The sequence below is a fragment of the Scardinius erythrophthalmus genome (genome assembly GCF_964197995.2).
Source record: "Scardinius erythrophthalmus genome assembly, chromosome: 9".
Taxonomy (NCBI): domain Eukaryota; kingdom Metazoa; phylum Chordata; class Actinopteri; order Cypriniformes; family Leuciscidae; genus Scardinius; species Scardinius erythrophthalmus.
This window is the reverse complement of record NC_138229.1, coordinates 2,954,357-3,026,445: the sequence shown is the minus strand read 5'-3', so window position 1 is coordinate 3,026,445 and position 72,089 is coordinate 2,954,357. Positions and strand designations below refer to the sequence as shown.

General features: G+C 40.2%; 4 protein-coding genes across 5 annotated transcripts in view; 1 reads left to right on the top strand and 3 right to left on the bottom strand.

Annotated features, from left to right (window-relative positions):
• Positions 1-4,793, top strand: part of LOC308695312 (homer protein homolog 3) — a 35,678-nt gene extending 30,885 nt beyond the window's left edge. The window contains exons 8-10 of the mRNA XM_081373427.1: positions 249-359; positions 818-898; positions 4,498-4,793. Of these exons, the coding sequence (XP_081229553.1) occupies positions 249-359; positions 818-898; positions 4,498-4,683 (378 nt within the window). The 3' untranslated portion in view covers positions 4,684-4,793. The remainder of the gene's footprint in view (positions 1-248; positions 360-817; positions 899-4,497) is intronic.
• A 3,784-nt stretch (positions 4,794-8,577) lies between these two features.
• On the bottom strand, positions 8,578-13,841 carry uba52 (ubiquitin A-52 residue ribosomal protein fusion product 1). Of its 2 annotated transcripts, none has more exons than XM_081373425.1 (5): positions 13,739-13,841; positions 12,258-12,367; positions 12,050-12,136; positions 9,709-9,811; positions 8,578-8,743 (listed from the first exon to the last, which is right to left on the bottom strand). In XM_081373425.1, the coding sequence occupies exons 2-5, from the start codon at positions 12,358-12,360 to the stop codon at positions 8,650-8,652; spliced, it is 387 nt and encodes a 128-aa protein (XP_081229551.1). In that variant the 5' UTR covers positions 12,361-12,367; positions 13,739-13,841; the 3' UTR covers positions 8,578-8,649. The 2 variants fall into 2 exon arrangements, with proteins under 2 accessions (XP_081229551.1, XP_081229552.1); XM_081373426.1 differs by having other exon boundaries at positions 13,669-13,778.
• A 13,842-nt stretch (positions 13,842-27,683) lies between these two features.
• On the bottom strand, positions 27,684-53,518 carry cers4b (ceramide synthase 4b). Its single transcript, XM_081373874.1, has 11 exons — positions 53,128-53,518; positions 50,623-50,793; positions 48,895-49,012; positions 44,341-44,459; positions 41,105-41,162; positions 40,735-40,785; positions 38,908-39,000; positions 36,902-37,030; positions 30,971-31,077; positions 29,942-30,098; positions 27,684-28,305 (listed from the first exon to the last, which is right to left on the bottom strand). Exons 2-11 carry the CDS (start codon positions 50,790-50,792, stop codon positions 28,108-28,110), a joined length of 1,200 nt encoding a protein of 399 aa, XP_081230000.1. The 5' UTR covers position 50,793; positions 53,128-53,518; the 3' UTR covers positions 27,684-28,107.
• Positions 53,519-71,597: 18,079 nt separating this feature from the next.
• On the bottom strand, positions 71,598-71,864 carry ctxn1 (cortexin 1; the record flags this gene model as incomplete). The annotated part of the gene is made up of 1 exon (XM_081373886.1): positions 71,598-71,864. The coding sequence occupies one exon, from the start codon at positions 71,862-71,864 to the stop codon at positions 71,598-71,600; it is 267 nt and encodes an 88-aa protein (XP_081230012.1).
• Positions 71,865-72,089: the final 225 nt, after the last annotated feature.

Here is a 72,089-nt window from a genome sequence, read left to right as displayed (position 1 = left end):
AGCTTTACATGCATTAATACTAAATACATAAATTCTGTATTTTTACATGTAACTGGCTGTTATGTAAAAGTCAAATACATTTTTACAAACGCATGAAAATATTAGGTAAAAATAATCTGTTAAACATAAAAAGTATTGTGTGGAATCATTGAAGACGTGTTCTTTCAAGTTGAGTCAAGAACCCTAGAGTTGTGTATAGAATCTTTCTTTCTATTGGTGTGTGTGTGTGTGTGTGTGTGTGTGTGTAGGTGTCGGAGCTGGAGGCTCATGGTGGTGGTCAGGGACCCAGTGACATGCTCAAAGATGAACTCACTCAGTCCCTGGAGGAGCTGGAGAACTTACTGAAGGCGAAGGATGAGGTGAGACACGCACACACACACTCTCTCTCTCTTTCTCTCTCTCTCTCTCTCTCTCTCTCTCTCTCTCTCTCTCTCTCTCTCTCTCTCTCTCTCTTTCTCTTTCTTTCTTTCTCTTTCGCTTTCCCTCTCTCCCCCCTCTCTCTCTCTCTCTCTCTCTCTCTCTCTCTCTCTCTCTCTCTCACATACACGCACACAGAGAGAGTCTCACACACAAATTATCTCTCACACACAAACTCACTCACTCACTGACACACACACACTCGTGCACACACTCACACTCACACACACCCCTGATGGAGGGGTGAGTCCAGTGACCTATAGATGTTCTTTCCTGAAAGTCACTGTAATCTTCAGCTCAAACTCCTGCTTATAAAACACACAGAGCGCGTTCAGCTCTTTCAGCAAGGACTCACTGTATTAGAGATTTCTGCGCATTATTGCATCTCAATTCATTTCAGGAAATCCGGATTCTCCAGAGTAAGAAGTCGAACTACCATGAGCTGGAGAGAGAGAGAGAAGAGGCCGTACACAGACTACAGGTGCTGGAACATTCACAGTCGCAATCACATTCACAATCGCAATCACATTCACAATCGCAATTACATTCACAATCACATTCACAATCGCATTCACAAACGCATTCACAATCGCATTCACAATCGCATTCACAATCACATTCACAATCACATTCACAATCACATTCACAATCGCAATCACATTCACAATCGCAATCACATTCACAAACACAATCGCATTCACAATCGCAATCACATTCACAATCGCAATCACATTCACAATCGCAATCACATTCACAATCACATTCACAATCACATTCACAGTCACATTCACAATCGCAATCACAAACACAATCACATTCGCAATCACATTCACAATCGCAATCACATTCACAATCACAGTCACAATCGCAATCACATTCACAATCGCATTCACAATCGCAATCACATTCACAAACACAATCACTTTCACAATCGCAATCACATTCACAATCACAGTTACATTCACAATCACAAACACAATCACAATCGCAATCACATTCACAATCACAATCGCAATCACATTCACAAACACAATCACATTCGCAATCGCAATCACATTCACAATCAGTCACATTCACAATCACAATCGCAATCACATTCACAATCGCATTCACAATCACATTCACAAACACAATCACATTCACAATCGCAATCACATTCACAATCACAGTCACATTCACAATCACAAACACAAACACAATCGCATTCGCATTCACATTCACAAACACAATCACATTCGCAATCGCAATCACATTCACAATCGCATTCACAATCGCAATCACATTCACAAACACAATCACATTCACAATCGCAATCACATTCACAATCACATTCACAATCGCATTCACAATCGCAATCACATTCACAAACACAATGACATTCACAATCACAAACACATTCACAATCACATTCAGTCACAATCACATTCACAATCGCATTCACAATCGCAATCACATTCACAAACACAATCACATTCACAATCGCAATCACATTCACAATCACAGTTACATTCACAATCACAAACACAATCACAATCGCAATCACATTCACAATCGCAATCACAATCGCAATCACATTCACAAACACAATCACATTCGCAATCGCAATCGCAATCACATTCACAATCAGTCACATTCACAATCACAATCGCAATCACAATCACATTCACAATCGCATTCACAATCGCAATCACATTCACAAACACAATCACATTCACAATCGCAATCACATTCACAATCACAGTCACATTCACAATCACAAACACAAACACAATCGCATTCACATTCACAAACACAATCACATTCGCAATCGCAATCACATTCACAATCGCATTCACAATCGCAATCACATTCACAAACACAATCACATTCACAATCGCAATCACATTCACAATCACATTCACAATCGCATTCACAATCGCAATCACATTCACAAACACAATGACATTCACAATCACAAACACATTCACAATCACATTCAGTCACAATCACATTCACAATCGCAATCACATTCACAATCGCAATCACATTCACAATCGCAATCACATTCACAATCGCAATCACATTCACAATCACATTCACAGTCACATTCACAATCGCAATCACAAACACAATCACATTCGCAATCACATTCACAATCGCAATCACATTCACAATCACAGTCACAATCGCAATCACATTCACAATCGCATTCACAATCGCAATCACATTCACAAACACAATCACATTCACAATCGCAATCACATTCACAATCACAGTTACATTCACAATCACAAACACAATCACAATCGCAATCACATTCACAATCACAATCACATTCACAAACACAATCACATTCGCAATCGCAATCACATTCACAATCAGTCACATTCACAATCACAATCACAATCGCAATCACATTCACAATCGCATTCACAATCGCAATCACATTCACAAACACAATCACATTCACAATCGCAATCACATTCACAATCACAGTCACATTCACAATCACAAACACAATCGCATTCACATTCACAAACACAATCACATTCGCAATCGCAATCACATTCACAATCGCATTCACAATCGCAATCACATTCACAAACACAATCACATTCACAATCGCAATCACATTCACAATCACATTCACAATCGCATTCACAATCGCAATCACATTCACAAACACAATGACATTCACAATCACAAACACATTCACAATCACATTCAGTCACAATCACATTCACAATCGCATTCACAATCGCAATCACATTCACAAACACAATCACATTCACAATCGCAATCACATTCACAATCACAGTTACATTCACAATCACAAACACAATCGCAATCACATTCACAATCGCAATCACAATCGCAATCACATTCACAAACACAATCACATTCGCAATCGCAATCACATTCACAATCAGTCACATTCGCAATCACAATCACATTCACAATCGCATTCACAATCGCAATCACATTCACAAACACAATCACATTCACAATCGCAATCACATTCACAATCACAGTCACATTCACAAACACAATCGCATTCACATTCACAAACACAATCACATTCGCAATCGCAATCACATTCACAATCGCATTCACAATCGCAATCACATTCACAAACACAATCACATTCACAATCGCAATCACATTCACAATCACATTCACAATCGCATTCACAATCGCAATCACATTCACAAACACAATGACATTCACAATCACAAACACATTCACAATCACATTCAGTCACAATCACATTCACAATCGCATTCACAATCGCAATCACATTCACAAACACAATCACATTCGCAATCACATTCACAAACACAATGACATTCACAATCACATTCACAATCGCATTCAATCACATTCACAATCGCAATCACAAACACAATGACATTCACAATCACATTCACAATCGCAAACACATTCACAATCGCATTCACAATTGCAATCACATTCACAATCACATTCACAATCGCAATCATATTCACAAACACAATGACATTCACAATCACAAACACATTCACAATCACATTCAGTCACAATCACATTCGCAATCACAATCACATTCACAAACACAATCACATTCACAAACGCAATCACAATCACAAACGCATTTACAATCGCAATCACAATCGCAATCACATTCACAATACAGAATTATGTACTACAGTTGCTAAGTACAGAATAATGTTTTGTTTTTCTATATTTTTTTCTATATATTTTTATATAACTTTTATATTTCTTCATGCAGTACAGAATCCGGTTTTATATTTCTATATTTTTTGTATTTATTTTTATAGCACTTTTTATTGCAGGAATGGAATAAGATTTTTATTTCTATATTTTTTTATATATGTGTATATATATATATATAAATATTTATATATATTTTAAAATAATTATTTATTTATATTTTTATAATTTTATTATTTTATATTTCTTCGTGCAGTAGAGAATCAGGTTTTATATTTTTCTATATATGTTTGTATCACTGTGAACGTTGAACAACGAGAGCATGTGTGATATGAAGACATTAGAGGGTTAATTCTTGTTAAATCAGTGACCTCTGTGACGTGTTTTCAGGAGTTGGAGATGCGTAACATGGATCTGGAGCGGCGTGTGCAGAACGCAGAGCAGAACCTGTCCTCAGCGCTGGAAGATCGCGAGCGCGCCGAGAACGAGGTGCAGAGAGTCGTCCAGATCCTCGACGTCAAGATCTACGACCTCAACGACCTTCGACAGAGTCTGGTCAAACTCATCAGTAAATAGTGTGACGTGAGAGACACTCGTCGAGGGCTTCAGTAGTTCAGCTTCACTAGTTTCTATCAGTATCTTCTCACTTCTCCTGCTTTCTTTCTTTTGCACTGAAAACTTTCTGTTCAAACTCTAGCAATAACTTCAGCGTCGGTCGAACACGAACAGCGATGTTACGGTACAGGAGGAGACGCTTTATTTTTGATACACTAGTGATGCCACAAGTATTCATCTTTATTTATTAGAGGTCACACATCGTGAACAATAGGGAAAAATGATTCACAAATGCATTGCAAATCTCTCCGAATCTATTCTTTAAAAAAAACATAATTTAAAGTATTAATAATTCAGTTTAGGGCAGCACAAAAGTTAAATAATCGTATTTACACAAGATTCATTTTTGCTTTTTTTACATTCACATTATTATGATATAATAATTAAAATTTATATTTTTTAATAATATTAATTTATGGTAACACTTTTTTTTAGTGTCCTTGTTACATATGTTTCATGTACTTACCATAGTAATAACAGTAAATTATGCATAATTACATGCAACTAACCCTCAACCAAATCCTAACCGTAACTATAGTAAGTACATGCAGTTAATTATTATTACTCAGTAATTAAATATATAATTACACTGTAACACTGACACTTTTAAATAAAGTGTAACCAAATTTAATAAAAATAATGTGCAATTTAAATGTTTGTACAACTCAGTTTTGTTTGAGTATTGATTATTAAACCCATTACTTAATTATTAATCTATTTTAAGCCAAGTGCATCCTGATTTTTTGGTTTCGGCCCAGAAGTACTATTAAAAATGATTATATTTCAATAATTTAGCTTCATGCATTTCTGTGTAACACTTTATTTTACAGTGTCCTTGTTACATGTACTTACCATAGTAATAACAGTAAATTATCCATAATTACATGCAACTAACCCTCAACCAAACCCTAATCCTACCCTAACCCTATAGTAAGTACATGTAGTTGCTTAATATTACTCAGTACTTAAATATATAATTACACTGTAACAATGACACCTTAAAATAAAGTGTAACCCATTTCTGTAACATATAGTCATATACATTTTTATGAACACTAAAAGATTAAGCAAAACAAAAAATGAATCATTACTCTACTATAGAATATTATGAACCGAAACTAACTTGTAGCAAAGACCTTTGTGGCTCAAATGCCAAACTTTTGGGAGAAACAAGCAAAAAATATGAAAAAGTCATCAATTATTATTTTTACAAATATTTTTTTTTTCTGAATGCCTGTACTGTGTGTGTTTTCTCTGTATATGGATGTGCTCACAGCTGGAGTGTGTAAACCAAAGACCAGCTCGAATCTTCATACTGTGGAATGCTTAGGATAGATACAGGACAGCATTGATAGAAAGCATTAAATAGTTGCAGCGTTGCCACAAAAATATACATTAGGTAGAAATAAACAATTGCTCTGTTATTATAGAATATTAAGATCTCTCAAGGGAGTTTATACTTATATAAGAATAGCTGTAGTTGTTCATTGGGGAATGGATGCTGAATGTGCTTGAATGCATCTCGTGTCGTTGCGTTTACAGTGTATTTGTGATTGATAGCACAAGAAACCAGTGTTAAGTGCCAACAGCCTGAACAACCACAGGGTTTGTGTTCGTTTGCTTTCCGGCGCCGTTGATTTTAGGGGCAAACTTTTATATTTCTTCATGCGGTACTTGAGTATTTGCACTGCTTTGTATCTTTTGGACAATGAAAGCATGTGTGATTATGATTTGGATGTGGCAAGAACTCTTTTCAAGGACAGAATCTCCTCATTTCTGCTTGCAAGCGATCAGAAGTCTGACTCGGAGGAATGCGAGAGACTTGTTTTTCCACACGTGCATCTTTAGTGTGCGGGAGATCATATATTCTGCAGCTCTTGATTAAAACTATGACCGTAGATTTCATAATACACTATTAAGAGTCAAGCTGGAAAACTCCAGAGCCAAGTCTGTTACGGTGTGTGATGTTCTCTGAGTTTAACGAAAACTTGCTAAATAAATTTGTTTTACATTGTATTACCAGTGTGAGTTACTCGGTCATCGTCAGTGGAAAAAATTGCATATGCTCAAAAATCTTGTCAAACCAATATTTGGTCTTCTGTTTTCAGTGATTATAACAATTAGTGCAAAGAACATTTGAAAAACCTTGGATGATAAACGTTCTTCTTGGAATCAAGAAACTATTTCTTAACTGTGTTAAATACGTTTAACTTTGCTAAATATTACATTTGTTCAATTAAAGGTGTGGTTGATTATGATTTGACTTTTCTAGCTTTAGTTAGTGTGTAATGTTGCTGTTTGAGCATAAACAACATCTGCAAAGTTACAACGCTCAAAGTTCAGAGCAAAGGGAGATATTTGCTTTTAAAGAAATCGCTTTTTAAGGACTACAACAAACGGCTGGTAGAGACTACACCACATTCCTCCCAGGTTAGTGACATCACCAACCCTAGAATTTACATAAACCCCACCCCCTGAACACGATTTATAGATTATCATGACAGAATATGCTAATCAATGACTAGAAGATAACTACACATAAGCTTCATAAATTCATCAACTAATCATTCAGAAATGTTGTCTACATGTTGTCACTTCTTCCTGAGTCTCTCCATCTTTCTGACTCCAGTTTGAACATAAAAGGCTAAACGTTTTTGAAATGTTCAGTGCATGTGTGTGTGAGGTAAAAGGACACGAGCTCTTGAAGCTCCGCCCCCTGTGCCGGGAGCAGCAACTCATTTGCATTTAAAGGGACAGACACAAAACGGTGCGTTTTTGCTCACCCTCAAAAAGAGACAATTTTAACATGCTATAAAAATATCTGTGGGGTATTTTGAGCTAAAACTTCACACACACACACACACTACAGACATCAGAGACTTATTTTACATCTTGTGAACACCACATTATACCACTCCTTTAATGCCAAAGCAAATTTAGATGCTTCAACACTGACTAAAATGTATTGTTTCAAACTGAATTAATTTAGAATTATAGGAAGGATTGGCCTTTCAAAACAATTCATAAGTACTCAAGTTTTGGAAATTCATCAAAAATGCAAAAGTTAATTTTCAGTGTTCACTTTAGGAAACTGTTTACTGGACCTTGGTCAGTCTTAAAGTGGGTTTGGGGTAAAATTGCTCATACGTAAATGCAAAAATGCCCCAATTATGAGATATTTTTTGTTCCATTTAATGTATTCTTGGTCTGTCATTAAAATATTGCATATTCTAGACCTATTATGACCAAATATTGTACCCAAACCCAATTTTTTTAAATATACCATACAGTATGTGACCCTGGATCACAAAACCAGTCACATGGGTCATTTTTTGAAATTGAGATTTATACATCATCCGAATGCTGAATAAATAAGCTTTCCATTGATGTATGGTTTGTTATGATAGGACAATATTTGGCCGAGACACAACTATTGAAAATCTGGAATCTGAGGGTGCAAAAAAATCAAAATATTGAGAAAATCTCCTTTAAAGTTGTGCATTTATGTTCACGATTGTGCAGCATTCACTCAAAAAAAAATGTTTTATATATTTACGGTAGGAAATTAAAAAAAATATCTTCATGGAACATGATCTTTACTTAATATCCTTAATACCATAGTATGATCCAGGGTCACATACTATGGTTTTACAACCTCTGCAAAAGACCTTTAACAATTTTTTTTCAACATTTGCTGGTCCACATGTACCAAACGTGGGAGATTTTCCTTTTAAAAACAAATATAAAACCTGATCCGCTATCCATTTAAAAAAAAACATCTTCAGGGAAGTATGAATGGTTAAACATTTTTACACAGACAAGGAAAAGCACAATATAAGTGGACAAACTCAAGGCGACGGTTTTCAACAAGACTTTATTTGAACACAGAATCTCCTGTGGTTCCTGAAGCGTAGCATCGACGCTAGCTTACTTCAGCTTCTTCTTGGGCCGCAGGTTGTTGGTGTGGCCACACTTCTTCTTACGGCAGTTCACGGCACGGGGGTGCAGACGGGCGTAACACCTGAGAGCAGAGCATCATGGGATACATCATGAGATGATCAACTCAACGGGTCCATCACTAGACAGAGTAAAGCCGGGTGCACACGGTGCGATTTATAATAGTCCTTTACAACTGTACGAACATGATCATCGCTGTAAGTCACACTGTACGACAGTCAAGACACGTTAAAAACAAACACGCAAGAAAACTTGTCCATCAAACTAGATTTTACATTACTAGATTAGGCAAGCGGAATCTGTTTTTAAGCTTCCCTCAAAACATACTTTTTTAGGGAAGTGTTTATTTGATTACTTCCAACAAAAAAAGTACAAATTATATACCATTTACTTACGAAACTTTTGATAACATTTTATATTTGTATTGTATATTTTGAATGTAATGAAAGCTTTTCTTTTATATTATTGTATTACTCTTATCTTTACTTATTTTTGTGAAGCGCTTTGAGATTTAACTTTTAAAGGTCCCATATTGTACACCTTTCTAAAGTTTTATTTTATGTTCTGATGTCCTTAAGAATATATATATGCGGTATAAATACCAAAAACCATCTCAATATGTTTTTACAGCTCTTTTCTCAGGAGCTCTGCCAAGAACCTGTCTACTTAATATTCATGAGCCTCTCTTCTGATTGGCCTGTTGTTATCTGAGTGACCCATCATTGGTGGGGGTGAGACTGAAGGCGGTGACTGAGTAGTTCTGACATCACACTTATACAGAAGTCACAACGGCTCTACTTTATGCAGGCTGTGTGCATTTGTCTGTGGATCGACTGTTTTGAAACTTATATATGGTCGTTTCATAGTCCCTAGTCCAGAATTTGATCACAACCGTCATTAATCGGCTGTCGGTGAACATGTCAAACTAACGATCAAAGACTTCAGATTTTAGCCTAGGATCAGAGAAATCTTTTAGGATTTGCTAGATTCGTCTCAAAGTGTGCACCAGCTTAAAGCACGCGGTCTTACTTGCGGCAGATCATCTTCTCGCAGTTGTATTTCTGGGCCAGCTGTCTGAGGGAAGGCTCGATGATTCCTCCTCGGAGACGCAGGACCAGGTGGAGGGTGGACTCTGAGGAACAAAGAAAACCAGAAGATAAAATGATGCTGTCGTCGAGACCAACAGCAAGTGTTATATCAGGTTGATTGGGACACCTTTTCAGGGGTTCGTACAGATCCCGTAAAAATGAAAATCCAGGACTTTCACTGACTTTAAGCACCACTTTTTTGGTTTTCAACGACTACAATCAGAGATCAAAACAATATCTTTATCTTTCAAATAAAAAAAAAGGCTCATGCCGTAATCTCGCTATACTTTAACAATCCACACAAACACTTGGATATGCATCTAATAATAGCGTACATTTATCTAGGTTAGGGTTAGAGTGAGCAGACATGTTAAGTTGCCACTTGTTTCAAATGATAAGCCATATTTGAGATCGATGGATATTAGGCAAACGTTTGGATTTTCTGCCTGACACACTGTTATCTAGGGCTGGGAGAAAAGAAAAAAAATCGATTCACCTAGCTATCACTTTTTGATTGATTGACAATTGATTTTTTTTATTACAGAATCGATATTAATTCAAATTCAATTGCTTTATTTTTGTCCTTGCTTATAGACGAGGCTGACGGAAGTTAGCCACTTTCGTTCCAGCAGAGGATGAAATGTGTCGTTATCTATGAGTGTCGTAATATCCCAAGTGGACGCGTGGAAGAGACGTGAGACTGAACGCACTGAAAACCCTCGCGCTGCTCATATACTGAGAGAGAGATAAGACAGTAGAGCTGCACCATTTATCTTTAATAAAGACTGTGATCTCGATTCAAACACCGACGCGATCTTTCAATTTGTCTGTCTATTAAACTTTGACACAATCATATCGCAACATTCAAATGTGTTGGCGCTGTTGGAGACAGTCGTCATGAAACCGCTTCACAAACCTCATAGTGTCATTATTTCTGTGATGCAATAGTTCAAATTATCATAGAAGTACTTGGATAAGTTTAAAGTTTAAATATAAATACTGATGTCTACGATAGCAATCAAAATACAGTAAATCAGCTTTTAATAGAAACTTGGTGCTTAAAATAACACATTTATCGATTACATTGTTTCGTCGACAAGTGACTGTTTAAAAATGTATTTGTTAATGAATCATTTATTAAAGAGAATGTGGCATTGTATGATGCTTCTGAAATAAAAGTCAGAAAGATGTGATGAATTGTTTTTGTAAATATGACTTGACAGTGTGTGAAATATGACAGTCTGTATAAGTGAATGATTTAACTTTTCACGATGGTCTAGAGTAAAAAAATAAATAAATTGCAATATCTAAATTGCAATACTTGATGAGCTCTCTTCCAAAACGCTATAAATCCATTTAAGTAGTTTTCAGGAAAATTATATTTTTCACCTAGACCCACACATTTTATGAATATTCAATTTACCCTGTTAAAAATTTTTTTTTTTTTTTGGCCCAGTCTGAACATGTTGAACAATGATTATTAAATCAAACAACAAAATTGTTGATAAATTCAGGGTTTTTTTTTTTCAAAACGCTATAAATCCATCAATTTTTTCCTAAAATGGATGGTTTGTCTTTATATTAAAAAATAATTAAAAAAAAAGGCAAGTCAGTCAGTAATAAATACATTGGCATTCAGTAAAGTGTCGAACCCATAAAAACTAGAACCATTGTCAACTTTACATAAAACAAATCACGACATAACCATGTGTGAGAGAGAGAGTGGCGTTCACACCAAACGCGAATAGAGCGTCTGGCGCAAGTGATTTTCAAGTCAATATAAAGACGCATCTGGAGGTCCTGCGGCGCGAATGAGGCAAATTGAGTGTCTGGCGCAAGAATTCTGATTGTCCAGAGGATGTATCGCGTTTAGGCTAAAAATAGGTTCGGCACTTATCGCGGTTTGGAAAGGAACTGTATCTTGCAGTACATTTTAAACAAGGTAATATAGAGCAGTGAATAGGTTCAGTACACAACAAAATGACATGACAAATTAATTTTTTTTATCGCGTTTTGGAAAAGAGCTCTTCACTTGTAGAATCGCAATTCTTAAAAAAAAAAAAAATAACTCAATCGCATCGGCACCCAATTATCATGATAGTATCGAATCGAGAGATAGGCGTGTCGTCCCAGCCCTACTGTTATCACAAGGACCCGCTGTTAATGATATGTCCCTCACCGACTATGTGACTTCACATGTTTTTTTTTCTTTGACTAACCAACTAATAAAATGTTTAGTTGGCCAAGACTCGACTATAAGGAGGCAGACACTGGATAAACACCTTTCTGAATGTTGTAGTCTGAAAGTGTGCGGCCATCTTCCAACTGTTTGCCAGCGAAAATCAGACGCTGCTGGTCAGGCGGGATACCTGAGGAACAAACACACATCAGTGGTCCGATGTACAACACAACAACACACACATCATACTTGCTGTATACTTAAAACTAACGCCACATTCATACAGACAATCCATTAAAGCTCACACTCACCCTCTTTGTCTTGAATCTTGGCCTTGACATTCTCGATGGTGTCGCTGGGCTCGACCTCGAGGGTGATGGTCTTACCGGTTAAAGTCTTCACAAAGATCTGCATTTTGCCACTGTCACATAAGAGAGAAACAGTCGGTTACTGATGATCACAATCACTTTCAGCAATATGAACACACAGTGAGACAAGCAGCAAAAACACCAGTTTCACATAAAATCATCGTTCCATGGAGACATTATTAATCATGGTCATCTGTGATAAAATAGTACTTCAATGTTTTTGTGCGTGTAATACTCTAAGATACCTACCGTGAGTGTATATATCAGTACAGTTCAAAAGTTTGGAGACATTTCTATTTTTAATGTTCTTATGCTCATCAAGCTTGCATTTATTTGATCAAAAGTACAGGGAAAAAAGTGAAATATTAAAATAATTGTTTTCTTTTAATATACTTTAAAATGTAATTTATTCCTGTGATCGAAGCTGAATTTTCAGCATCATTACTCCAGTCTTCAGAGTCACATGATCCTTCAGAAATCACTCTAACATGATGATTTATTATCAGTGTTGTGCAGCTTAATATTTTTTGGAACCAGTTATATTTTTTTCAGGGTTCATTGATGACTAAAAAGTTAAAAAGAACAGCTTTTATTCAAAAAAAAAAATATTTTTCTAACAATATAAATCTTAACAACATCCTTGTTGAATAAAAGCATTCATTTCTTTCAAAAAATGAAATAAAAAATACTGACCCCAAACTTTTGAACGGTATTGTATATTGTTACAAAAAAGATTTATATTTTAAATATATGCTTTAGATAAATAAACTTGTTTTAAACTTATTCATAAAAGAATCCTAAAAATAAAAAAACTGGTTATACATTTTTTTTATAATCAGCAGCACAACTGTTTCCAACATTGATAATGAATCAATGATTTATACACTAATCATATTAGAATCATTTCTGAAGGATCATGTGACACTGAAGACTGGAGTAATGATGCTGAAAATTCAGCTTTGATCAATTATGTTTCAAAGTATATTTTAAATTGTAACAATATTTCACAGTATTACTGATTTCTCTGTATTTTTGATCAAATAAACGCAGTTTTGATGAGCAGAAAAGACTTCTTGACCGGTAACGCTATTATATGACCAACTATCAGAACAACTTGAGGGCTTTCAGGTCATATATATGCATGTATTATTCATTTCGGGTGATTTATTGTATGTTTAGTGTAAATTCCGCGTGTTTTCATGAGAGGAGTTTCTCTCACACACATGGCAGAAGCGGCCATGACACTCCATCACGACACATTACACTTCAAACCACACAAAAGCGTCTAAATCTACCGCACAACAAGCTTTAATCGCACTATTCACAAACATAAACGTCTAATGTAAATATTCACCGAATCGCGCGGGTGAATAAGGAGTGAAAAGATGACAAAATACAGCAATCTCACGGACACGAATCCTCACCCTCGCAGTTGCTGCTGGTCCGGGCGGAAAAGACCGACGCGTTTCTCGTGCCTGAAGATCGCGTGTATTTGACCGTTATCGAGGGTTTACCGCCGCCTGCAGGATTGGAGCGGAACTGTAGCACGTGTTTTCAAACTGTGATTGAAAGGTCGGATCATTTTACTGACTCTTTACTGTTCGATCTCGTTCATCAAAATGAACGAATCTTCTTCGAGTCATTTTGTTCATTTAAGGGGCTTTAAATGTTATACTTTTAACTGGCAAATTCCCCGAACACATCTTGATCATATTCTGAATTAAGAAATCATTATAATGCAATTGTTGGGGAGACTTATAAGGACTGTATTTTATACTATTGCTGGAACTACTTTAGTGTGGTAATCACTCTCGGGTGTCGGTCAGAACACATAAACCAGACCAAGATCTGAATGAATGGTGTTTAATAAACTGTTGCAGTAGACATGGGCATACAGTCTTCCATTATGCATTTAGATGAGTGTATGTGTGGTTCTAAATGGAAACAAATAACATATGAATAACAGCATATGAATTAACTATCCATACATTCAATACTAAAACAGTAACTGATGCAATTACCATTAACAGTCAGATGCATACGAACCGCCGCTAGGTGGTGTCACGTGTACAGAAACGTGAGTAACAATAAAACATGTAGGGTAAACGTACCTATTAAGCTCACCAAAATCTACATTGAGACATTTTTAGTGCACAAGATATTGGTTTTAGTACAATAAGTTATTTTAAAATAAAATATTAATCTCTCACACTATAATATTTCATTTTATTTTAAATGACAAAAGTATTTCAATTAAGATGTACATCATTAAATATAAAAAGTCTGGCTGTGCTTAATGGGTACGTTTTGTACCCTTTAAGCACACCCCTGTTCCCAATAAGCTCACAGCAAGTTTTATTAAAAATTCTTGTTTATTTTAAACAACCTTTTTAAGGAATAATTGAAAAAAAGTTTTATTTGAAGGTAAAGAGTCAATCACAAAAAAACAGAACACTAAAATCAAGCAACAAGGCATTCAATTTGATCAGGTAGCCTATCCTATTCATAGTGACGTGTCATTCAAACTCATTGCAACATCTAGACTAGTCCACGTTCAGCTATGTAACCCATATTGAAAAATCAAATAACAAAACAAACCAATGTGCTCCTTAAAGGGATACTCCACTTTTTTTTGTAAATAGGCTCATTTTACAACTCCCCCAGAGTTAACCAGTTGAGTTTTACCGTTTTCGAATTCAATCAGCCGATCTCCGGGTCTGGCGGTACCACTTTTAGCATAGCTTAGCATAGATCATTGAATCGGACAAGACCATTAGCATCTCTCTCAAAAAAAAGACCAAAGAGTTTCGATAATTTTCCTATTTAAAACTTGACTCTTCTGTAGTTACATCATGTAATAAGACCGACGGAAAATGTAAAGTTGCAATTTTCTAGGCTGATATGGCTAGGAACTATACTCTCAAAATCGCACCTTTTCATTTTTCGTCGGGCTTAGTACATGATGTAACTACAGAAGAGTCAAGTTTTAAATAGGAAAAATATCTAAACTCTTTGGATTTTTTTTTTTTGAGAGAGATGCTAATGGTCTTGTCCGATTCAATGATCTATGCTAAGCTATGCTAAAAGTGGTACCGCCAAACCCGGAGATCGGCTGAATGGATTCGAAAACGGTAAAACTCAACTGTTTAACTCTGGGGGAGTTGTAAAATGAGCCTATTTCCAAAAAAAGTGGAGTATCCCTTTAACTCTCTGGGTCAGAGCTTTCCTGTCTACTCCAAACTTCTTGGACAGATACGACAGGTTTCTGATGGCTCCTTCTTTGTATGACATGCCTCTTTCATCTTTGGGCATACACTATAGTTTCGTCTAGCTTTTGTCATCTTAAGACTGTGAAAATAAGTTTATTAATCATTTTTTTGAAGATTAACATAGTGACAACCATCAGTTAATATTTAAATTCTGATTATTAAGTATTTACATAGACGTTTAATGTGGGTGAGCTTAAAGGGAGCACACACTGTGCTTAATTGGAGCAAAAACAATTTTTAATTAATAAATATTAAATTAAATTTAAAGGAAAATATTTAGCTAAATTAATAATCTAGGTAATGTATTAAGTTTATACCAATTTTAATATGAACAACTATTATTGACAATATCTATGAAATTATGCTTTTTCTAATTGATGTCACACTGAAGCTGTGTGATTGTCATAGTAGTGCACCCTTTAAGCTCACCTAACAATAATATGAATTCTTTAAAAATTACAGCAGTTTAAAACCACAGACTATCAATAAAATGTAAAATTATAATATTATGGATTTAAAAGTACAAGCCATTAATGCCTGTGAAGTAATATATTAATGTAGCACACAATCTTATACAGCTAGTAAGCTAGCTATGTTCGTAGCATCTGGGCTATGTTGCTAAAACTATCTTTTAGATCTAACTGTAATTATTTCCCACATCCAGGTTCCAGGTTATAATATGCAAAAGTCTAAACATTAATCTCTTAATTTTGCAATTAGATGATGTACTTCTTCAAAATAAAGGCTTAAACATATAAAAAATGCACATTTGAGGGGCTCCTCTTCTGGTGAAAGTTTTCAGACAGCTTTGAAAATAGCCGCCAGACAGTGTGAACACATGGACACACATATCTCAGTGTGCAATGGTCTGATTGGTTTAAAATTACAGGAGGTATATAGTAACAAACACATCAATTGGTTAATACATCAAATAGGATAATGCATTGCTATTTCTTTTTATAATCTGAGCTCCATGATGGTAGTGTGCTTAATGGGTACTTGAGCTTAATAGGTACGTTTACCCTAACAGATTTTATTGAAAATAACTACTGAAAGGATTCAAAGTATAAAACAATATAATCCACAATATAGATTAATAATATCTGCACTGAATGCATAACGTAAATATACATGGAGAGTAATGACAATAAACGAGGTAATTAGTACCATAACTAGCATCGCGTCAGTCAGACATTAGTGATAAATATCAAAATATAACACACAAACACGATTATCTTAATCACTAAATAGCAGATGAAGACAAAAACACTTACTATTCAGCAGTGACGCACACAATATTATCTAAACACTCTCCAAACGGGGAATAATCTCAGCCGCGTCGTCCTGTCACACATCTGCTTCAGAATCGTCCGTGAATCTGCGCAGAAGCAGAGCGCTACTCATTGCGTGCGCTCAAGGGTGCGTTAGAGCACTTCAATATGCGTCAGAGGTGCGCATACACGACTATACAGTCATCTGCGTGACCTTTCTTACAGCCGCCCCCAAATGTGTGCAGCACATTTGTTTCGGAATAGGTGATCAGTCCAGTATCCGGGAACAGGCATAAGGGCTTAGTTATCATCTTCATCTGGAACCTCTGGTAGAACTATCAATCTGGCTACAGGTCTAGTGTAAGTTCTGTTGTTTATCCTTACATCCACTGTCCTTATGTGTCCATCTGCACTTGGATAAACTTTGGTGACAAGACCAACCGGCCAACATGCTCTGGGCAGTTGAGGGTCCATCATCAGTACCACTGATCCTAGGGTCATTTCCGTAGGGTTGGCATTCCATTTCTGGCGGGTTTGCAGGTTCGGGAGATAGTTCTTAATGAAACTAGACCAAAACTGGTCAGCCAGAATTTGGGCATGTCTCCAGCGGCGTCTGCTCAGAAGCTCAGATTTAGGATAGACAACTTGGGGCAGGGACCCGTCCCGCCGCCCCATCAGCAGAACATTGGGTGTCACCGGATCAAGGTCCTTAGGGTCGGAGGACACATATCCCAATGGTTTAGCATTCAACATGCCTTCCACTTCCAGGAAAACAGTATGTAACACTTCCTCTGTAACAGCTTGACTGCCTACCACTCGGTACAGTGCAGTTTTCACTGAGCGGATTTCCCTCTCCCACGCTCCGCCGAAGTGGGGTGCACCAGGTGGGTTAAAGTGAAACTTTATCTTGTGTTTGGCAAGCTGGAGTCTGAGTTCTGGGGATAATTCTGCAAGGGCCTCCCGCATCTCTCTTTCTCCTCCACGGAAGTTTGTTCCCTGGTCAGAGAACAACTCGGCTGGTGTCCCTCGCCTGGCGATGAACCTCCTCAAGGCCATCAAGAAGGAGTCAGTATCCAGATTGGTAAGGATCTCTAGATGTACACACCTTGATGTAAGGCACTTGAAGATAATTCCCCACCTCTTCTCAGTTCTCCTACCCACCTTCACTATAAAGGGCCCAAAGCAGTCCATGCCTGTCGAGTAGAATGCTGGCTTATACAGGCGTAGGCGTGCTACAGGTAGGTCTGACATCTTAGGAACTTGAGGGCTTGCTTTCCATCTACGACACTCTGTGCAAGCATGTTGATACCGTCGAACTGCCTCTCGACCTCGTAAGATCCAAAACTTACGACGGATCTCTGCAAACACTCTCTCAGGGCCAGGGTGGCAAAGCCGGGTATCATAGTCTTGAATCAGAAGCTTAGTGGTGGGATGGCAATGATCCAAGATGATAGGATGCATAGCAGCCAGGTCTAAGTCTTCAGACTGGCGCAATCTGCCCCCGACCTTAATGAGACCATCTGTTTCGTCCAGCTCTGGAGACAGAGAAAGTAAACGGCTACTTCGTTGGACTGGTTTCCCATTTCGCAGTAGTCTGAACTCCTCTGCAAAGCTATCCAGTTGTGCCCCTCTCAGGATAAGAATCTCAGCTGTACGGTAGTTGTCAGCATTAGGGTTCCCACTCTGACCTGCCGCCCCGTGAAGCGTCTGTACTGTGGCCTCTAAAAGTTCCTTCCAAGTGGTGTACTGATGCACATTGGGTATGTGCTGCTCTTCATCAGGTATGGTCGCGACTCCACAGAATACAGACTTGCGAATTTCTGAATGGCACTCTTCAACTACTGTTGCTGGCAGGGTTGGCCATTTATCTGGGCTTTGGAGGAGAAATGGTGGTCCATGGCTCCAACGGTTAGGCTTAATCAGCTCCTCTAGCTTCTTACCTCTAGTGAGATCATCCGCAGGATTATTCACAGAGTCAACATATCGCCATGAATGTCGATCGGTGAGCTCCTGTATTTCCGCCACTCGGGTGCCAACAAATACCTTAAACCGGCACGACTCAGACTGTAACCAGGATAAGACCGTAGTTGAATCGGTCCAGAGGGTAATCTGGCTTATTGGCAGGGTAAGTTCTTGCTCCATCAACCTACTGAGTTGGGCTCCTGTGAGGGCAGCACAAAGCTCCAATCTGGGCATTGAATGCAGTCGTTTAGGTGCAATCCTTGAACGGGCCACAATAAAGGAGAGATGAGGCTGATTTTGACTGTCTACTGCCCTCAGGTAAGCGACAGCTCCATATGCTTGCTCCGAAGCATCGCAAAACACATGTATCTCATGAGTGATGTTTCTCTCATCCATGGCAGGAGGTACATATGCTCGGGGAAAGGAGATTCTTGGCAGGACTTGTAACTCTCCCTCCCAGTCTCTCCAAGCTTGCAGCAAATCATGAGGCAGTAGGGGATCGTCCCAGTCCCTTTGTTTATCCCAAAGCTGTCTCACTAGTATTTTAGCACGAGTGGTATACGGCAAAATAAACCCGAGGGGGTCATACTGACTGGCTAAAACCTTGTAGATGTTCCGCATGGTAGGAGCATCATAATTGACTGGTCGATGTTTGTACCTCAGTGTGTCTGTGGAACAATGCCAGCTGAGACCCAGAGCGGATTCAGGATTATCTGTTCGGTCGTGAGCAAACCAAAGTTCTAGACTGTCTGATCGGGCTTCTTTAGGTAGATGGCTGATGACCTCTGGCTTATTGCTGGCCCATTGGCGGAGTTCAAATCCACCAGAGGCTAAAAGCTCCCTTAGCTTATCTACCAGTGTTCGGGCTTGGTCAGGGGAGGGGAGGCTTTGCAGACAATTATCGACGTAAAAGCATCTCTCAATAGAAAACCTCACATCATCCTCTGGCTGGCTATGACTGATAACGTGGTGCTGCATGGCATAAGTGGCACAGCACGGGCTACACGTGGTACCGAAGGGCAAGACTTGCCACTCAAACACTGATGGACTCCGGTCTACCTCCATGTCACGCCAGACAAATCTCAGAAGGGGACGATCTTCAGGGAGCAGGCGGACCTGGTGGAACATGGCTTTCACATCACCACTTATGGCTACGGTGTGTTCCCGGAACCGCAACAGCACTCCTAAAAGTGAAGGTCCTAAGGTGGGACCAGGTAACAGCCACTCATTTAGGTTCAGACCTCGGTACTGATAAGAACAATTGAACACGATTCGGTTCTTATTGTTGTGGGTCACCATGTGATGTGGGATATACCATGATTCCCCTGACTGTGTCAATTCATGGGAACTCAACTTCTTGACAGTTCCTGCCTGGGTCAGTTTCTGAATTTCAGCACTGTACGCCTTGGCTCGATCTGGGTGTTTAGCGAGGCACCGTTCAGTGTTCCGGAGGCTGGGGATTACCATTTCCTTTGAGGCTTGGAACTGCGGCATATCTTTACGCCTAAGCAGAGGGGTGGCATAACGTAAGACTCCGTCCACCTCAACTCGGGTAGTCTTCGATTCAAGCATGTTAACAGCATGTTGGTCTTGTTGAGACCTGGTGACCTCCTTTTCGTTCCTGAAGGGAAGTACGTCAACTTGCCACAGTTTCTCGACGTTCCTGAAGAGCTCTGCCATTTGGGGAATGGTGGAGGTCAACAAACACTGCTGCGGGTGAATGGACTGCTCGACAAGTCTAGTGGGACCCTGCAATGTCCATCCTAAACGTGTCTTAAGAGCTGCAGGTCCTCCAGGGGGTCCTAACCTTACTGGCTTGATTGGTGTAATTAAGTGAGGGTGGTCAGCTCCAATGAGCAGCAAGGGCTGCACCTGCTCGAATGACTGTATTGGAAGGCCAACAAGGTGCTTGTACTTCTTCTGCAATTTGTCCATGGGGTAAGAGTGAAGTGCAAGACCCAGTTGTTCTGCGGTGAAGGCACCAGTGATGAGGAAGCTGTGCTGAGGCTTTTCGGCAGGTGAAATACGGAATGACACCATGGACCCGTGAAGGATTTGAATGTCATGACGTATAGTCCGCAGAGCAAGGTCTTCTGGCTCCCCTCGGAGGCCCAGGTGGCGTGCTGCAGCCGGTAGGAGCATAGTCCGTTCTGAGCCATCGTCCAGGATGGCATATGTGCTCAGAGTGTGCTTGCCATGGTGGAGTAATACTTTAATAACCTTCAATAGCACACGACTGCCATCTACTGGTCTGTCCACATACAGCACGTCCGAAGGTGTATTCACCAGACAGCTCTCCTCTTTGGTTGTCTTGATCACAGTCTTAGGTGACATGGAATTAACTTCGTGCAGTACTGGTAAGTGTTTACCTTGACAAATGCTGCAGGGTTTCCGCAGGTTGCACTGCGCAGCTTGGTGGTTTCTAGCGCATCGCCAGCACCTTTTATTTGTACGGATCCACTCTGATAATTGGTTCTTTGTCAGTTTTACAACCTCTGTGCATTGGCTCAAGAAGTGATCTGAGTTGTTACAGAATGGGCAGTAAGACTTAATTCTGTTCTTGGCAGAGATATTTGCAGGCATTGGTGAAATTTCTCTCTCCGTCGCCTCTCTGGCTCCATGCAAGACGGTGGTGGTCCACTTCTTCTGGCGATGTTCCTGTCTAGGCCCTTGTCTCTCCTTGGAGATCTTCACCTGCGACGAACCATCATATTCCTGACACCAGGACTCATATTGCAGCCACTCAGAAAGGTCAGTCAGGGTATAGGTTATTCCTGGATGATGGACCTTGCTGCGCCGGAATTCAGCTCTCATCTCTGGCGGTAACTTACTCAACAGGCGAGCTACGTGAGATCCACACTGTAGCTCTATCTCTCCTTGGGAGCCAAGGGATTTAAGCATACCCACAAGTGCCTGGATCTGTAGGGCGAACTTCTCAAAGGCAGCTTGATCACCGCGTCGAATATCAGGCGAGTCCATAACACTGGCTATTTTGTTCAATGCCATCTGATGGGGTTGGCCGAACTTCTGGTTAAGAGCAGCCATGGTATTGCTGTAAGGTGTGGGGGAGTTCAGATACGAATCTGCTATCAGCCTTGCCTCTTCCAGCTTCAAGTGATCCACTAGGATTTGGTATTTAAACAGCTCTGTCCCATCTGGGGGTAGTAAATTCTCCAAAGCTATCTTCAATCTAGCAAACTCGCTGGGGTCTCTGTGACTGAAATGGGGGATCGTTGGCATTGGACCTCGGTATGTCGGCTCAGAGAGTGGGACAGTCTGGTGCCGAAGATCAAGTGGGGTTCTTGGCTGAGCCCTCCTCTGCAGATACGGCTGGGAGATTGCTGCATGCTCACCTTGAAGGTTACTCTCGTACTGCTCTGACTCATAAGCTGGACCGGCTCTGAGAGGTGGCTGAGGATGAAGGCTTTGTCGTTGACTTGAACGGCCCAGATGCATTCTACTTGTCTGAGGATCTGAAGGTCTGGAATCTATGACAGGAAGATTCGCTGATGGAACTGCAAGAGGTCTACTTGGATGGTTGACAGCTTGCTTTAATACTTGCAGTTCTCTCATCATCTTCTCCAGAATGCCCATGATGGGAGCATCGCTAACAGGCCGTGGCTCCTCTGGCTCTGGCCAGGGGGGAGGGTCAGGCCAGTCTACTTCGTTGCATTCGCTGACTTCATCCCTGTCGAGCTCTGCACAAGGAGGAGGCACATATCTGTGGTCTAGGGGGGAGGTAGGGAATTGAGCAGGCATAAGTGGGTCCGATGTACTGGAATGAGAGTGTGTTATAGCTAGTTGAGGGGTCTGCTGAAGACTGCGCACCGTCTCGGCGAGTAACTTCAGCTCCGATCTAGTCTGTCGGATTTCTGCTAAGGTGGCACTAAACTGCTCTTCACTGCTATGTAAAGGGTCTGCTTGGGAGGCTGGAGACAGATTTTGCAGTGTCGTAGACCAGACATGTGGAGCTGATTCTCTACTCCTTTCAGGATGTGCTCTTTTTGGGTACTGTTCAGCTAGCTGACTCTCAGGACCAGGTCTGTAAGTACGCTGTCTCAATTCAGCATATGGGTCTTCTTTTGTATGGCCAGCATCCCTCTGTGTCTGATGGTCGCTGAAAGGAGAGGGTGTCATCTTGGCGGCTCCCTCCTCATACGAATATAACTCCTCTTCTTGCCCATGTCTACTGATTCTTAATTCAGATGGATGTCGTGGTGGCAGCACGTACCCCATCTCATACTCGTCATAATGGCGTGGCGGATAAGTCTGACGCTTAGGTCTGGTTGAAAATCTATCATCCATCTTCTAGAGAGAAATTACCACATATCCGGCTCGAAGGACCATTTGTTGGGGAGACTTATAAGGACTGTATTTTATACTATTGCTGGAACTACTTTAGTGTGGTAATCACTCTCGGGTGTCGGTCAGAACACATAAACCAGACCAAGATCTGAATGAATGGTGTTTAATAAACTGTTGCAGTAGACATGGGCATACAGTCTTCCATTATGCATTTAGATGAGTGTATGTGTGGTTCTAAATGGAAACAAATAACATATGAATAACAGCATATGAATTAACTATCCATACATTCAATACTAAAACAGTAACTGATGCAATTACCATTAACAGTCAGATGCATACGAACCGCCGCTAGGTGGTGTCACGTGTACAGAAACGTGAGTAACAATAAAACATGTAACAGATTTTATTGAAAATAACTACTGAAAGGATTCAAAGTATAAAACAATATAATCCACAATATAGATTAATAATATCTGCACTGAATGCATAACGTAAATATACATGGAGAGTAATGACAATAAACGAGGTAATTAGTACCATAACTAGCATCGCGTCAGTCAGACATTAGTGATAAATATCAAAATATAACACACAAACACGATTATCTTAATCACTAAATAGCAGATGAAGACAAAAACACTTACTATTCAGCAGTGACGCACACAATATTATCTAAACACTCTCCAAACGGGGAATAATCTCAGCCGCGTCGTCCTGTCACACATCTGCTTCAGAATCGTCCGTGAATCTGCGCAGAAGCAGAGCGCTACTCATTGCGTGCGCTCAAGGGTGCGTTAGAGCACTTCAATATGCGTCAGAGGTGCGCATACACGACTATACAGTCATCTGCGTGACCTTTCTTACAGCAATCAAAAATAATTTACAGGGAACATAAATAATTACTTTACCTTCCGAGTCTTTCGTTCATTTGTCACGTGACAAACGCTTATTCCATTAGGATTTACGTTCTTCAGACTCCGAGTTAAAATAGTTAAATAAGTGCTCGTTTTTAATTAACTACATAATCGACTTCAGTATTTTTGCTGACAAGCTTTATTGTATATTGTGTGTGTCTGAAACCCGCAATTTCTAAAAATGCACGTATAACTCAAGCTGTTTCAAGCCTATTTTACAGAAAACACACACTAAAAAAAACAAAAGTGTTGCATAGGGTGCAAATAGCAGACATCTGTTAATGTTGGGGGAGCTCAAAAGAGCCTAAATAAGTTTTACAGTTTTTTACAATCACTTTGCTACTATTTTCAGAACATTGATGTCATTTTTCACAACTCTAGACACAAAACTCAAAACGGTTATCACTTGTAACACAGGCTGTCTAATGTTCAAAACACTGCATTGTGCATTCACATCTTTAAAGAAATCTTGCACTTGCACAATCATTGGTTCAAAAAACAAATTTACTGTGAAATACCATTGAAACATAACTATAGATCACCCACACACAAGCAACTGATAGTTTCACTGTGTCATTGTTCGTACAATCATTAAATATTGTAGAACAAAATAGGCGATACAGGTTTCATTATGGTACTACATGTACAGTAAATACATCTCTGTAAAAGTACTGCAGTTGTAGACAGAATACTAGACACAGTGGAATCATTGAACAAAGTTTGTAATATATTGATGCAAAACACTACAGTACAATCACAAAAGGTTTATTTGAATCAAAGCAAAAATAATTAGCTATGAAATAGAAAAGACTGTAAAACATCAAATGCAGTGTTCCTCAACTTGCTTGCTTGTACTGTAAGAAACAAAACAGGAGTGATTATCTATACAGTGCAGTGCTGTCAATACTTTAAATAGTCTGAAAAGGTGGTACAGTATTTGGGACCATAGACACAGTGTCTGATGAAGCATTATGATAAAATATTAGGCTACGTCCATGGATAGTGTAGTCTAAATGGTTCATGCTCCACGCTAATTGGTGACAATGAATCTCGTTATCTTGAAACTTTCATGATTTAGTAATTATGGAAGATTGTTTGTCTGTTTCCATACAACTATGCATTAAGAGTAATGCAACAGTTACTTATCATTTTGAGCAGTTGTATCAATTGATAGTTAGATCAATGTAAGGAAATGAATAGACACTCATTTGAAATGTAATGTGTGAATTGTCTTTTGAAATAGTAGTACTTTGATGTTAAGTTGTGTCATATTGAACAGGTGATTTTTGTTGAATGAACAAATGATCTAAGTTTTATGTGTATTGTATCCAAGCAATTGAGAAAAGGGTTAGAGTTTTGAAAAATGTGCATTTTGATCATTGGTTGTGAGTTTTGTGTCTAGAGTTGTGAAAAATGACATCAAGGTTCTGAAAATAGCAACAAAGTGATTGTAAAAAAACTGTAATTCTACATGTTAAATTAAGATTATTAAATAATAATATCAGTCAAAATAGTCAAAACTAATTGCTGGACAAAAACATTTATAACAGTGATGTCAAATCGATTAATCACGTCTAAAATAAAAGTGTATATATATATATATATATATTAAACGTTTATGTCTGTGTGTGTATGTGTATATATATATGTGTGTGTGTGTGTGTGTGTGTGTGTGTGTGTGTGTGTGTGTGTGTTTGTGTGTGTGTGTGTGTGTGTCTGTGTGTGTATATGTGTATATATATATGTGTGTGTGTGTGTGTGTGTGTATATATATATATATATATATATATATATATATATATATGTGTGTGGCTGTGTGTATATATATATGTGTGTGTGTGTGTGTCTGTGTGTATATATATATGTGTGTGTGTATGTGTGTGTGTGTATATATATATATATATATATATATATATATATATATGTGTGTGGCTGTGTGTATATATATATGTGTGTGTGTGTGTCTGTGTGTGTGTGTGTGTGTGTGTGTGTGTGTGTGTGTATATATGTGTGTGTGTGTGTATATACACTCACCTAAAGGATTATTAGGAACACCATACTAATACTGTGTTTGACCCCCTTTCGCCTCCAGAACTGATGGAGATCAGTTGATGGAGATTTGTGGGATGCACATCCAGGGCACGAAGCTCCCGTTCCACCACATCCCAAAGATGCTCTATTGGGTTGAGATCTGGTGACTGTGGGGGCCATTTTAGTACAGTGAACTCATTGTCATGTTCGAGAAACCAATTTGAAATGATTCGAGCTTTGTGACATGGTGCATTATCCTGCTGGAAGTAGCCATCAGAGGATGGGTACATGGTGGTCATAAAGGGATGGACATGGTCAGAAACAATGCTCAGGTAGGCCGTGGCATTTAAACGATGCCCAATTGGCACTAAGGGGCCTAAAGTGTGCCAAGAAAACATCCCCCACACCATTACACTACCACCACCAGCCTGCACAGTGGTAACAAGGCATGATGGATCCATGTTCTCATTCTGTTTACGCCAAATTCTGACTCTACCATCTGAATGTCTCAACAGAAATCGAGACTCATCAGACCTGGCAACATTTTTCCAGTCTTCAACTGTCCAATTTTGGTGAGCTCGTGCAAATTGTAGCCTCTTTTTCCTATTTGTAGTGGAGATGAGTGTACCCGGCAGGGTCTTCTGCTGTTGTAGCCCATCCGCCTCAAGGTTATGCGTGTTGTGGCTTCACAAATGCTTTGCTGCATACCTCGGTTGTAACGAGTGGTTATTTCAGTCAAAGTTGCTCTTCTATCAGCTTGAATCAGTCGGCCCATTCTCCTCTGACCTCGAGCATCAACAAGGCATTTTCGCCCACAGGACTGACGCATACTGGATGTTTTTCCCTTTTCACACCATTCTTTGTAAACCCTAGAAATGGTTGTGCGTGAAAATCCCAGTAACTGAGCAGATTGTGAAATACTCAGACCGGCCCGTCTGGCACCAACAACCATGCCACGCTCAAAATTGCTTAAATCACCTTTATTTCCCATTCTGACATTCAGTTTGGAGTTCAGGAGATTGTCTTGACCAGGACCACACCCCTAAATGCATTGAAGCAACTGCCATGTGAGTGGTTGATTAGATAATTGCATTAATGAGAAATTGAACAGGTGTTCCTAATAATCCTTTAGGTGAGTGTATATGTGTGTGTGTGTCTGTGTGTGTATATGCGTATATATATATGTGTGTGTGTGTATATCTATGTGTGTGTGTGTGTGTGTGTCTGTGTGCAACGATTAATCGCGATTAATCACATCCAAAATAAAATAAAAGTTTCTGTTTACATGTGTGTCTACTGTGTATAATTATTTTGTATATATAAATACACACACGCATGTATATATTTAAGAAAAATGTGTCATTTATATATAAAATATTTATATTTATATATAATATAAATTATATATATATACATGCAAACATTTCTTAAATATACGTGTGTCTATTTATATATAAAAAATATTATACACAGTACACACATATATATTATATAAACACAAACTTTTATTTTGGATGTGATTAATCGATTTGACAGCACTAATTTATATGCATTTATTCATCATATTTGTATGTATGTATTAGTAAATATATACAAAGACAAAGCGAGATATTTCACAATATATTTCTTTATATTCTACATGGAAACATATCCCACAGTGATATCCTACAGCTCTATTATTATTTACAAAACAAATCATTCGTTTCATTTAGACCTCTCACGGCGTTCAGAGTGTTTTCATCATGCAAATGCACAATAAATAGTGTATTTTCAGTTAAAAGTACTTTGCAATCAGAGAGTGATACGGGTTTGCTGATCTGTGGTGAAATAAGTGCATTCATCAGCAGGTGTTCGTCTCTTTTAGTAGCAATATGAGGTGTGTGTTACACTTAAAGACATAAATACATTCAGTAATCTAGCCCTCACACATAAATACTTCATCCTTGACTTGGTTATTTGTGTAGATGAGATTACAGTGGTGTGTGTTGTTCTGTGTCTCTAATAAACCCATACATTAGAGTAAAGCGTGTTGTCGTTGCTATCTGGCTTTCGGCAGTCTTCTGTTGGTGTCTGCTTTCTGATTGGTCAGGTTATTTAGGACACAACTGGAGCTGAGCATCGCCAGCCTGGAGTCCCGAACGACATTCCTCTTCCTCCAGGAGGACTGATCTTTCTCTTCCTCTTCTTCATTCTCCTCTGGTTCGCTTTCCACATCGCTGCGCTCATCTTTGTCCAGCTGTTGAAGAGGTCAAAGTCAGATCGGTTCATTTGGTGAATTCACTCATATATTGACAGTATATGACTATTTATAACTATGTGCAATGCTTTTTGAAATTTGTTAATGAAATTATCAAGGAAAAGTGAAGTTTTAGCTAAAAAAAATTTTATTAATATGTTGAAATGTTGCACTAAGTGACACATAAATAAGTCATAAAATAAGTACAAAAATGACTAAATCAAAAACTGAAAACAAAATAAATTAAAGTTAAATAGAAATGTCAAAAAAATTGTTTTGACAAAAGCACAAAATAAAATTGCTAAAACGTAAACTAAAATTAAAATGTAAACTGAAAATATGAAAATAAAAGTTTATTCATAAAGTTATTCATAATATTAATAAATACCATAAATAATACTAAAATAACACTGATATACAGTATATATATACACATACTTATATATATATAAATATATAAGAGTTAAATATATAATTTGTTTCCTATGTATCATTATAACCTAAAACATTTAAGTAAAAAAAATATATAAATATGACATTTTTTTACTTTTATTATGAATTTTTATTATGAATATTAAGAAATGTTGCACTAATTGAACTGAATAAATTGAAGTTGAAGTACTAAAAGGACTGAAAACAAAAACTGAAATAAAAATAAGTTAAAGTTAAATAGAAATGTAAAAAAATATTTAAAAAAATGACAAAAGCACAAAATAAAATTACTAAAACTTACACTAAAATGAAAATAAAAGCTTAAGGTTATTCATAATATTAACAAAAACCATAAATAATACTAAAATAACACTGATATACAGTATATATATATACACATACTTATATATATAGAAATATATATATATATATATATATATATATATATATATATATATATATATAAACGAGTTAAATATATAATTTGTTTCCTATGTATCGTTATAAACTAAATATTTAAGTAAAAAAAGTATATAAATATGAATTTTTTAAACTTTTATTATGAATTTTTATTATGAATATTAAGAAATGTTGCACTTATTGAACTGAATAAATTGAAGTTGAAGTACTAAAAGGACTGAAAACAAAAACTGAAATAAAAATAAATTACAGTTAAATAGAAATGTAAAAAATTATAAAAAATGACAAAAGCACAAAATAAAATTACTAAAACTAAAATGAAAATGAAAATAAAAGCTTAATAAATATATAAATAATACTAAAATAACACTATATATACATAGGTAACAATATATATATATATATATATATATTGTTATATTGTTATATTGTTATGTATGTATTGTTATAAACCAGTAACTACATTAGTTAACAATGAAAAATATTCCTGAAGCATTTCTTAATGTAAATTTGACCATTTTCTATTATTGAAATCAAAATGTATCTGTTAATATTATTTGATGGACCTGATCTAACATGACAAACACTGAACAGTACTTTTATTAAATAATGTTAACAAAGCTGAATAAAAACTGTATAAAATATATCGCTCATTGTTAAATAATGTAAGTTAATGCATTAAGGACCTTATTGTAAAGTGTTATGCAGTTCAATTCAGACATTTTTATGTGTGACTATTAAATAGTTTTATGTGGATGTAGATATGATGGATGGACTGACTTACTTTCCCTAAGAAGAGGAACTTGTAGATCATTCTCAGGATGAGATACGCCCAGTAAATGTGCAGCGCCTGCAGCACCAGCAGGAGCGCATTGAAGAAATAATATCCCATAAACGGCTCAAACACCTCCATAGACAATACAAGAGTGGTGTAGATGATCCTACAGGAGACACACACACACTGCTTAAACGCTGAGAAAAACAACATAATGCCTCATAGTCAACACATGCACTGTAGAAACTGAGGAAATAATCTAATCACATGATCATATAGTGAAGTGTTTAAAATGGAAACTTAAGACGATGTTATCTTATTCTTCATGCTTTAAAGGGGTGGTTGATTATGATTTGACTTTTCTAGCTTTAGTTAGTGTGTAATGTTGCTGTTTGAGCATAAACAACATCTGCAAAGTTACAACGCTCAAAGTTCAAAGCAAAGGGAGATATTTGCTTTTAAAGAAATCGCTATTTAAGGACTACAACAAACGGCTGGTAGAGACTACACCACATTCCTCCCGGGTTAGTGACATTACCAACCCTAGAATTTACATAAACCCCGCCCCCTGAACACGATTTATAGGTTATCAAGACAGAATATGCTAATCAGTGACTAGAAGATAACTCCACATAAGCTTCATAAATTCATCAACTAATCATTCAGAAATGTTGTCTACATGTTGTCACTTCTTCTCGAGTCTCTCCATCTTTCTGACTCCAGTTTGAACATAAAAGGCTAAAAGTTTTAGAAATGTTCAGTGCATGTGTGTGTGAGGTAAAAGGACACGAGCTCTTGAAGCTCCGCCCCCTGTGCCGGGAGCAGCAGCTCATTTGCATTTAAAGGGACAGACACAAAAACGGTGTGTTTCTGCTCACCCTCAAAAAGTGACAATTTTAACATGCGATATAAAAATATCTGTGGGGTATTCTGAGCTAAAACTTCACACACACTCTGGGGACATCAGAGACTTATTTTACATCTTGTGAAAAGGGCATTATACCACGCCTTTAATGAGTCAGTCAGAAAGGTTCTTACTTGCTGGGAAACACGATCAGGCGTGTAATCAGGAATACAGCAGCAAAAATCACAAACAATGAATCACACGTTTTCTTCCAACCGGCATAGTTGAACATCTTGGCAGACTGTGGAAAAAGCAGAGAGATTTAAGATGAGCGACACTAAATTACTCAAAATGTTAGTCTCATACTGTTCAAGAAGACATAGTTTTACAGTATTAATGTGATATTCAAGCTATTATTACAAAATAAACGTTCTTCCAGTATAAACATCCTCCACAGTTATCTTGTCTTAAAGGTAGCATGTGCGAGTTCAGAACGAATGCGATGATTGGACGCACATTTTTTGGTCCTGAGTCTTCCTTGAATATATATGTACATTTTGTCATATATAGACCACATCTATTAATGATCGATTGATGTTTTTGATTCAGAATGTGAAGAGAGTTCAACCAGTATAACAAACATTGTTTATGAAAAACATTGCCTACCCTAGTTCTCAAATCATTATCACATAAACATTATTTATGGATTTTTTTTTTTTTTTTTTGCAAATGTTACTATTACTTGTTTCGGAATGTTCAGAAGGAACATTCCATTAATGGTTAAAGAATGATCAAATAGAATGTTCATAAAACCAACAATGTTTTTAAACATTTTTTAAACGTTTAAAAAAAACATATAGAGAACATGTTTTAATGGTGTCACAGTGTCTGGTTTATGTTCCCTGGGTCACCACTAGATGTCCTCCTTCCCCACGGTGTCTGTCACTATTCTGAACTGCATTTCCCACAATTCCTGTCTGTCACTGATTGTTCATTGTCTTTCAGCTGTTTCTCGTCACCTTGTCAGCACTTGTGTATATATACCCTGTCTGTTTTAGTGTTGGTCACGGAGTCATTGTATATGGTCACCACACTTCTGAGGTCTGTCTTTCTTGCTTGTTTCTTGTTTTGTTTATTTGTATTGGATTGCTAACTTGGATTTTGACCTTGCCTGGACGACTATGAGTTGGATTACCCTTTAATAAACACCACTTTCATACTGCTCTTGGATCTCCTGATTCCTGTGTGTATTCGTGACAGAACGACTCCGTCACAGAAGGATCCAGCGGTATGTTTTCGGGCTTCTCTTCCCCGGCCGCCGAGCGGGAGAGGAGAGATTTGTTTAGGGGAACCCGCCTGGTAGTTTTCCGTGGGACCCGTGGAGGTCGCGGAGGACTGGTGGGTCGAGGGGGAGTCCAGCACCGCTCTCCACCATGGCCCCCCTTCGACTCTGGGATGGTGGAGGATCAAGTGGTGCCACCGTCTCGCCGTCGCAGACGGAGAGGGGACAAGATGGCCGCTGGTGAGCCTGTGTCTTCGGACAAGATGGCCGCCGCCGAGCCTGTGTCTTCGGACAAGATGGCCGCCGCCGAGCCTGTTCACGTCACATTTTCCGAGCCTGTGTCTTCGGACAAGATGGCCGCCGCTGAGCCTGGGTCTTTGGACAAGATGGCCACCGCTGAGCCTGGGTCTTTGGACAAGATGGCCACCGCTGAGCCTGGGTCTTTGGACAAGATGGCCACCGCTGAGCCTGGGTCTTTGGACAAGATGGCCACCGCTGAGCCTGGGTCTTTGGACAAGATGGCCGCTGCCGTGCCGGAGCCAGTGTCTGTTCCTGAGCCTGGGTCTTTGGACAAGATGGCCGCTGCCGTGCCGGAGCCAGTGTCTGTTCCTGAGCCGGAGCCAGTGTCTGTTCCTGAGCCGGAGCCAGTGTCTGTTCCTGAGCCGGAGCCAGTGTCTGTTCCTGAGCCGGAGCCAGTGTCTGTTCCTGAGCCGGAGCCAGTGTCTGTTCCTGAGCCGGAGCCAGTGTCTGTTCCTGAGCCGGAGCCAGTGTCTGTTCCTGAGCCGGAGCCAGTGTCTGTTCCTGAGCCGGAGCCAGTGTCTGTTCCTGAGCCGGAGCCAGTGTCTGTTCCTGAGCCGGAGCCAGTGTCTGTTCCTGAGCCGGAGCCAGTGTCTGTTCCTGAGCCGGAGCCAGTGTCTGTTCCTGAGCCGGAGCCAGTGTCTGTTCCTGAGCCGGAGCCAGTGTCTGTTCCTGAGCCGGAGCCAGTGTCTGTTCCTGAGCCGGAGCCAGTGTCTGTTCCTGAGCCGGAGCCAGTGTCTGTTCCTGAGCCGGAGCCAGTGTCTGTTCCTGAGCCGGAGCCAGTGTCTGTTCCTGAGCCGGAGCCAGTGTCTGTTCCTGAGCCGGAGCCAGTGTCTGTTCCTGAGCCGGAGCCAGTGTCTGTTCCTGAGCCGGAGCCAGTGTCTGTTCCTGAGCCGGAGCCAGTGTCTGTTCCTGAGCCGGAGCCAGTGTCTGTTCCTGAGCCGGAGCCAGTGTCTGTTCCTGAGCCGGAGCCAGTGTCTGTTCCTGAGCCGGAGCCAGTGTCTGTTCCTGAGCCGGAGCCAGTGTCTGTTCCTGAGCCGGAGCCAGTGTCTGTTCCTGAGCCGGAGCCAGTGTCTGTTCCTGAGCCGGAGCCAGTGTCTGTTCCTGAGCCGGAGCCAGTGTCTGTTCCTGAGCCGGAGCCAGTGTCTGTTCCTGAGCCGGAGCCAGTGTCTGTTCCTGAGCCGGAGCCAGTGTCTGTTCCTGAGCCGGAGCCAGTGTCTGTTCCTGAGCCGGAGCCAGTGTCTGTTCCTGAGCCGGAGCCAGTGTCTGTTCCTGAGCCGGAGCCAGTGTCTGTTCCTGTGTCTGTTCCTGTGTCTGTTCCTGTGTCTGTGTCTGTGTCTGTTCCTGTGTCTGTGTCTGTGTCTGTGTCTGTGTCTGTTCCTGTGTCTGTGTCTGTGTCTGTTCCTGAACCTGAGCCTGTGGTGCCAGTTCCAGTAGTTCCAGTGCCCGAGCCGGTGGTGCCAGTTCCAGTAGTTCCAGTGCCCGAGCCGGTGGTGCCAGTTCCAGTAGTTCCAGTGCCCGAGCCGGTGGTGCCAGTTCCAGTAGTTCCAGTGCCCGAGCCGGTGGTGCCAGTTCCAGTAGTTCCAGTGCCCGAGCCGGTGGTGCCAGTTCCAGTAGTTCCAGTGCCCGAGCCGGTGGTGCCAGTTCCAGTAGTTCCAGTGCCCGAGCCGGTGGTGCCAGTTCCAGTAGTTCCAGTGCCCGAGCCGGTGGTGCCAGTTCCAGTAGTTCCAGTGCCCGAGCCGGTGGTGCCAGTTCCAGTAGTTCCAGTGCCCGAGCCGGTGGTGCCAGTTCCAGTAGTTCCAGTGCCCGAGCCGGTGGTGCCAGTTCCAGTAGTTCCAGTGCCCGAGCCGGTGGTGCCAGTTCCAGTAGTTCCAGTGCCCGAGCCGGTGGTGCCAGTTCCAGTAGTTCCAGTGCCCGAGCCGGTGGTGCCAGTTCCAGTAGTTCCAGTGCCCGAGCCGGTGGTGCCAGTTCCAGTAGTTCCAGTGCCCGAGCCGGTGGTGCCAGTTCCAGTAGTTCCAGTGCCCGAGCCGGTGGTGCCAGTTCCAGTAGTTCCAGTGCCCGAGCGGGTGGTGCCAGTTCCAGTGCCAGTTCCAGTGCCCGAGCCGTTGGTGCCAGTTCCAGTTCCTGTGCCGTGGCCGCCCGAGGGGTCTTCACCGCCCTGGCCGCCCGAGGGGTCTTCACCGCCCTGGCCGCCCGAGGGGTCTTCACCGCCCTGGCCGCCCGAGGGGTCTTCACCGCCCTGGCCGCCCGAGGGGTCTTCACCGCCGTGGCCGCCCGAGGGGTCTTCACCGCCGTGGCCGCCCGAGGGGTCTTCACCGCCGTGGCCGCCCGAGGGGTCTTCACCGCCGTGGCCGCCCGAGGGGTCTTCACCGCCGTGGCCGCCCGAGGGGTCTTCACCGCCGTGGCCGCCCGAGGGGTCTTCACCGCCGTGGCCGCCCGAGGGGTCTTCACCGCCGTGGCCGCCCAAGGGAAAGTCTCCACCCTGGCCGCCCGATGGACGGTCTGCTCTGCCTTGGCCGCCTGAAGGAAAGTCTCCGCCCTGGCCGCCCGATGGGCCGTCTGCTTCATCCTGGCCGTCCGATGGACTGTCTGTTTCGCCCTGGCAGCTGGCTAAACCGTCATCCTCTGTTCCTGTTCCCCTTCATGGACCTGGCCCCCCATCCCTCCCCCTGATCCTCCACCGTTCCACCTCCCTCCTGAGCTCTTGTTTTGTTTGTTTTTTGTGGGTCTTGGAGCGTCTGGTAGCCGCTCCGTAGAGGGGGGGTTATGTCACAGTGTCTGGTTTATGTTCCCTGGGTCACCACTAGATGTCCTCCTTCCCCACGGTGTCTGTCACTATTCTGAACTGCATTTCCCACAATTCCTGTCTGTCACTGATTGTTCATTGTCTTTCAGCTGTTTCTCGTCACCTTGTCAGCACTTGTGTATATATACCCTGTCTGTTTTAGTGTTGGTCACGGAGTCATTGTATATGGTCACCACACTTCTGAGGTCTGTCTTTCTTGCTTGTTTCTTGTTTTGTTTATTTGTATTGGATTGCTAACTTGGATTTTGACCTTGCCTGGACGACTATGAGTTGGATTACCCTTTAATAAACACCACTTTCATACTGCTCTTGGATCTCCTGATTCCTGTGTGTATTCGTGACAAATGGAGATCATTAGCAAAACGTTCTTCGAACATATTTTTGTTAGCTGGAAAGTTCCTGACATACCAGTTAAACTATTGAAAAGACGTTCACTTTACTATTATTTACTATGATTTCACATAGTCTCCATAATGGAAGATTAAACCCATGTTGAGAATAATAGAATTTAGGATGTTTGCAAAACAAAATAGAATTAATAAAGTAATCTTACTAAGTAACATTAGTAAACATTCAGTATATTAACTAGAATTGACATTTAAACTAACTTGATATTTCTTACTTAATTTACTTGCTTTCTTTACTTACAGTTGACATTTTTCGCTTTAAGTTTGCTTTGCCAAAAATAATGCAAATTTCCAAACATTTTTGAGTAAAGTGAACTTGACTTTACAGTGTACTGAAGCCACATAAACTCTAAATTACTCTAAATACTGAGACCATAGCATTTCATAAGACCAAAACAAAGCATAAAGGTCATTGCAAATGGTGTGGCCCTCTGATGCTGTTCAATTTTACCTTTTTTTATTTTTATTTTATTTTATTTACTTCATCTGAATGGTATGAAACTTGGTAAAGGTTTTGGCACTTGCTGCGTGAAAACAAAAAAATAATTATGGACGTGATTCAAAAAGGTTAAATGGTCCTGAAAAACAGCCACATTAGATTTATGGCTTTGATTTTCTCACAATTTTAGAGTAAAACATGTTTTGGAAAATAATATATATTTCATATAAAAATTAAAATGGTATTTTTGTTGATTTTTTTCATAACATTTACATTTTTTACATTCATGCATTTGGTAGATGCTTTTATCCAAAGCGAGTTACATTGCATTTCAAGGTTCACATTTACATTCTTATCAGCTCTTGCTTTCCCTGTGAATCGAACCTTGGTGTTGCAAGCGCCAATGATCTACTGCTTGCGCTACAGCTATAATAATAAATAAAATAATAAAAAATAAATAAAAAAATTAATTTCACTTTTTAACATTTTTCAACTTCAGCAATAATCTGCCCCGCGTCATCTTTAAAAAGAGACCAAACTTCAGTCTTTGATCCAAAACTTTCAGGATTTATGACATTTTCAGGTCTATGCTCAAAAAGTGAATAAACAGATTAAAACTACTGCATAAATATAATTTAGTACCGTAAAATCCCCTAAAAATATAAAATATAAAATAAAAAAATATCATCAAACTAAAATATAGTACAATCATTTAATTGAAAGAATAATAATGAATAAATTGGTCATTTTTGACCGACACACAAACAGTACCAAAGGGTTTAACATGAAGTAAAAGTGAAATCATCGGACAGGAGTGTGTTTGGGGAATTTTGTGGCAGTGTTAGACTCATTGTTTCTGCCCATAAACACGTGACTCTGCGGTTGAGCTCGTACCTCCAGGAGGAAATCTGAGGAGTCGTGGACGAGCATCACCAGCGTGCCGACCCGGATGTAGTTGGAGCAATACGAGAAACCCAGCAGGAAAATAGTGGCAAAGTGGTGGATGATCTGTTCTTTGAAATCCTAAAACAGAACACGATCCAGATTAACACAAAAAGACAAAAGAATGATTGATAGCTCGGTGATATCTGACAAGAAATGTAACCTGAAACAACCAAAAGGACAAATCCATCTGGACAATAGATGGCGTGTTAGTGTGAGTGTGAGTGTGTGAAATACCTGACACAAATCATACTTACAAACTCTATGATTTCTCCAACTTTACAGTGTCATTGTTACATATGTTACATGCACTTACCACAGTAATAAGAGTAAATTATGCATAATTACATGCAATTAACCCCTCAACCAAATCCTAACCCTATAGTAAGTACATGTTGTTAATTATTATTACTCAGTACTTAAATATATAATTACACTGTAACAATGACACCTTAAAATAAAGTGTAACCGAAGGTTTTTAAAATCAAATGTCCAAACGTTTTCCAGCTATTGTGGTCAAAACCAGCATCTGAATTTAAAGGCTGTCATTTTCCTTGATATTAAGATTTGCTCAAGATCTGCAATCAACAGTCAGAGGTCTCAATTTGAACTCAAATATTGCACATCAAATGATCTACACATTAATTTTATCGCTCTATTTGCTCTATGACTCATTTGTGACTCATTTGAGAGTTTTAGGAGAAACATCTGAGACAAAGTTGATATTTAAATGAACTCAAAACTGCCTTTTGGGCAATAATATGTTATACTTATTTCTTTTCAGCATTTCTCCTCTTCTCTACTTTGCTTCCTGATCCAGTTGTCTAATAAACCTGGCATTGCATATTACGAAAACTGGTCACACTTTATATGAGGTGTCCTTAACTACTATGTACTGACATCAGAAACTAAGAACAATGCACTTATTGTGTTCACGTTCTATTGCAAAACACTTGTGCTGCTATTGAGGTAAGGTTACGAACAGGTTTAGTGGTATGGGAAGGTTTAAGGGACGGGTAAACTGTTATTATAGATTAAATTACAGAAATTACAGCTGTAATTACATGCAGGTATTTTTTAAACAAGATAAAAACATGCATGTGCACAATAACTGCATTGTATCAAATGATGCAAATGTTAAAAAGAAGTTAAAGTCCCCCTGTGGTGAAAATCCAGCTTTTAATGTTGTTTATGTGTCTATGTGGTGTTTATAATATGCTTTAAGACAAACCATGTGTAAATTCATAAGTCGACACCATTGCTGAGTATTTCCTCCTTAAAACTGCAGTGAACCAAAGACAGTCTCAAAAACACGCTTTGAAATCGCTGGTGTTTCTGACGTCACAAACTACCTTGTAACCAATCAGATCAACGTGTGATCGTCAACCAGTGGATCTCTGAGCTGAGTGAGTGAGTGGAGGCGGGGCTCATTTGCATATTCATAGAACCGTGCATACTAAATGAGGCAAGGGTGTCGAGTTACAGTCAAGATATTATAAGGCATGAAGACATTTTTTTCAATGAAAAAACGTAAATATGTAATTTTGGTGATCAAAGATGAGTTTTAAGGGATAAAAGTATTGACTACAGGGGGACTTTATATAAAGTGGGACCCAAATATTGTACGCTCTTTCTGTTTTCTTTTGCAAGTCACTCTGGATAAAAGTGAATTAAAGTCAACATTCCTCTGGACGTTCAGGTTGATATTTATATGAACTGCAATGGCCATAAGTAACATTATGATATAATGTTGCCTAAAATATTAAACTGATTGATTATTATTGTTAATACAGCGTATATTTAACTTTATTTTGATAACTGACAGGTGAGAAGCAAGCAAAGTAAATGAGCATCTTTAAAAAGGACATTGGCTTCAAAAAGAGAAAGTCTGACCTTGTAACATCCAATCCTCATAAAACATTCAGACCACTGTGGGACACTGTTGTGTGAGCGCTTACTTTTCTTTTGACGTCCACAGACACACAGAGCAGCAGAGACCAGTAGAAGCCCAGTTCAAGCATGTAGTACCAGTAGTGAACGTCCTGCACCGGCTGGAGAAACACAAACAGAACACTGACATTGCATCACCTCTGAACAGCATATAAGGTTAGGAGAACCTCACTTCAGGTAGTGTTTGGTGTTTTAATTTATTTTTGGAGTATAAATGACCATAGTTTATCTTGTATTAGTCTTTTGTAACATCATGTCTTTACTGTCACTTGTGCTAAATTTAATGCATCCTTAATGCATGAATAAAATTATTCATTTCTTTTTTTTAAATTTCTTTAAAAAACGTGCTTTTGAATGGTACTAGAACATACATAATTAGTTCACGGCTACTAAAAAAGCATGTTCTATATAGTATGAATGTGTGTAGTGTGAGTGTGGCACTACATTCGCCATGTCACTGCCATTCATAAATCCTCTCCTGTGGCCTCATGGGATAGTAAAGTGTCCATCATATGCACACTTCAGAATCTCACCGAAAGTTGTAGGGACTTTCCCCCTACTCTTTGTAGTGTTAATTTCGGACATACTTCCTTTGTCACATACTGTTTTTCGCCTACTCTATAGTAGGGAAGTGTGAGATTTCGGATGCAGCCAAAGCCTCTAAACATCTTGTATGCTTTGCTGTTACATGTGTCATAAGTCGCACGGGTATATCTGTGGCAATAGCCAACAATACATTGTACGGGTAAAAATTATAAATTTGTCTTTTATGCCAAAAATCATTAGGATATTAAGTAAAGATCATGTTCCGTGAAGATATTTTTTTTAAATTTCCTACCGTAAATATATCAGATATATTTTTGTGAGTGAATGCTGCACAATCGAGGACTTCATTTGGACAACTTTAAAGGGGTGGTATAATGCCCTTTTCACAAGATGTAAAATAAGTCTCTGATGTCCCCAGAGTGTGTGTGTGAAGTTTTAGCTCAAAATACCCCACAGATATTTTTATATATCATGTTAAAATTGTCACTTTTTGAGGGTGAGCAAAAACGCACCGTTTTTGTGTCTGTTCCTTTAAATGCAAATGAGCTGCTGCTCCCGGCACAGGGGGCGGAGCTTCAAGAGCTCGTGTCCTTTTACCTCACACACACATGCACTGAACATTTCAAAAACGTTTAGCCTTTTATGTTCAAACCGGAGTCAGAAAGATGGAGAGACTCGAGAAGAAGTGACAACATGTAGACAACATTTCTGAATGGTTAGTTGAGGAATTTATAAAGCTTATGTGTAGTTATCTTCTAGTCACTGATTAGCATATTCTGTCTTGATAATCTATAAATCGTGTTCAGGGGGCGGGGTTTATGTAAATTCTAGGTTTGGTGATGTCACTAACCCAGGAGGAATGTGGTGTAGTCTCTACCAGCTGTTTGTTGTAGTCCTTAAAAAGCCATTTCTTTAAAAGCAAATATCTCCCTTTGCTCTGAACTTTGAGCGTTGTAACTTTGCAGATGTTGTTTATGCTCAAACAGCAACATTACACACTAACTAAAGTTAGAAATGGCAAATCATAATCAACCACCTCTATTTTTTTTGCACCCTCAGATTCAGGATTTTCAAATAATTGTATCTCGGCCAAATATTGTCCTATCCTAACGGATGTCCTATCCATACATCAATGGAAAGCTTATGTATTCAGCTTTCAAATGATATATAAATCTAAATTTCACCAAATTGACCCATATGACTGGCTTTGTGGTCCAGGGTCACATACAGATATGTACATCTGCACTGGCGTGTTCGTTGTGACGTGTATTTCACACAGGTGAGCTCACCTGTTGAGGGTATCCTCTCCAGCACTCCTTCTGCTCCCAGAACCAGGGCGTCTATGAGGAAGAGGAACACTTTCAGACAACAAAACTACTTCCTTTAACCGCCAGTCAATAAAAGAGGCAGTCATACAGTGAAAATCACACTGAGTCCCGAGAGCCAGTGTTGTGTTTCAGAAAAACATTAGAACCGTGTGTGTTCAAAATAACAAAGCTGAAGCTTGCTCTTGTTGATTTAACGCAGGTCGATCTGAAGAAGCGTTCAAATCTGTTAGGACTCTAACTAGGGGACCATAATTAGGCAGTGACTCAAAAGACACCAACCCCAAGACACACTTGGGTTCACGTGGGAATGAAGCTTCAAACGACAACTCACGTTAATTAAAGATGCAAATCCCGCGGCGAAAGCAATCATGTAGAACACAAATCTCCAGCTGGGGAAACAAAAGATTTAAAGTTACTATGGTAAATAAAATGGCATTACGACAGATGCATACGTCTGGATAATTAGTTCTTGAGATTGTAGTTCTTTTGATGTTTACTTTTAAAATCTTCAAGTCTGCAATCAAAAGCTAGAGATCTTATGCCTGGTTCAGATTCTTTTGTCTGTTATGATTAACGATTTTGACCATACCTGTCAACAATCTCGTTTTCCCCGGGAGTCTCCCGTATTTCACCTCCCGTTTTGTTATTACTCCCTTGAAACTCCCGTTATTTGTATGGCCCAAACGTCGTTATATGAATAATCACATCAATATATTATTCCAAGGTTGTCCAGTTGCCAGATCTTGTATGAAACCCATCCTACTCGCGCAATCAACACATCATACACATTTCAACCCATTTGTGAGCTCAACCTGGCAACCTACAACCCAGTTGTGCCGTTGATATCTGCGCAGGGAGTAGACGCGGGAAGTTAAATAAGCGTTACTGGTAGAAATGGGAAAAGACTCAGTGGTAAGTAAATATTTAACGCAATTAATGCAGCATCCGTTTTTTTCTGTCATCATTTGGCTGCATGGCGTTTTATTATATGATGCTTTTAAACCATTCAAGCCATATCTTTTTTTATTTATTTTTTTTACTTATTTTTTTTTGAAAAACATGGAGCATAACAAGAACATTTCCAAAAAACAAAACATTTGATATATATTTTAACTATCTTCCCACCCTCAGCATCCAAAAAGTCAGTTACACAGGTATAGAAGTTATTATACAAAGGCTAAGACAGACATGTCCACATATTTTCAAATACATAAGCACATCATATATACACATATCAATCAGTGGAGTGAGAGGTATCTAATATTGCCTGTATTGATATTTGGTTATTTTCCAGAAAATGTATAAAAGATCCCCTATTTTAAGGTAATCTTTTAGTTTGCCCTTTATACTGTAGGTTATTCTTTCCAATGCAATACAGTGTGACAGATCTTTTAACCAATGATCAATGGACAGACCTTCTATGCTCTTCCAGTAAAATGCTACTAAACGTCTTGCAAGAACTAGACAAATGTCAATCATTTTAGTGTGATCACCTGATAATGGTAGACTTACAGGAATTAAACCCAAAGCACATATTTCAGAATTGGTTTTGAAATAATTGAAGAAATTAGTGCCATCACTTTTTGCCAGAATGTCTTGATCACCTCACATTCCCAGATACGATGGACGAATGCTCATTCAAGCCATATCTTTACTTATTTTATAAAACTTTAAAAGCGGAAAGCACATCACTCATTCCTGGGAATACATTTGACATCGCAGTCTGACCTTGACGGACATAAATATCCTACGCCAAAAGTACCAGAGAAAAATCTCAGATCTGTAAACCATACAGTTGCTTTGGTTTTTCAATCCGTACCCGTTTCGCGCCGTGGCTCAAAAGGGACACGACAAAAATAGGGACACACGAGAAAGCCAAAATAGAATCCAAAATATATTAACAAAATAGAACTATACAGAAAAAAAGGTCACAGTGAACAAATTCATAATCCGTGCACGCTTTCCTTTCGCAATCGTCGTTTTGTAAATCGTTCTTTCGCAATAGTTGTTTGTAATATTCAGTTCCTGTGAAAAATTGTGAAATACTGTTTCAATAGGTGAAGTTACACAACAATATGCTGATTGATTACATAACAGTATTTGGATGTAATATTCAGTTCCAGTGAAAATCTGTTCCAGATAATGGAGTATACACAGGTGATGTTTCATATTCAACTCCACCCGCTGGAACAGTTTCTTACAGTAACTGAATATCAATAATAACAACTGAATAACAATATGCAACATCACCTGTTCAGTTTTGCAAACTGTACTCACAGATTTGTGGCCTATCCCTTATTTTAGAAATCTGTTTTTCTGTATATTGATTTGTTGTGTATTGTTAAGATGAATACAACTGTCTTAACTGAATTTTTCTATGATTTGGCGATGGGGTGTGTAATGTAAAGATGACATGAAACCGCATGTGGCTGAACTGAAACCCCCCCCAGGTCTCCCGTATTTTGGTACCCAAATGTTGACAGGTATGCACCCTATGTCAAACAGATCGTGCCAAAATCGTGTAATCTGAACCAGGCATTAGTATATGAACTAATAATGCACCAGCCATACGTTCTTACATAAACTGGAACATAAAGAGGCTTAGCAAATACTAGCTAGTTTGTAACTTACTCTGTATTTTATTCAGTTGCAGCATTTGTTCTTAAAGCAGAGCGTACCTAGTAGGTCGCAAACTGTCTGTAAAGTAATGCATAGTCGTATAATATGACGTTTACCCTCAATAATCTAATAGCAGCCTTCAAATAAGTGAGCGGACGTTGTTTGAATGCCGTGAATTTCAGTTTATAATTATTATAACTTCTTTTGTCTTACATAATGGTAAAAAAATAAGTTTTCATTAAAATATGATAACACTTAATCATGAATAACATAATAGGTATTTTTATATGTACATAACATATCTTTGAAAATAACAAGGATCATTTATTATGACTGATTTTATTTGACAAGCACAACACGGACAAATCTGTGTTGAAGAGCTACTAATAACAAAGTTATTCTCATAATGTTCTCTCTCTTAAAACTTAAGCGAGTGTAAATGGCATCATTATTATATGGTGTATGTCTAAAGAATTTAAGTCTGTTGGTAAAAGAAGACTTGTCTGTTATTTTATTATGACCGTTACTCTGTAAACATTTAGTGTATATCTAGAGTTATGCTTCAAAAGTTTAATTTTGCAATCTGCAACACAAAAATATTTAGTAGTGCATTACGTCAAAACTAGTCTAAGTCGTAACTTGCGCAGAGCACGTTATTAATGCACAAAAATTATGTTATTATTGCATTTCTCATCTTCTCTAGATTTCTATAGTTGTCTAATACAGAGGCATAGAATATTACAAAGACTGAGATTGTTATTATTTAGATTGTTTTATAGTTCTTATGAGTTTAAAAAGTTCTGTATATGTTTCATTTTGAAGTCCTCAAATCAGTGTTTAGGTCGTTGGACTTTTTTAAGCTGCAGTACGTGGTTTTCTAAAGCCAAAATAAAAAGTGGAACTATGATTTTGATAATTATTAAAAGCACATATCTGAAGAAAACTTACCTGGCCTCACAAAACTTCTTAGTGTTGCTGGGTCGGTCCTGGTTTCTGCGGTTCCTGAACCAGGTCTCGACTTGTCTACGAGTCAGGTTGCACTGGTTAACCAGACTGGTGATCTCATTCTAGACAGATTAATGCAATAACATGAGGAATTATGAACCAAAAGAGTGCGAGTTACCTCAATAAGCTCAAAAATTGTAAAAAAAAATATATATATATATATAAAAAAAAAAATCCTATACACAATACTCAAACTTGCATCTTTCCAGCTACGTTTCAGTCACTCGGTGTTCCTCATGCTTACAACACACGGTATCAGCCAATTTAAAAACAATACATTAATAATAGTTATTACAGCTGTTATAATAACAAAGGCCATGCCTCCAATTATGCAGACAATATAGAATTCTACAGGACAAAAATATATAGTATTATACTACTTATTTTCAAGGAAACACATGGCTAAAGTAGTTCCAGGCAAGTTTTGACCGCATTACAGTTCCATATCACTACGCCAAATGATTTCAGTTTTTTCAGAGGTTTTACAGCCGACAACTACCCTGGAAATTCAGAGATCTCGCGAGAGCACAAGCTGACTTTGCTCAGCGAGTTACTCTGGTGTCTAGTAATGATGCTCATTAAATATGCCCTTGTATCCGAGCTGCACCAATCACATCGGGTTATCTGATATAGGCGGGCCAGAGGCGAGCTAAACAGAAGACGACAGCGCTGTGACGTCGAAGTCATTAGTAAACATTGCAAGATGGCTATGGATGAACACCAGTTGTTTGAAACGGCTTTGGCGGCTACAATGAACGAGTTAGACTTGGCTTTTTATCTAAAAGAGGAACAGAAGACGGCGCTCGAATCCTTCCTTTGCAAGAAGGACGTTTTTGCTGTTTTGCCGACCGGATACGGCAAGAGTCTAATCTACCAGTTAGCTCCGCTGGTAGCTAAGCGAATGGGGCTTGTTGTGATTGGTCGTAGTGTTATCCAATTGTGTGCAGTGAGATTTTCAAATGCATGCTTGCTTGCCGCCCCTCGAGCCGGCTGATTTTCATTAGTCGATGCCAGACCATTAATCTTTCAGATTTAGGTCTGGATTTCCAGGCTAGCCGACAACAGCGACAGAACCAAAACCCACAACGACACTGACTAAGCAGATAAACATAGGATAAAAACGACTAATTATTTCCATGTTTTTCACCACAAAATTACGTTTTATTATGTACGGACAGCACATACTCTCTCTCTCTCCCACTCAAACACACACACACACACACACACACACACACACACACACTCGCACAGAAACGAGTAGTCAGCGCCATCTGATGAGTTTATCAGTAAAATAGTTTAGGAACTTAAAGCTACATGACATTTCTCACTAGCGAGGGAATAACGGCGCTGTTCTTGAAGCAGATAAACTTACGGTTTCACTATTAGAGTGAAATATAGTTAGTATGTAACTATAAAATATAGTTAGTATGTAACTATATATAATATAGTTATTATAACAGCTGTAATAACTATTATGCTGATGAACACTGTTGAGAGACACACACACTCAGGTGATTCACACACACTTAAAGGGATAGTTCACTTTGAAATTAATTTTTGATATGTTTTAGCTTACCTCAAGGGCATCCAAGATGTAGGTGTCTTTGTTTCCGCAGTAGTTTCAATTTTGATATTTTTAGGTCAAACCGTTCTTGTCTGTCAGTCATATAATGCAGGTCGATGGTCACTGTCTCAAAACACAAGCACAGAACAGTATTTATATCGTTGTTATCTCTTGAAAACAACACACGTTCAAATGATCTGACGGCGCGGGCGGGTATAGATATATACATAGATGTCGCCTTGGCTACTGCAGTTCATTGGAACGAAACCGTAGCCAAGCGACATCTATGTATATCTATACCCGCCCGCGCCGTCAGATCATTTGGACGTGTGCTGTTTTCAAGAGATAACAACGATATAAATACTGTTCGTTTTCTCACATAAACCGCTCGTTTCGTGTCTTAGGCCATCAATGTGTACTTATGATGGGGAATTGTTTAATTTGGACGATGGGGAATTGTTTTAATTTGGACTCTGTGCTTGTGTTTTGAGACAGTGACCATCGACCTGCATTATATGACTGACAGACAAGAACGGTTTGACCTAAAAATATCAAAATTGAAACTACTGCGGAAACAAAGACACCTACATCTTGGATGGCCTTGAGGTAAGCTAAAACATATCAAAAATTAATTTCAAAGTGAACTATCCCTTTAATCTCTCTCTCTCTCTCTCTCTCTCTCTCTCTCTCTCTCTTTCTAATAACTTCATTAGTCTGCTATCAGTGGCTCAAGTCTCCATTACAAGCTCTAAAACAACGTTTTGTAATTAACAGCGTAGGCGTGGGATGAGATGCGTAAGAAATTAGTCCTGCATTTTAAATTAAAAAAACCTGAAAGATGTCTTTAAATGCATCGTCTGAACATCATCTTCCGTAGCAATAAGCGGAATAACTGACTCCGGTCCGGATGAAATATAAGAGAATAATGCTTTGTGTCGTGGGTCAATTACTCCTTACTTCACAAAAACATTCTGCATATTTATCAAAACATATATTTGTAAAATTCCAAACATCATACAAAATGTATTAGCACATTGTGGTCATCCATATGCAAAAATACCATATTACCATAGTAACTATCCATAAAGCCTGTTTACATGGAGAAAATTTACATATAAATGATGTTAATTAGAACCAGAAATTCATCCACCGAGAAAAGTAGTTCTATCTCAGCTAGATCTGAAAATATGGAAATGAACTCCAGAGAGAAACGCCCAGAGTAATAATACAAAATAAATGTCAGCAATATCAGGTTCCTCGTAACACACGGTTTGGACGGCTTCCTCTTACAGGGTGGAATAAACGTGTGTATTTATTTTCCTTTGTGCCTTTATAGCTCTGAATGAGAGCTGAATATGAGTTGGATTTATTTCAGATGAAGCAGATTTTAGTCCTCGCTTTGAAAAATGGACCTTTTGTTGGTGTAACGAACAGTTCATGCAGTTGTTAAATCATGTTTTTGACTGGAATAACCAGTTTAATTCGACACTGTTTTTACGCAGCCTCTGTCTCATTATTTGAATCATGTTTCATTAATCAGGGGATGATTACAGTTTTTCTCAATTGTTTACACACAAATACTGGTACTTGAGACACAATGACCATAAAATGTAACTCATTCACCAACCCGCTGAACCAATCCTGCTAAACTACAAGCACAATTCCTGCTTTACACTCAAATTGCAGGTCTAAAACACACCTTGCTTCTCTGCTTTTGGCACAATTTCCATGCAGAAAATCTCTTGTTTTCTCAAGGAACACACTGCCATTCAAATATGCACACTGACTCTTCACATGGGCAAACATCCGACACACAGTTTTACAATCAGCAATCAGAGCTTTAGCATAAAAGGGCAACAGGTGAGCTCTTCAATGAGCAATGGATGCCAACATTGATTTATTTTATTTTTTTACTGTAACTGTATACAGTCAATTCTTCTGTTGTTTTGTATATAGACCACTGTATGTGCAGCTTTGTGTTGGTTGGGATGTAACAAGTACATTGTTTTTGTGGGAAAAATAAAATACATTCGTTACCGTGTATTTGTGTGTTCTGAGTATAAAAACAATATTCTCAGATATTTTACAACACACGTATGTATGTACTGTCTGTAGTAAGTGTAACACTGAACAAAAAAAGGCCTAAGTCATTATGATGAATGGAGAAGAAGTGTTTTACTCTGAGCATATCAGTGTTCAACTGGTTCTTATAAATGTCTATTCATATGATGGTTTGTGTGTGTCATTTAAAAAAACAAAATACCATTTTGAGAAGAAATAACATTGTTTTGAATGTAAAGTTTCATTTTGCAGGAGAATTGAGGGGTTTTGCCCATTGTGTGTGTGTTTTTGGATTTGTGTGTAGAGTTCTGAGAATATGAGGCATGCTTTCAGAAAATGTGTGTAAACAATCAAGAAAAACTGTAAGATGAACAACAGACCGGTTCTGGATTATTTGTGTGTCTGTGAACAACACGTTCCCCTGTTTCCGCATGTGGTTTGACGTCTACACACTCATTTGCAAGGTATCGACGTTTTCCAGGAAATTGAGATGCAAAACAACGACTGTTGGAGAATGATCTCTGGTGTGTGTGTGTGTGTGTGTGTGTGTGTGTGTGTGTGTGTGTGTGTGTGTGTGTGTGTGTGTGTGTGTGTGTGTGTGTGTGTGTGTGTGTGTGTGAGAGTGAGTGTTTATGTGTGTGTGTGTGTGTGTGTGTGTGTGTGTGTGTGTGTGTGTGTGTGTGTGTGTGTGTGTGTGTGTGTGTGTGCGTTTGCGTCTGAGTCAGTGAGTGTGTGTCTGAGTGTGTGTGTGTGTGTGTGTGTGTGTGTGTGTGTGTGTGTGTGTGTGTGTGTGTGTGTGTGTGTGTGTGTGTGTGTATGTGTGAGTGTGTGTGTGTGTGTGTGTGTGTGTGTGTGTGTGTGTGTACACTCACCTGCGTAGGCTGTCTGCTGTTTCGAGTGTAAAAAGCTTCTAGATATGGGGCCGGAGTGACTTTCAAACGAACTTGATCCCTCACTCCTAAAGCTCTGCTGAGAGGAAGCGCCACACGTCTGAGGAAGTAAAGGACACAGGTCATGTTTCATCAGTGCCGTTCTTCACCAAAAGAGGCCTTTATCTGAACTGTGCAACAGCCTCACAGAAAATAAAAGAATATTTATTGCTCACGGGCTGCATTGTCCAGGAGCTCAGGAGGAGCTTGTAATGATTGTTGTTTTATGTGTAATATTATCTGTACAAACACTCTGTCTATATGGAAGTGTTTGCATTGGTTGGACTTTAATTAGACGGTGGAAAGATGATCCGAGATCAAACGAGGGTCAGAAGGGTCACGGCATCAGACTCTTTGTGTTGCAATAGCGATCAGCTGCTGCAGCAACCGACACACACACACACACACACACACACACACACACACACACACACACACACACACACACACACGCGCGCGCGTCTGCCTGCTGCTGTTTGTTGATACAGCGTCCCCCCTTCCCTCCTATAACACACTACCTGTCTCCCTCCGGCACACACACACACGCACACACACCTGTTCCAGGCAGACAGAGTGTAAAGTTACACCACAAACTCGCAAAACTAAACAAAACGACTGATTGCATGCGGAGATACAGCAGGAGAACAGATTCAAGCGCGCACTCTAAATATCCAAGCACACGTGTGTGTGAGAGGCTGGTGGAACTAACAAACCAGTTCATTCCCAGTACAGAAAGACGTGTTACCATTTACACTAGTCTCTGCCGGAATATCAGCTCATAGTTATTGTGTTTACTTGTGTAAAATTCTCCAGCGTGATGTTAGGGTGTTGTGGGTGGTTGCCAGGGTGCTGCTATGTGGTTGCTAAGGCTTGTTCCTGACTCTACAACAATAATTATAATAAATAATTGTATTATTAAATTATTAAATTATAAAAATCAAATCAATAACAAAATATATTACTACTGCAATAGTAATATTGTACTGTAAAATATAACATTTGTATTTCGTAATTATAACAGTAATTTTATTATTGTTATTATTCAAAATAATATTTTTATTTTATTAATACTAAATTTAAAAAAATAAACCAATCAATAAAAATATATTTCTATTGCAGTACTGTAAAATATAAAATGAGTATTTCATAATAATATTATCATATTTTTATATATTATTGTTACTCAAAATAATATTATTATTTTTAAATAAACCAATCAATAAAAATATATTACTATTGCAGTACTGTAAAATATAAAATGAGTATTTAATAATAATATTATCATATTATTATATAATATTCTTATTATTATTATTCAAAGTAATTTTTTATTTAAATTTGTATTTAAATGATAAAAATAAAACATATCAATAAAGAAATTAAAGAATGTTGTATTGTACTGTAAAATACAATATAATAATATTTGTATTTTATTATTCATTTAAAAAAAATCACTAAAATCAATATTACTACTGCAATAGTAAAACTGTACTATAAAATAAAATAAAATAATTTCATCCTTCAAGTTGGAAATTCATAAAAATACGTTAAAATCACATCCCTGCTCTAACAACATCCAAAAAACACAGTGATTCCAACGTACTTTTGATATTGTAAATTATATTCTGAAATGAATTCGTGAGGTCAGACCTTGTTCAATGTCATCATCACCTCTCAAAAGCGTAACGCAGCACGATGAATCCCACAGCTAGAGGCAGAGCCAGGAGCAGATCCCGGGGAAGAGGACGCCGAGATCCCTCAATCTCATCCAGATCATCCCAGACGATTCCCGGAGGAAGCCAGTATTCCTGCTTCCAGAGCCACTGACTGATCTGATCCATCCTTCAGGAGGGAAGACAACACACACACACACACACACACACACGCACACATGAGGAGGCAGAACAAAATATGATAGATTATCTTATCAACTAATGGAAAAAGTACTGTGAGGCATTCAGAGGATTATATTTAATGATTACCATATTCATCTAACACTTCAGTTCTGACCGATGAATTTCCATGAGCTTTGAAATCATTCCTGATTTCTGGATAAGCATTGATTTTTCAAAAATCATTTTTACAGAGATTGGGGTGGATTACCAGGCTCTAGTCTTTTTTGAACTATAATATGTTTAAATGATTATACTTAGTTATTTTTGTATATATGTTTTCAATCAGACAATCAACACACATGATAATGTTTCAAGCTGTATTTTTTTGTCTTTAATATTTTAAATTCATATTTTTGCACATATCAAATTTGCATTTGGGTTTTCAGGACCCAAATACGATAACTTTGTGATAAATGTATATTTTAAATATATACATATGTGTTAAAATCAAGCGGCAACCTCCCCGTCTCTCTCTTGAAACCAACACGGAAGTGAGTTAAACTGCAATTCATTGACTGGCCGCTTGGCCTGGCTGCAGAAGTGAGTCAAATCTGTATCTCCCTCATGTTAAAATTACCAACTTTACAGCAGAAAAAAATATGTTTACAGCCTGGATCTCTATGTGGCTTTGGTCTATACAGCTAATTTTGCCCTTCATAACAACTGTGAGGGGGGTGAAATATTTTATAACTCGTCCGTTTAGTTGATTAATATTTAAATTTAAGGGTGTGGCCAGTGGCCACTTGAGTGACAGATGGATTGCCGCTGTCAGTGCTGGCCGTTTGTCTGCTGTTACTAGCCGTCACTTCACCTCAGCAAATGTTAGCTGCTGAACTTGCCATCTCTGCAGTGTTTGTGCTTTTTTTTCGGGATTATTTCATACAATTTAATACTTGGATACAAAGCCCACGTCTTTGGATTCCGTCGTTATCGTTCGAGAGAACAACCAGCGCTGTATTTCAGTTGTTTTCCTCCGTAAACCTGCACTAATGGATGTCTGACAATTTCGTTGCTTTTTGGGGTTTTCAAATTTAAAACGTCAATAAATGCTCGTTCGTTCTGCTCTCACGGAACAGATGGATTATAATATGCTTAACGTTATGTACCGGTCAGATGAAATCATGCAGGCGTCGGCGCTTTCTCCGTCCATGCAATAAATGCACATGAATGAGCGCGGATTTTCTAGCGCATTTACTTGCACTTCAAAGGTAATATGGTAATAAAATGGTTTAACCCATTTGAGAGACGGCCAAAATCAGAATTTAAAATGGACTGAATAAGCTCTCTACGAACTTTCGGACCATGAAAGAGTAACGGACATGTATGCACATAAATCACTGTCACACACAAACACTCTCGAAGTAATACACAGTCTCACTTGTAGCCATGTCTTTTAACTATTGTAATATTTCGAAGGGCAAAAATAGGAAAGTTTAATTGGCTTTACATCATCAGCTAACTCGATCACGTCGAGCTAGGTGATTTCAGATAGCTAGCCAGGCTCCTCAACTCCACTCACGCCCCGCCTGTTTGCCTATTTTCTGTTATCCGGGAGTGACGCAAGGCCAAGATGGCGACGGCCGGCTCCGCCCACTTTAGGCTTCAAAAATGCTCTTCAGAAACCTACGGGTGACGTCACGGACACTACGTCCATATTTTTTTACAGTCTATGGTTAAAATGCATTTATTCTAAATATTTCCAGGATGAAATAACTGGCTTTTACATTGTCGTTACATTAAAAATATAATAATAATTGAAAAGTACTTTTAATTAAGTTGACAGCGTGCATGAGATTAACACTTAAATCTTTTTTTTTTTTTTTACAAAGATTTTATTTTAGAAAAAAAGTGAGAAATCATGAGTAATGTCTGATATAATGAAATAATGTCTGTAGAAAACAGAATTAATTATTAAATGTAGTGATTAAATGTTACATTTATTTAATTGACATCTTAAGTGCACACTGACAGCCTTAAAATACATTTTGTAAACAATTTTTTTTTTTTTTTTTAAACCTGCATTAGACAATCATCATGTCCATCAGATAAAGATTGGCACACGGAATGTTTGTCTCGTGTGTAGTCAATGTTTCTCATTGCACACCTGCCTGACACATCACCTGACCGACAGATGACTGCTGATATCTGTTTAAAACCCATGCTTTAAACAATGAGAGGTTCTTGTTTTCCGAGAAATAAACAGTCCCCACAGCAAACATGCTTTGATTCACAACATCAGGCATTGCACAAGCAACAAATCCCGAAGGCAAATGTTGAATACCTGCTTATGTCCTCTAGGTCTCCGCCGGGTTCCTGCTGAGTGATGGCTGTGATGATGTATTAGGGTGTGTGATGATGTGTGGGATGATGTGCGCAGTTCAGATCAGCGGATTTTACGCAAATTAATTCCCATGGAAATTTGCATCCAGAATCTAGCTCGTAATACAATCGACGTCCATTCGCAAAAAAAAAAAAAAAAAAAACACGACACTAAAAAATATCAAACCACATTCTCCTTAACCTGCCCTTGATAGCGTTGAGCTCAATTATTTAGGAATAATAATAATATCAAATAAAAATCGAATCGAATTTTTTTTTTTCGGAATCCTATATCTTCAGATACATGTGCAGAATAAACGCGGAGGTTTGTGATGTCTGATAAAAGTGAGACTGTCTGCTCTTTACGAGAGACTGGAGTCTGTGTGGGTGTGTCGAGTCGCCTATTGGTCCAGAAGATAATGCGACTCGTTTAGGCGACTCGGTTCTTTTGAACTGCTCGCTTGACTGCTGATTCAATTATTCGTTCATCTCAAATTATGATACACACGTGCAGGGGAGTAAGAATACAAATAAATAGTGTTGTTTAGCGCCCGATTGTGATTATAATTTTGACCTAATGTCGTAAAAGCATTGATTCGTTTTCATTGTGGATGATAAAATACGATTATGAGTGACTCTATGTTTGTTTCAGGCATCCCCTGAGATGTGTTGCATCATGCAAACGCGCCTTTTTACATCAACCACAAATGTGACCTGTGTGTCTAACAGCTTGTCCATATTTTAACACTATAGCAATAATTAAGCTCATTAACAGCTAAAGGTATTTTATGACCGGAATAAATCAAATTCTTTTTCGAGACAGATGAGATCTCTTACGAGAGGTTCTCTCGTATTGCGTAGTTGCTTACGCTACGGGAAAGCCTTTCTTTCTCGAGATACTGAAGCCAAAAATTATCCTTAATTTTTATAATCTTGTCAACGCAGTGCGGCAGCCTGCAGACCTAGGGCAAGCTTACTAGCGTGCCCATTGGCTGCCCTGCGGCAACTGCAGCAGCCTACCGCTGAGCCCTTGGCGTGACGTCACGACCAATGAGCGCGCTTGGCGCGCTTAATGCGTCACAGCCCGCGAAAAGGGGTGTGGCTTAGCGTATATAAACAGGGCTCGGAGGCTGCTTCTCTGATTTCTGTCTTTTCAGCGAAGCTCTACGCATCGCTGCTCTCTGAGGAAGCCGCCGTCGAATCAAGCGACCAGCACGCCGAGGATCTCAGCCTGAGGACGCCGGCCGCCTTCGCCGCCTTCAGCTTTCCCTGCCTGCTTCGCTATCCGGCGAATATATCCTTTTACTGCTCTGTGTTGTATGTGTTTGTGTGTTCGCCCCGGGACACACTTTGCATCTAAAAGAGCGCGAGGCGTTGTTGCAAATGCCTCGCTCATCCTGTGGCTCGTGCAGAGCCGCGCTCAGCGACGGAGACCGCCACGTGATCTGCGCTCTCTGCCTGGGTTTCGACCACGCAGCCCGCGCCCTTCACGGGCGGCTGCGAACAGTGTGAGGACTTGCCGATGTCGACCCTGCGGGCTCGACTCGCCATGTTTCACGATCCTCCACCTTCTCCGGCTGCCTCTTCCGGGCCGCGTAAGAAAAAACGGCGCTCTCAAAGGCCTTCCGAGCCGGTGGTTATAGCTGAGCGCTCGCCGGAGCCCCTCCCGCGAGCCTCGCTCTCTCCTTCTCCCCCGCCCTTCACCGACGCGCAGCGGCCGGCCTCTGCCCGCACTGCCGTCGCCTCAGGGGATGAAGCAGACCAGCTGGTTACTCCCCTCTGTCAAGCCGCGCAAACGGCGCCGCTCACAAGGGATGTCAGAACGGACGGTCACGGGCTATAGCTTCCTTTACGTTACAAGGAAGCTACCCCCCCCCCGGATGACGCACGCCCCCTCCCCCTCTGTTCGAGCCGCGCAAGGCGCCGCTCACAAGGGATGTCAGAAGTAGACGGTCACGGGCTGGCTTCCTTTACGTTATAAGAAAGCTACCCCGCGTCTCGGTCGCGCGCGTCACTCTCCGGCCACCTCCGTTTCTCACATTTCTCAGTCCCCTCCTAGCTCAGGCGACTAGAAATATCTATATTGCAGTAAACGAGCCTGTTATACACGCACGCCTGCAAACAAACGATGTCACAGCACATAATGACATCTTCCCGCTCTCTCTCCCTTTGTTCGAGCCGCGCAACTGCGCCGTTCTCAAGGGATATCAGAGCGGACGTCACGAGCACCGGCGAAAGGAGGAAGAGAGAGTGTTTTCGTCCCGCTTAGGCCGGACTTCCTCCAATCCTCGCATATTTCTCAGTCCCCTCTAAGTTCAGGCGGCTGGAAATACTATTATTGCAGTAAACGAGCCTGTTGTAATACACGCGCGCCTGCAAACAAACGCTCGGTCATATGCTCGCACTAACTGGAAGCTCATGTGTGCCCCTGTGGCTCAGTGGCAGAACATTAGACTTCCGCACCAGAGACCTGTGTTCGAATCCGGCTCTGGCAGCAGAAAAACTTTTTCTGCTTGCTTCTCTCGAGCTCGCGGCCAGCTTTCTTACATACAGAAAGCAAACCTGCATCTCACGGGATACATATTTCTCAGTCCCCTCTAAGTTCAGGCGGCTGGAAATACTAATACTGCAGTAAACAGGCCTGTTTTAATACACGCGCGCCTGCAAACAAACGCCGAAACGAAACACGACGCTCGGTCATATGCTCGCACTGACCGGAAGCTCATGTGTGCCCCTGTGGCTCAGTGGCAGAACATTAGGCTTCCGCACCAGAGACCCGTGTTCGAATCTGGCTCTGGCAGCAGAAAAAACTTTTTTCTGCTGTCTTCTCCGAGCTCGCGGCCAGCTTTCTTACATACAGAAAGCAAACCCGCATCTCACGGGATACATATTTCTCAGTCCCCTCTAAGTTAGGCGGCTGGAAATACTAATGCTGCAGTAAACGGGCCTGTTTTAATACACGCGCGCCTGCAAACAAACGCCGAAACACGACGCTCGGTCATATGCTCGCACCAACTGGAAGCTCATGTGTGCCCCTGTGGCTCAGTGGCAGAATTTTACGCTTCTGCACTGGAGAACCGTGTTCAAATCCGGCTCTGGCGGCAGAAAATATTTTTTCTGCTGTCTTCTCCGAGCTCGCGGCCAGCTTTCTTACATACAGAAAGCGAACCCGCATCTCACAGGATGGTGCTTGAGTATTTATGAGCGTCTAAACATATGAGCCATCAAAGCATTTGCTCTATAACGCCGATGGTGTTACAAGTGTAGAAACTGTGCCCACTCCCATGTGCTCACTGCTACACACAAACACGGTCCCCATGGTAACGCGTTCAGAGCGCTCTCTCATAAAGCGGTCACACGCCGCTCGAGTAATAAGTGTAGTAAATGTGCCCACAACTCTGTGCTCACATCTACCTGTAACTCGCTCTGCCACTCGGTTACCCCGGGCAACAGCGGCTCAAGCCGAGGGTGTTATAAGTGTAGAAAATGTGCCCACTCCCATGTGCTCACTGCTTCACACAAACATGGTCCCCATGGTAACGCGCATAGAGCGCTCTCTCATGAAGCGGACACAAGCCGCTCGAGTACTAAGTGTAGTAAATGTGCCCACAACTTTGTGCTCACACCTACCCGCTGCTCGCTCTGCCATTCAGTTACCTCGGGTCGCACACCCTCTAAGCTCCCAAACTCTGGCCGTGTCATAAGTGTAAACTCTGCGCCCGCTCAGGTGCACGCGCACTCACTTTTAGACATTACAATCCCCACGCCGCTTTCGCGCCAGGGGTGTTTGTCAGCAAATCGCGCTCCATCCTCTGGGACCGAGCTACCGAACGCTGTACAGCCGGCCAATACTGTTTACCAGCCCCCGTGTTCGAGCACCAGCGGCGCGCACGCCGCTCCATCCTCTCTGATACAGGTTCCCCAATCCCGCGCAGCGCGGCGATCTGAACCCAGAGACCATTCGACCCCTAGCTATGCATGCGGAATCATGGGAAGCTATTCAGGGCGCGTCAGAATGGGTGCTGAGTACTATAAAACACGGCTATTCGCTTCAATTCGCTCGTCGCCCTCCGCGCTTTCTAGCACAGACGGAGACGAAAGTGAGTTCAGAAGCTGCGCACCTGCTTCAAGCCGAAATAGCGAAGCTACTGCGCAAAAGGGCTATAGAACAGGTTCATCCTTCTCTAAGCGAGTCGAGCCTTTACAGCCGCTACTTCCTCGTACCCAAGAAGGACGGAGCGTTAAGACCTATTTTAGATCTGAGACATCTGAACAAAGCCCTCATGAGACGGCCGTTCAAAATGATCACAACCAGAAAAATCCTCGCGCAGATTTGCCCAGGAGACTGGTTTATCTCTCTCAATCTAAAAGACGCATATTTTCAGATCCAGATAACTCCCCGTCACAGGCCATTCTTGAGATTCGCCTTCAACGGTCGAGTATATCAGTACACAATCCTGCCCTTCGGCCTGTCTTTGGCACCCCGTACATTACGAAATGCATGGACACGGCTCTCGCTCCCCTGAGAAAACAGGGAATGCGAATACTGAATTATCTGGACGATTGGCTTATTCTAGCGCTGTCAGAGACGGAACTTGTGTCTCACGGAACAGCGCTTCTCAGCCATCTGGAGGATCTGGGTCTCTCGGTCACTGGACCAAGAGCTCGCTATCGCCCCGTCAGTCAATTTCCTTCTTGGAATAGAACTGGACTCGGTGGCTATGACGGCCAGACTGTCGGAGCAGCGCGCGCGCCGCATCCGCCTCCTCGCTGCATCCCTCCAAATAGGCAGCCGGGTTCCGCTGAGGACATTCCAGCGTATCCTGGGGCATATTGCCTCAGCTGCAGCAGCGCTCCAGCTGGGCTTACTGCACATGCGCCCGCTTCAACGCTGGCTGAAAGCGCGCGTGCCCCACCGAGCCTGGGCGGCTTGCGAGTCAGAGTGAATCAGAGCTGCTTTTCAGCCCTGGCTGGCAGCCGAATGGTATCACACAGGAGTGACTATGGGAGTGATTTCACACCGGAAAGTTGTCTCGACAGACGCTTCCAACCTAGATTGGGGAGCGCTCTTCGAAGGCAGACCGGTCTATGGCCGCTGGTCAGACCAGGAGAATCTCCTACACATAAACTGTCTAGAGATGCTCGCGGTCGAGAAAGCTCTCAAACACTTCCTCCCATTCCTCCACGGTCACCATGTTCTAGTCCGCACGGACAATACATCGGTAGTGGCCTATGTGAATCGCCAGGGCGGTGTCAGATCAGACGCTCTGCACCCTGGCGGAACGCCTCCTCGTGTGGGCTCAGCACTCTCTGCGCTCGCTGAGAGCCGCGCATGTGCCTGGCCACCTGAACGAGGGCCCCGACAGACTGTCCAGGGACAGCGTTCCCCCTGGGGAGTGGTCTCAACACCCCCATACAGTCCAGTCACTGTGGCGCCGTTTCGGCAAAGCGAAAGTCGACCTTTTTGCGTCAAAAGACAACGCTCATTGCCCAGAGTTCTTTTTGAAGAACGAGGACGCGCTGGCCCAGACCCGGCCCAGCGGCCCGCTGTATGCTTTTCCCCCGGTCTCTCTGCTGCCTCAGGTCATCAAGAGAATCAGGGAAGCGCGCCACACAGTGCTCCTCTTAGCCCCATACTGGGAGAACCAAGCTTGGTTCCCGGATCTAATACAGCTGGCAGACTCAGCCCCCTGGCCGATACCGGTGAAGAGAGACCTTTTCTCTCAAGCCCGCGGCTCGATATGGCATCCCCATCCAGAGCGCTGTCTCTGCATGCGTGGAGCCTCAACGATTACACGCTGATCTGCCAGACGGGGTCATGAACACGATCATACAATCTAGAGCCCCCTCTACGAGGCGGCTCTACATGTCGAAATGGTCAGTGTTTAACAGATGGTGCACTGCTAAGGGGCTCGATCCACAGACATGTGGGGTATCGCGAGTACTGTGTTTCCTTCAAGAGTTACTGGACGCGGGCAGGTCCCCCTCCACGCTCAAAGTCTATGTCACGGCCATTTCAGCGCTCTCTGTTCAGAGCTGGGCCGCGCATTAGGAAGGAACGAGTTCGTCATCCGCTTCCTTAGAGGAGCCAGGAGGATGAACCCCCCGCGACCCCCCTCGGTTCCTATGTGGGATCTTTCACTGGTCTTGGAGGCCCTGAAAGCGCATCCCTTCGAACCCTTGGAAACTGTGGATATGAAATACCTCACGCTCAAAACCGTTTTTCTGATAGCACTGTCTTCAGTCAAACGAGTGGTGGAACAGCTCTTTGTTTCGTTTGGCGGGCGCACCAAGGGTCTCGCCGCCTCGAAACACAGCCTGTCCAGATGGATAGTGGACGCTATTGCTGCTGCTTATGCGTCTAAAGACCTGCAGTGCCCATTGGGCATTCAAGCTCACTCCACCAGAGGCATGACCTCGTCGTGGGCGTGGTCCAGCGGGATTCCCATTCATGACATTTGTGCAGCGGCAGGCTGGGCCTCCCCCTCCACATTTGTTAGGTTTTACAACCTGGATGTTCCCGCCTTGCAGGCGAAAGTGTTATCAGTCTAAGTCTCGCGTATGCCAGCCCACTATCTGTGCGCGGGCTATGTTGTGTGATTTAGCTCTACTGGTTGAGCTGCACTATGCAGGGAATTGTCAGTTCGGACCGGCCGTGCCGCTCCTAACCCCCTAGAGTGTGCTTATGTACGGCGCTAGCCCTCTTCGGGCCGCCCGGCTCTCTGCTATCACGTTCCCCGGGCTCTCCCTGGGACTCATTCAGTGGATGCTGGGCGCGCACGGCGTTGACAAGGGCGTTCCCGTAGCGTAAGCAACTACGCAATACGAGAGAACCTCTCGTAAGAGAACGTTTCGGTTACTCACGTAACCTCTGTTCTCTCTAGAAGAGGGAACGAGTATTGCGTAGCCCGCCGTGCTCGCACCACGAGCTCATTTCGCTTCATGCGACAGAAACCAGAGAAGCAGCCTCCGAGCCCTGTTTATATACGCTAAGCCACACCCCTTTTCGCGGGCTGTGACGCATTAAGCGCGCCAAGCGCGCTCATTGGTCGTGACGTCACGCCAAGGGCTCAGCGGTAGGCTGCTGCAGTTGCCGCAGGGCAGCCAATGGGCACGCTAGTAAGCTTGCCCTAGGTCTGCAGGCTGCCGCACTGCGTTGACAAGATTATAAAAATTAAGGATAATTTTTGGCTTCAGTATCTCGAGAAAGAAAGGCTTTCCCGTAGCGTAAGCAACTACGCAATACTCGTTCCCTCTTCTAGAGAGAACAGAGGTTACGTGAGTAACCGAAACGATTCACTTCAACCGACTCGTTAAGCAGAACCGATTCAAACCAAAGCGTACCATAAACTGTATTAATTATACCGAATTCTTATACGTTGGCATAATAAAAGAAGCAATCTTACGTGTTAATGTTCTGTTTCCATCGTTATAATTCGATTAGACGTCATTTCAGCCAAGAAACACATGCTGATTTGAGAACAGAAAGCGTAAACAAGACAAATGACAAACATTATCAAAAACTGTGGTTTTATCATGTTATAGACATGATAAACCATAGTACCTTGGAGTAGTTTGTAAATACCATGGTATAAATATGGTAATAAACAGTACATTGGTAGGCCAATACACCCATAGGCCTGCATTGTTCTCTCGTCTGGCAATGTTCTCTCAAAGTTAGCCTATGAATAAATGTTCTTCAATTAATATTTATTGTATGTTTGTTCAGAGTTAGCCTATGGTCTTTAAAACGTTAGCACAAAACACTTGTACATCGTTCATGGAACTTTTGAAAAATGTTTTAGTTGGACATTCATTTAACATTTTTTAAATGTTACTAATTGTTTCAAAACATTCAAAAGTAACATTCCTATAGCCTAATGTGTTCAGAATGCAAAAAAATGTAATATTCCTTTAACATTCGCATTACCAAGAAAAAATCTTTAACGTTTTGATCATTCTGAGAACATTCAGAAAATGTACATATATTTTTCATTAATTTGAACATTTAAGCTGCTTGCAGTCACAATAATGTGACAAAATTGCTTATTACTTTTGACCAATAGGTGGCACTGACACTAAATTTATCTGGTGTGGTTGGTGTTGGGTGACAATTTTTGTGAGATTTTTTGTATAAGATTTTTGGTCAAGCTGTTCAGAAGTTAGAAGCAAAAAAGATTTAATGTCTCCTGACCACTAGGTGCCGCTGTGCTGAAACTGTAAGGGTACCCTCAGGTCATGGTTGTCATAACACACCAAGTTTGATCAGAATACACTAAAGCGAGATGAAGACTTAGCCTCACATCCATTTTGATGTGCTCTTCATCAAATTTGTTCACGTGTTACTCAAGAACAGTTTGACGAATCAACTTGACTTCCATGTTTTTTTTTTTATGGGTTTTTTTGCCATGAAGGTGATACGAGCCAATTTTGGTCGCAATCTGATGAAACGTCTAGGACTTTTTTGGAAAATTCTAAATGGTGATTTGCGCAATCGAATCGTCTTGAGCCAAGGAATCAGAGGAAAACAGAAGCCCTTACAGTACTTGTTTCTACGGTTCAAAAGTTGTTAGCATAAATCTAAGAAACTTTGAACAGTTGGTGGCGCTAGAGGGATTGAGTTAGGGACTCCAAAATTTATATGGATAATGTTCGGACTGTCCTCTATCTGTGTGCCAAATTTCATACATTTTTACCATTTGATTCTATGGCCTGCTAGACTCAAGAGCGGAAGAAGAAGGGTTTTAGCTGAATGGGAACATTGTTAGCTGGGCAGAGCCCTAGATAGTGGACACACAAAGTGACAATTCTAGGGGCCTACAACCATCTGATAGCACTGCCACTGCCATATATGTTCCCCCATATTGCCATATATGTCAATCCCCCCCTCCAGATCCATGTCCTAGTTTTTCTCGAACAGAAGTCCCCTCTGGGTAAATTCACCCTTAATAAATGAATGCATCAGTCTTTGGGGTTAAATTCCATTCCTTTACATTGTGTAAAGTACATTAAGTTCATACTGTATGCTCACATCATGCACTGTGGGTGAAACGTGCCATAGAAAGTATTAGATCCCAGAGTGTGATAAGATGCAGACAGTGCCTGATGCAATCACTCTTTCACCTCTGAACACATGCCCAGCATGCCTCTTACTGTAGATGACATGCATTTAACGCAGGGCAAGTGACAGGGTTGGTTTTGATGACATGTGTAAGCCCGTTTATCAGTCCAAATGGGGTTTTCCCCCAGAACGGGTGAAGGCCTCTGCGTGTTACTGTCTTTCAACGTGGCAAAGTAATTTAATTCCATTTAAGCTTTTATCTGACTCCATTTTATCACGACCTCGAAGTTAGATTGCCAATTGGTTATTGGTCATTCAATTATATAATAGTTTATCAATATATTTGATTGTTCTATTTAACTCTTTACTACAACTTCCGGCAAATTTAGATTTGCTCTGCAAGTAAGTCTGGCAAAGAGCTCATTCAAGTCCATTTCCCCATGCCGAGAAATCAAGGCACCAATTTAGGTCTAGCCTATCCAGAGGCATTTGAGCGACGTCCACTCCGACGTCCTTTGGTGAAGCACACCAACTTTTAAATGCATTATTATATTCAAATTGCAAACACATGAGGACAGACTCCATGAAAGACCCACTGGCAGATTAACGTGTTACTACATTTCTCTCCGAAACGGTATATAGGAAACTAAATTAGATTTAATTGAGGATTTTAACTGTGACAAGATGATTGACAGGGCAGTTTACATGACAGGATGCACGCGACAGATCCGTCCGATAAAGATGACGAAGTAGTATGTCCCAAAGTTGCCTACTTTCTTTGCTACACATTCAAAAGTAAATACATTTTCTTCACAAAAAGAGTACATATGGCGTAGTGTAACATAGGCGAATTGGGACGCAGCATATGGCTTTACACATGATGATCTCTGATTGGTTTTAGGAGTTTTAGGTCTATCCAATTGTGCCCAGAGGCATCTGAGCGACGTCTGTTGGTGACGCCCCTTTGGAAATGAGTTATTAAAGGAGCTTTGCCAGACCATGACTCAGTTACTACTGAGAATGGTCTGGTTTTAACCAGGCTAAGCATTTGCTGCCCTAAACAGAAATTCACTTCTTGTCTTTGCAAAACCAAGTACACTTGAATCAGCGCCAAAATATTAGTCGTCACTAATGTGACGCAAAACTTGCGGGAACATACGAATCCGTTTAATCTACTTGGGAAAACAATTTCAGAGTCAGTTGGAATAAAATCAAATGTAACAATTTATTATGTCAGGTAAATGTATCATGCCAATTTCATAATCAGTTCAAAGATAATAAATACAAAACATCAAATGCTCCGGAATAAAGAGAGAAGATGCAAACCTGACATCATAAAATACATGATGCTGAGAGTCTCGACCACTCTCAGCATCACGGGATAGTTTGAGTTACAAATCGCCTTCTTGTTGCATTTCTTTATATAGACGAAAACTTCTTTCAAATGGAAACATTTGCAAACAATGGGAATTTGCTTTGAGATTACACCTTTTGAGAGCAGGCCTGAAAGACACACCCTCCTCTGTGTGCGAGTTATCTCTTAACTCTTAAATACCTTATACCTTTTGTTTTAATTCTTTAGGAATGAGACCTTTGTACCAGTCGCACTGAGATATTTCAAATGATACCAAACATGTGTAATACTGTATGATAATTATTCACATGATTAAACCATATAGATTCTTGGGTGAATTTTGGTGATCTCAGCATGAGAGAGAAGGAATGGGGGAAGAGGGAAAGAGATGTAGATTAGGATGATTCAGAGGTGAGACTTGCGTCTCGAATGGTGCACAAGAGTTCAAATGTTAATTTCCTTTGTTGCTTAATTTGAGAGTTGCCCTCTCTTCCAGTTTTTCCAGTCTTAGACATGTGACTCTCTGTGATCCAGGATGTTGTTGTGCATGCCATGCATGACACATGCACTGAACAATACAAGGCTTATACGTTCATATCGGGGTGAATTTAAAATCATTTCACTGCTTTGATTTGAGAGAATGTTCATGTCTGTTTATGTCACTGATTTTTTACTAAACTGACCATTTATTCAATTTTTTTTTTAATCCATGTACCAATTCCTTTCCCAGACAGCAACTTAGTGTCGGCCCAGATCCGGCCCAGATCTGGTAAGTGTGGAATCCAATCCAAATGTGTCCCAGATGTGGGCCGGATCTGGGCCGACACTATGTTGCTGTTTGGGTTATTTTCTATAATCAAACGTTTTCAGACAAAACATGTTTTCTTGGGGATACTGGTGAACAATTGCACACTATACTATAAAAAAATGGCAGAAATAGTAAAAGTATATGATTTTCCGAATTTAAGCAATGCTTAGTCAGCTAGACAAAAATGTCTGTCAAATGAATAAATGTAAATATATACAACTTACTGTAAGACAATAAAAACGTAAGTTTGTTTGCAAGTTAAATTTTACAGAATGTTTTTTTTTTTTTTTTTTTTTACAAAAATCACCCTTTGTGAAAAGGAAGTGTGCTTAATTAAAAAAAATTCTTCTTATCTTATCTTAAAAGTATATATATACAAAATTACTTGCAGATAATATATTAAGGAAATAAAAGGCCACTTAATTTGTACTTCAAGACAGTGCACTTTAATGTAGTGTCATATTAAATGTTAAAAGTACATTTTAAATCATTATGATTTAAATATGTGATTTTAATAAATCATTTTTGTGTATTTTGATTATAATTGTAAGCGTTATTATACTTTAAATGTATTAAATTGCAAATTCATCAAATATGGAATAGCAAATATATGTAAATACAATTTTCAATAAAAATTACATTATTTAGTTTAACCATATTTATAATAATTATGAAATGATATACAAAGACAATATCTAAGTATAGCTCAAAAAGTTTAGTTAATTGCATTAGCCTATATATTTATAACGAATTTTCATTTTGTTGTAAATAACATGCAATTAAGTGTCTAAAAAGTTTGGCATGTTATTTATGTATAATGTATGTTTTTAAAAGCATGCTAAAGTCTTTTCTAGACCACTATGTTCCAGTATAAATGTCTGTACAGTGTAAATGTCTTTCGTGTCCCTGCAGGATGAAGTTGTGTTTCAGACTGGTGTGTTTTGTTAGTGTGAAGTGAAGCAGAACTCTTTTGTGTGTCTGGAGCTTTTGCTAATGAGATTATGAAACTGTTTACTGGGTCTCTCTGAAATCCATGCAGCCTTACAACTAGTTTCTGTAGGAGAGATCTTATTTATTTCTTCCCCTTTTGAACCCTAAAAAGTTAACACTTTACAATTAACATTATTAATGTATAAACTAACATGAGTTAACAATGACATTTGTTACAGTATTTATTAATCTTTGTTAATGTTAGTTGATAAAAATACAGCCGTTCATTGTGTGTTCATGTTAGTTCACTGTGCATTAATGTTAACAAATGCAACCTTTGTTTATTAACTTAGATTAATAAAAGCTGTAGAAGTATTGTTCATAGTTCATGTTAATAAGGTAGTTAACTAATGAACCTTATTGTAAAGTGTTACCAGTTAATAATTACTATTTTATTAAGATGAGTCATCTGGTCTTTGTTGTTAGCAGCTGTCAGAATACGAAGCTCATAATTCATAACTGGGTTTATGAATTATGAAGGGACCATTGGGTTTTTTGAAAAAGTTGAAAAAAATATTAAATGTCTTTTTTTTTTTTCTTCTTTCTTTCTTTCTTTTTCCAGTTAGTGGAAGTTTAGCGTTTTCACGCATGCCCAACTTATTCATCTGTCATACTCATTGTCAGCAGTGGGTGGCACTTGAAGCCAAAGAATTGGCACAGAATACTTCACTTTTATGACATGGATCATCATGTGTCAAACACCATGGAGATGTTCAGTTTTGCATTCATTAACACAGAATAACCTGGTAACAACGTCAAGAAAACTATTTAGATGCCCTATATGCTTTTATTCAGCACTATTGGGTTTTTTTGTGCATGATTTGATTTTGTACATTGCTAAAATTTAAAAAGTAGTGCTGGGCAACGATTAATCGCATCCAACATTAAAGTTTATGTTTACATAATATATGTGTGTGTACTGGGTATAATTATTTTGTATATATAAATACACACACATGCATGTATTTAAGAAATATTTGCATGTATATATAATTAGGCATAATTTGTATTATATATAAATATATAAATAACAAAGTTTTATTAAATATATACATGCATGTGGGGCACACACACATACATGCACAGCACACACACATATATTATGTAAACACAAACTTTTATTTTGGATGTGATTAATAGCGATTAATTGCTGCCCAGCACAAAAAAAAAAAAAGCATTAATATTTGGTTTGTTAATATTTGGTTTCTGAAACTCAACTGCTTCACTCTTCCACCCCTGAGCCGGTGTCCATACCTGTGGGATTAACAGCACAATATAATCAATTAAACAATCAATATAGTGTCTCTTAATCAGAGGCCGTTCATAAATCACAGCGGCTCCATGAACATCATTTACACTACACAAGGGGAAATAAAGCCAACGTGACCTTTCACCTTTTTCATCATATAAGCCAAAGCAGAAGGGTTATATCAATCCCAAGGGAACAAGGTTATTTCCAGTACAAATCAGTGTGAGTTTGTATTGATTAAGACACGATGCACAAGAAAATAGTTGCTGAATCACTTATGGTGTTACTTGGAAAAATTAACATTTGACAGACAGGCAGTTGCTTTTTTTTATAACGAAAGAACAGATTAATAGACTGGTGATGTTAAATGGGTGGTATAATGCCCTTTTCACAAGATGTAAAGTAAGTCTCTGATCTCCCCAGAGTGTGTGTGTGAAGTTTTAACTCAAAATACCCCACAGATATTTTTATAGCATGTTAAAATTGTCACTTTTTGAGAGTGAGCAAAAACGCTTTGTTTTGTGCGTGTCCCTTTAAATGCAAATGAGCTGCTGCTCCCGGCACAGGGGGCGGAGCTTCAAGAGCTCGTGTCCTTTTACCTCACACACACATGCACTGAACATTTCAAAAACTTTAGCCTTTTATGTTCAAACCGGAGTCAGAAAGATGGAGAGACTCGAGAAGAAGTGACAACATGTAGACAACATTTCTGAATGGTTAGTTGATGAATTTATGAAGCTTATGTGTAGTTATCTTCTAGTCACTGATTAGCATATTCTGTCATGATAATCTATAAATCGTGTTCAGGGGGCGGTTTATGTAAATTCTAGGGTTGGTGATGTCACTAACCCTGGAGGAATGTGGTGTAGTCTCTACCAGCCGTTTGTTGTAGTCCTTAAAAAGCCATTTCTTTAAAAGCAAATATCTCCCTTTGCTTTGAACTTTGAGCGTTGTAGCTTTGCAGATGTTGTTTATGATCAAACAGCAACATTACACACTAACTAAAGTTAGAAAAGTCAAATCATATTCAACCACCGCTTTAATGGACTTTGTGTCCTGTGTGTGGTGTTCACGGACGTGCCTGATTAATCGTGAAGGAGAAAACACATAATAAGTACACTGAGAGAAAAAGGCATTTATTGAGCAAATATTTCTTTGCTAAAAACAAACACAGAGTAAGAAACATTTCCAGAGAAAAATCCCTGTTTGTACACAGTTTTGCCCTTTTAAAATGATAAAACACTTATACTGATCCCAAACCGACTGTCAACATCACAGGAAAATCAATACTGTGAAAACCACAGACGGACAGCAGGGTTTCTGAATCAAAAATACATCCTGACTGCAATAAAAGGCACATTTGCTCAGTGGACAAACATAATGCAAAACACTGAATCATAATAATAATAATATTAATCACTTAAAGCACAATAAAGTTGATAAGAAATGCAGTCACAATAAAAAAAGGAAGTTTGTAAAAATCTATTGCAACATAAGTGAATAAAAATGTGTATTAATTTTGCCTTCTCTACAGATTCACATCATTTATCGAAATAGGAATTTAAGGATAATTAAGGAATTAAGGAATATTTATATATTTATAGGATATTATTTAGGAATTAAACTCTAGCCAGGCCTTTGCTATGGGGTTGTTAAGATGTTCTGGGTGGTTGCCAGGGCGTCTCTATATGGTTGTTAAGATGTTCTGTATGGTTGCCAGGGCGTAGCTATGCAGTTGCTAAGATGTTCTGGATAGTTGTCAGGGCGTCACTATGTGGTTTTTAAGATGTTCTGGATTGTTGTCAGGGTGTCACTATGTGGTTGCTAAAATGTTATGGATGGTTGTCAGGGTGTCGCCATGTGGTTGCTAAGATGTTCTGGATAGTTGTCAGGGCGTCACTATGTGGCTGTTAAGATGTTCTGGATTGTTGTCAGGGCGTCACTATGCGGTTGCTAATATGTTCTGGATGGTTGTCAGGGTGTCGCCATGTGGTTGCTAAGATGTTCTGGATAGTTGTCAGGGCGTCACTATTTGGCTGTTAAGATGTTCTGGATTGTTGTCAGGGCGTCACTATGCGGTTGCTAATATGTTCTGGATGGTTGTCAGGGTGTCGCCATGTGGTTGCTAAGATGTTCTGGATGGTTGCCAGGGCATTGCTATGTGTTTGCATTCTGGATGGTTGCCAGGGAGTCGCTATGTGGTTGCTAAGATGTTCTGGATTGTTGTCAGGGCGTCACTATGTGGTTGTAAAGATGTTCTGGATTGTTGTCAGGGCGTCACTATGTGGTTGTAAAGATGTTCTGGATTGTTGTCAGGGCGTCACTATGTGGTTGCTAAGATGTTCTGGATGGTTGCAAGGGCATTGCTATGTGTTTGCATTCTGGATGGTTACCAGGGAGTCGCTATTTGGTTGCTAAGATGTTCTGGATTGTTGTCAGGGCGTCACTATGTGATTGTTAAGATGTTCTGGATTGTTGTCAGGGCGTCACTATGCGGTTGCTAAAATGTTCTGGATTGTTGTCAGGGCGTCACTATGTGGTTGTTAAGATGTTCTGGATTGTTGTCAGGGTGTCGCTATGTGGTTGCTAAGATGTTCTGGATGGTTGCCAGGGCATTGCTATGTGTTTGCGTTCTGGATGGTTGTCAGGGCGTCACTATGTGGTTGTTAAGATGTTCTGGATTGTTGTCAGGGTGTCACTATGTGGTTGCTAAGATGTTCTGGATTGTTGTCAGGGCGTCACTATGTGGTTGCTAAGATGTTCTGGATTGTTGTCAGGGTGTCACTATGTGGTTGCTAAGATGTTCTGGATTGTTGTCAGGGCATTGCTATGTGTTTGTGTTCTGGATGGTTGCCAGGGCGTCGCTATGTGGTTGCTAAGATGTTCTGGATGGTTGCCAGGGCATTGCTATGTGTTTGTGTTCTGGATGGTTGCCAGGGCGTCGCTATGTGGTTGCTAAGATGTTCTGGATTGTTGTCAGGGCGTCACTATGTGGTTGCAAAGATGTTCTGGATGGTTGCAAGGGCATTGCTATGTGTTTGCGTTCTGGATGGTTGTCAGGGCGTCACTATGTGGTTGTTAAGATGTTCTGGATTGTTGTCAGGGTGTCACTATGTGGTTGCTAAGATGTTCTGGATTGTTGTCAGGGCGTCACTATGTGGTTGCTAAGATGTTCTGGATTGTTGTCAGGGTGTCACTATGTGGTTGCTAAGATGTTCTGGATTGTTGTCAGGGCATTGCTATGTGTTTGTGTTCTGGATGGTTGCCAGTGCGTCGCTATGTGGTTGCTAAGATGTTCTGGATTGTTGTCAGGGCGTCACTATGTGGTTGCTAAGATGTTCTGGATTGTTGTCAGGGCGTCACTATGTGATTGTTAAGATGTTCTGGATTGTTGTCAGGGTGTCACTATGTGGTTGCTAAGATGTTCTGGATTGTTGTCAGGGCGTCACTATGTGGTTGCTAAGATGTTCTGGATTGTTGTCAGGGTGTCACTATGTGGTTGTTAAGATGTTCTGGATTGTTGTCAGGGCGTCACTATGTGGTTGTTAAGATGTTCTGGATTGTTGTCAGGGTGTCACTATGTGGTTGCTAAGATGTTCTGGATGGTTGCCAGGGCATTGCTATGTGTTTGTGTTCTGGATGGTTGCCAGGGCGTCGCTATGTGGTTGCTAAGATGTTCTGGATGGTTGCCAGGGCATTGCTATGTGTTTGCGGTCTGGATGGTTGTCAGGGTGTCGCTATGTGGTTGCAAAGATGTTCTGGATGGTTGCAAGGGCATTGCTATGTGTTTGCGGTCTGGATGGTTGTCAGGGCGTCACTATGTGGTTGTTAAGATGTTCTGGATTGTTGTCAGGGCGTCACTATGTGATTGTTAAGATGTTCTGGATTGTTGTCAGGGTGTCACTATGTGGTTGTTAAGATGTTCTGGATTGTTGTCAGGGCGTCACTATGTGGTTGTTAAGATGTTCTGGATTGTTGTCAGGGTGTTGCTATGTGGTTGCTAAGATGTTCTGGATGGTTGCCAGGGCATTGCTATGTGTTTGCGTTCTGGATGGTTGCCAGGGTGTCGCTATGTGGTTGCAAAGATGTTCTGGATGGTTGCAAGGGCATTGCTATGTGTTTGCGTTCTGGATGGTTGCCAGGGTGTCGCTGTGCAGTTGCTAAGGTGTTTTAAATGGTTTGACTTGAGATATAATATATGACTTTAGTTTCGATATGTTTACACTTTAATGATGACTACATGCACACAAAACAGAAACACACACCCATCCACTGCCACAACACAACTGAATGTGGCTTGAACTGAAATTATTGCACAAAACCTTGTTTTAAAGACAAATCAAAAATATTGTGTTGGTAGCAGCAGCTTTGTGGTTGAATCTCACGAAACCTTTCAAGAAGTCTAGCTCATATTTCACCCCTCAGTCTAAAGAAAACACACATAAAAAATAAGATTTTGCATAGTAATTTTTTGTAGGAAAATTACAGTAATAAATATTTTTGCAAGGTCATAACTACCACATAGATATTTAACAATATAATTACTGTAAGAACATTATTTTGTGCGTTACAGCAACGTCACGCTCATATTTCACCCCCAAATCTAAAGGAAACAAACATAAAAATAGATTAAGCATAAAATTATAAATGACAGTAATAAATATTTTTGCATAATTTAAAGGCCATAACTACTATAGATATTAACAATTTAATTAAAAATATATATATTTTTTTTTTTTGCAATACAGCAATGAACGTTTTAGGGTGGATTATGTGCTTAATAGTGGCAAAATGAAAAACTATTACAATTATATATAATAATTATATAATATAATATTATAAATTATTATTAAGATAATTTAATTTTAAAACTAAATAAAAATGCATAAATAATACAAATTAAATACTTTAAAAAAGTACCTGAGGTAAAATATGCCCTTGAGTTGTGCTTCTCTGCAGTGGTGCATGATCTACACGAGCGCGTGATCAAACTGTCCCCTCTCTAAAGCGTCTTTGGGATCAGACCAGGATGAGGACGGCATGCTACTGTACGGGTCCAGAAGAATCCGGAAACAACGGACCAGCAGGAACACCAGAAACAGCAGCAGGAGCCCCACAAAGCACAGCGCTGTGTTCTGCTCCGAGTCCTGAGCCAGCAGGAGCCCAGCGGTGGCCCCGGGGCCCGAGACGGGAGCCAGAGACAGCAGCTCGTACTCCAGCACAGGACTCTCACTCATCTTATCAGTTCAAAAGATGAAGCCAATCCGAGGATCACGTAGGAATGAAAAAATAAATAAAAATCCACACGAGATCACTTCAATATCTCAGTTGCATCTCCTCCTCACACTGTAAAAATGTTTTTTCTTTTATCAAAGCAACGTAGAGAATTCATGTGGTTCAGATAACACAATATTTTGAGTTTCAGTTGATCAAACCAATCTCCTTCATTGTATTAACTAATT

Coding starts and splice junctions, on each gene's coding strand:
- uba52 (XM_081373425.1), bottom strand. CDS start 12,360: ATGCAGATCTTTGTGAAGACTTTAACCGGTAAGACCATCACCCTCGAG. Junction 9,812..12,049: donor AGACTACAACATTCAGAAAG/GTGTTTATCCAG, acceptor TTTGTTCCTCAG/AGTCCACCCTCCACCTGGTC. Junction 8,744..9,708: donor GAGAAGATGATCTGCCGCAA/GTAAGACCGCGT, acceptor CTCTGCTCTCAG/GTGTTACGCCCGTCTGCACC.
- cers4b (XM_081373874.1), bottom strand. CDS start 50,792: ATGGATCAGATCAGTCAGTGGCTCTGGAAGCAGGAATACTGGCTTCCT. Junction 49,013..50,622: donor CTGCGTTACGCTTTTGAGAG/GTGATGATGACA, acceptor TTACTTCCTCAG/ACGTGTGGCGCTTCCTCTCA. Junction 41,163..44,340: donor AAGAAGTTTTGTGAGGCCAG/GTAAGTTTTCTT, acceptor TTGTTTCCCCAG/CTGGAGATTTGTGTTCTACA.